A 60,948-nucleotide genomic window follows, 5' to 3' on the forward strand; every position below is an offset into this window, starting at 1 on the left:
AAAATAGCACATATAAAGCAAACAAACATTATAAGGGCATTCAATATAAAAGAAACAAACAACAACAACAACAAAAAAAAAACACTAATTTTAAATACCAAGCCTACACAGCTTTATTTAAAGCAAAAGTGAAACTAGCAGACTGCGTGAAATGTGCCTGGCTATAGAGGGTTTGCACCTACATCACGTTCTGGTCAGTTACCCGGATGCGTGGCCATTGTTCTACTAATTTATCTCTAAACCACAGAAACAATGTTTGGAAGCTGCTAAATCGTATAGAGAAGGACTTAATAAACAGGAAAGGGCGTTACATTTGGACAAACTAAAGTTAATACAGGGGTCAATGCTAAGCAGTGATAGTGTTTCCTTGGTTTCTGCTGCACTACACTTATTAACACTGCATTATAGTGCATGCAGATGCTAGATGAAAAGAAAACGCAATGTAAACTTTCCTGAAAACAGACAGTTCCCCACAGAGATACATTTATATACATTTCTACCCCAAATTAATTATTTCTTCCAATATTTTGTGCATTGTGAACAGTTAGATTGATCTGCCTGCCTGCCAGTAGTTTCTTCTCTTTATGTCCATCTTCAGCGTTTCTGGTCTCTGTTAACAGCCTTTTATAGACTAAATATAATAGTAGTGTAAAATTTCCACACAAACTACATTTTGGAAAATGAATGCACAGGGCAGTCTGTATTCTCGAGCTTTGTAATAGGTGGTAAATATACATACGACCTGTCTCCTTTGTTGCAGACTGATGACCCAACAATTCTTCCTTCTATTTCTTATGCCAACACAGTGAATTACTTTCGTTTCTTCATTTTTTCACCAGGCACATGCACAAGTTCCATTCAGTTCAGTGGCATTGTTTATGTCCAATGCTGTAATGTGAAAACACTCTACAGTAGTCAAAATTTAAAGTGGATCAAAATAGGGATGTTCATTTCGGTTATTTTTCCTAACCGACAGCCGATGCTCGTTAACCGATTATTAACCATTAACCAGCAAGATTATTTTAAATTAGAATTTAGTTATTTTAGAAAGGGTAAGTCTCTGTGACCCGTTAAAAATACCAAAATTTGTTTTACAGGGATTAATTTTGCATGCGCAAAAAGCAGCAGACAACAGAACATGAGGATTCACATGGACACATCAAGCACCTGCAGTGCTTCTGCATGCGAACGGAGAAAAACGTAATAAAGCTAGGCTATACATATATAATGAATGAATAGGCCTATAAGATGACTTTTTTACTTAACAAAATGAAATAAAAAACTGTGCAACAAGTAGCTAGTATGCAGCGTTTTGGTTCATTTTTGTGCTGTGCCAAAGGCAGACGGCTGAAAAGGGGATCCTATTTTCTTTATTTTTACAAAAGCACAAAGATTTCTTTTTATTGTAAATGTACACATATTAAAGGAAACCATTTACAGTTTCGATTAACTGTATGACTAGGAGTCATTTCCACTGTTAGAAAGAAAAAAAACAAGCAATTGCGCCGGCGCCACACGCACTCACGGTTTTAAGCATTACTAACTTGACAAAGCAGCCTTTCCATTATCCTAATAAAATACAGTCAGCCAAACATATGGAAAAATCACACTGCTTAATCGCTATCAACGTACTACCATGATATTATGCCAAACAATTTGTTTTATGTGGATATTGGAATGCGAGTGAAGTACAAAACTAGGTTTACTACATAAATAATATTTTGGCATTCAAATATACATCTCCAATATGGAAAAATTAGGATTTGCGTTGTTTGAGAGACCCGACAATATTTTCAGTTTCGCTTTAGCCTAAATTAATTCGTTTTGGCTTGTCATTTATATAGCCTAGCTTCTTATATTTTTCATTCTTGTTCTTTTCTGAATACTGTTAAATTGAAAATATTTAGATTGATTTTATTTATTCAGAATTGAAAAATTATTCAGAACTGATTTTTTTGTGGAGTGAGGGGAACTAAAATAGCCTAGCCTATGTTTATAGTGTTTGTAAACATTTCGCGTCAGCATCTATTTCTAGTGTAATAATAAAATGCGTCTTAACGTTATAGGCCTACGTGATTTATCTTTTTTTTTCTCTCAAAAATGCAATGTATTTTAACCATCCAGCAAACGTTCTGAAATACTTTGATAAATTACTGAAAAAAAAATTAAATTACCTTTTAAACCATTTAACTGATTGTATTAATCGGTCAAAATTCTTTCTGTCGGTCAACGGTTAACTGGTTAAAATGAGCATCCCTAGATCAAAACCTTTCATTAAAGTTGTCCCAAAACCAAAACAATGTCCATTCTTGTCTTAGGACAACTTTGATGAAATTTTTTGATCCACTTAAAAAGTCTGACTACTGTATATGTGTTTCTCTCATTCTGTATCAATACAAATGTGTGCGTGGGATGCATATGTTTTGCTTGCTTTAAAGGGGTCATCAGATGCCCGTTTTCCACAAGGTGATATGATTCATTACAGTCTTAATGAGAAGTCTATAACATACTTTGGTTAAAATTTCTTAATGGTAATGTAAAACAATACCCTTTTTACCTTGTCAAAATCAGTGTGTTGCTTTAAATGCTAATGAGCTCTGCTCACCTCGCCTCTCTCTTCTGTGGGTTACAAGCAGTGCAGTTTACTTTAGCCGCATTTATTCTTGTCTTACACAGCACCGGAATCGACTCTATGGTGGCTGGAGTCAGACTGTTTACAGCTCATCAGGGCGGGTCTAAGGTAAGATGGCCGTGTCAATCAATTATCGTGGGAGTGGACGTGGTCAGTGTGACGTCACACAGACAAGAGGCTGAGAATGGCCTGATTCAGTAAAGGGGATATTACTTGTAAAGATAAAAAAAATACCACTGGGTGGATTTTTATCATTATAGGGTGGTTGTGTACACACATTTATGTTCAAACAACATGCAATAGTGAGCTTTGCATCCGATGACCCCTTTAACCCTCTGAGCCTCTTCGGTCATTTTTGACCGAAAAAAAAAATATTTTGAAATTTAAAAAATCGTAGCCTTATCGGAATGAGATCACACTTGGTGAAATTTGTTGCATTAGTTATGTGAACACAAAATAAATCATGGACATGATTCGGATATGTTAAACCGTCACAAAAAAAAGTCACACTTGGCTCCTTCGTGGTCAAAAATGAACAACATAGGAAATGAATGGGAACTCTGAAAATCTGGTACTTTGGTGGTACCAGCCACAAATCAGCCGCTGCACAGCAATCAAGGGGTGACACTCTAGAATATCAAGAGTGCAAAACAGACAGCCAAGCATCACACACACACAAACATACACAGACACACATAGAAATGAACTGATAAAAATGCAGCAGAGCAAATTTTGAGAATAATGTGAAATAAAATTAATAAATGGAAAAAATACAACAATCTCTCTCACAAACACACACACACTCAGAAATGAACCGGTAAGACTGCAGCAGAGCAAATTTTTGAGAATATGTGAGATGGGGAGAGCAATTTTCTTGTAAATTAATTACAGTTTATATGTAAATAGTAGATTTAGATTTTTTACCTCTTTTTCTTCAATTTACTGTTTGATTAATTATTGTTTTTGCTCTTATTTTAGCAGATGTTCCTGATATCTGAGTTAAAGATCATGCAACCTGATATTTATCTAACCAAAAATATCTAAACCTTGACAAAAAGTAGTGTTTTATAATGTCTAAATGTATATCTAAAAGCAAAACCTATTAAAATATGCAGAAAAAAACAATGGTAATCTGAAAGCCTCTGTATATTTGTATAATATGTATATAGGGAACTATACAGCTTACATGACATTACACAAGTTTTTATTTTTTAATGACACCAAAATGGCACAATTCTCACTTCAAAAAATGGATTTTAAATGTGTTCACTCTGTTTTAATGTGAAGTGTTGCATTTATTAAAAAATAATACAAAATAATTATATAAATAAATATATATTAATTCTAATGGAAAAAATAACTCAATAAAATAGTATAAATATTGCATACTGTCATAAAATTCCCTCAAAATTCTAAGTAATAATCAAAAAATATAATTGAACAAAAATGTTTTACAATGATTTTCCAGAAAAAAACTAAAAGTTACATTTCAAGGCTTCGGTCACTTCGGCCAAGTGTGACTCCTAAACGAAGAGGCCCAGAGGGTTAAAGGCCAAAATATACTTTGGTTTTTACTCGTACGTGAGGGTCCGTGTACAGTGTGTGTGATTTAAATTAAAGATGAAATACCGTAGAGCAATAAAATGAACAGTGAAACTAACAAAAGCTTATACAATACATTTTAACAGGTATAACTGAGTGTGAAAATAACTTAAGGAAATATCTGTTTTCTAAATGAAGCCAACTAACATCATGCTAATTATTATTATTATTATTTATTTGTATTTTTATTATTATACTTTTAGTTTCATTTGGCATCTGTCACCCACTAGCTGTGCGCGTTTTGGTTCCTCCAGAATTTATTTTTAATTAGGTTTTTTTCTTCGAAAACTCTGCTGACTCTGAACTGAAACTTTCTGTGAACATTTCCCAATCTTGTTTCTTCCTGAATCTATTTTTGCTCTTTTAGAACATCTGATGTCATCTGAACACTTGTTCTGTTATTTTCTTCCAGGAATGTGATGAACTAATTCATGCTTCTCTCTCCCATTTCCAATGATGATCTAGAAGTGTGTGGTGAACAGAAGCGAACAGCTTCATTGTCTTCATCTCTTCTGCAGGGTGTTTTTGCTGTTTTAATGCCGTTGTGAAATGCCATTTACTGGGTGAAATGCAGAGCACAATTTCCAAGAATGGGTCACCATACTTGGCCACAAGTCACCTCATTTCCTTTTTTTCCTTCCTTGTTGGGCGTCCTCCTGTTCAGAGTGATTTAATTTATCTTTTTTTCTTTTTTTTTTTAAAACAGACCGCTATGAGAAAGGAAAGAGGAAGGTTCAAGAGGCTGAGGTTCGATCTGACATTCAGTGAGATGGAAGGAGGAACCAGGCCAAAAAAAAAAAAAAAACAGGTATAAAATGTAGGTGTAATATTTTGATAATTTCTTTCTGTTGTCATAATAAAATGGTTCCACACTGAAAGATTTGCTCAGTGCATTGAAGTGATACAAATGAGAAAAAAGAAAAAAAAAAACAAATGAGAAAAAAAAAACAAAAACAAAAACATTCTTTTGAAGCCCAAGCACTTGACTTTTGAGCTCTTTTGTGATGGACTCTGAAGAAAATGCTCACTTACCACTAATCATACCATCTGGCAACCTGAGGATTTCACATGTGTGAATGAGTGTATAAAGTACATGTTTCTTTATGAAATGAAGGGTATATGTGTGTATATGTAATGGTATATCTTTTCTTTTTTAAACCTCACCAGCTCCACAAGAGCCCACAAAGTCCTGGTACCCAGAAACACTTCTGTGGAAACAGAGCTCTGCAACCAACTAAACTCATTGTCAGTAAGTTGGTGAAAGATAAATACATATTTTCTTTAAGGTCCAAACCCAAAATAACCTCAGTAGACCTCTACAGGATGCCAGAGAGCTCATCAATCTCCTACCACTTAAGTTATTAGGCCTCATTAATATAAAAATTAATATGACAACTGTTATGACTGTTTAAAGCTGCAACATATAAGAGGGATCAGTCAATCAATGCAAATTATTTTAAGTAAACTAATACAACAACAGTCAGTAATTATAATAAACAAAAGTCGTTCTAAAAAAGTCAATGGATTATGGTCAGTGTAAACATTAATATGACCACAGACTAAACTTACATAGACCTCAAAATGCTGAATGACAAAACAAGGCCAAAAGCCTCTTTTCCACTGTAATACACTTAATGATGACCATTGATTATTATTTTTTGTTTTGTTTTGTTTTCTTTGAAAATTAACTGACCGGATGTTCGATTCCCTTAGCATCTTCTTGCAAAAGAACAGCACCAGCACTGTCAGTGCTAGCATCAACTGCAAGTAAAAAGGGTTTGATCCTGGAGGGCCGGTGTCCCTGCAGAGTTTAGCTCCAAGCCTAATCAAATACACCTGAACAAGCCTATCAAGGTCTTCAGGATACAGGTTTGTGTTTTTTAAGGGTTGGAGCTAAACTCTGCAGGGACACTGGCCCTCCAGGATCAAGGTTCCTTACCCTGGTTTATCTTAATCCAAAAAGTTTGGTTGCTAGAACCAGTGAGTCTTTTCAATCACGGCAGATTCAAGTGTCCATTTCACTCAGCATTATCATTCAGAAAGAAAAAATAAGAAAAGAAAAAAAAAACAGAAAAGAAGGAAAAGTTAATTAAGTACAATTTTCTTCAAAGGTTTCAAACTAAGTAAAAAAAAAAACTGAACATGGATGTGGATGTAAATGTATGTGTGTGATATGTGAGTGTGTTGGTGTGATGGAGTGTGTTGGTGTAATGGTCTTGGGGTTAGTCTTTGGGAGCGTGAGGATTCAGAAAAGAAATACCTGTGCTTTTCATTTCAAAGCAGCTGCTTTGATCATCACTTGCATTATCCCCGGCAGATGCAGTGAGCCACGTACCAGAAGAATGTGTCTGATCCTCTCTTTCCTCTTTTGAACACCTCTCTGTCTCCCTCTATTACTTGACTTTTATTTTTTTTCCACCTAATTGTTTCCTTTCCAGATATGGGCACGGAAGGCACAGAATGTTAATGAAACTTTTCCCCCGCACTGCCACAAAATAGTGGGAGTGGGAAAACTATAGACAGCTTCAACTTTAGTGCTGGTTTTACGCACCCCTGCCAGCCACCTTACCTAAATATGTCACTGAGGTAAAACATTACCACATTGCCACATTGCTAAAACTGCCGGTCCTGCAGATTTGCTTTATTTAACATTAGCAAAATCAGGCCCTTTCTTTCGGAAAATGCTTCTGAAGTCCTTTTTCAAGCTCTTGTTCTGTCCGGGCTGGACTTTTTGCAATGGTCTTTTGGCAGGTCTTTCAGCCAGTACTACCAAAACGTTAAAATTTATCCAGAACGCAGCTGTGAGATTAATTTTTAATGAGCCGAAAAGAACACATCACACCTCTCTTCATCAGTTTGCACTGGCTGCCAGTAGCTGCTCACATAAAGTTCAAGGCATTATTGTTTGACTACAAAACCACCACTGGTTCTGCACCCCTTTACCTAAATTCATTACTTCAGATTTCCGCACTCTCTAGAAGCTTGCGTTCTGCAAGTCAACGGCACATTATTGTGCCATCCCAAAGAAGCACAAAATCACTTTCACTGACTTTTACATTAAATGTTCCCCCCATCTGGTGGTTAACCATGTCAAAAGCAGTGGACAAATCCAGCAAGTATAGAAGATTTGGAAGCTCCTTTTGCCAGTCTTAGGGCTTCAACAACTGAGAGAAAGGCAGAGACTTGGTTGAACACAGCTCATTCAATGTTTTTGCAGTGAAAGGAAGAAGGGAAACTGGTCTGTAGTTTTCTAAAAGAGTTGGGTTAAGGGTAGGTTTCTTAAGTAGTGGGATTATACAAGCCTGTTTAAATGCTGAGGCAAAAACCTTAGTGTGAAGGGATGTGTTAATGATGTGAGTGAGTGCAGGTACAACTGCAGGAGAAATGGCCTGAAGGAGATGAGATGGAATGGGATCAGGTGGACAAGTAGTATGATGATTAGAAAGTATGAGTTTGGAGACTTCTGTCTCACAGAGTGAAGAGAAGGATGTGAACAAGTTTACTGGTATGATGTGCTTGGCAGATTGTGGTGTGGAAAATTGTACAATGATGGTTTTAATTTTGTTCATGAAGAACGTTGCGAAGTCGTCAGCTTTTAGTGTTGATGAAGGAGAGGGAGTATGGGGGTAGGATTGTAGCAAAATTCCAAATAAATAGATTATTATCCACAAATAAATGTAAAGAGATTACAAAAATAAACATATTGACAAACAAATAGAATGAGATCCACACATAAACCTTAGAGTTTCACAAACATTAATTAAATTCACACACACACAAAAAAAGTTAAATGAGATTTGCAAATAAAAAATATATTCAGAAATAACTTTTTATGTCACAAACGCAACTTTGCCTGGCATTCATTTGTGAATTGCGTCCTGTGCATTTGTAGATCACTGCACGCATTTGTGGATCGGTCACTGCGCATTTGTGGATTTTCAAACATTTCTAGTTTCAAGATGCTGATGATCCACAAATGCATTGACTCCGCCCACCATCTACTCAAGAAAATCAGATAACAGCCTCACTTCGCTGACCAATCATAGCACATTCTCACTATAACAATCATGTTTTGCTTTACAATCAGTGCAGTCTCATCCTGAAGTAACTTTATCTGCATTGGCTAAAAAAGGAAATATGAGGGCCATAAAATTGGTACAGTAAAAGATGTTTAAAATTAGATTTTATTGGAATATGTAGTAATCCAAGCCACAGTATTATATTTTATGTGCCTTTGAAAGTGCCAGAGAAACAACGCTTTAAAACAACGCTTTAGCCGATGTGGTCTCCGCTGACATTCAGGGCTGTAGAGGTCGTCTCTAGGTGCTGATCCACCATCTGGGCTGGGTACGGACTGGATCCGGAGGACTGCAATGACCATCTGATCTGGATACGGACTGGATCTGGTGGTTAAGGTGACCTCGGAATAAGAAAGAAACAGACTAATATTAGCGTAGATGCCATTCTTCTGACTGGGTGTTATGGGAAGTGTTCCCGGTTCTGGTTGACCTAATTAGTGCAGCCTAACAATCCTTTAACGGAGTTGAATGACAGAAATGTGTTTATGTGTTATGTGTAAGCAAGGTTAAAGAGATGGGTCTTTAATCTAGATTTAAACTGACAGAGTGTGTCTGCGTCCCGAACATTGTAGGGTAGATTGTTCCAAAGTTTGGGTGCTAAATAAGAAAATGATCTGCCGCCCGCGGTTGATTTGGATATTCTAGGTATTATCAAATTGCCAGAGTTTTGAGAACGCAGCGAACGTGAGGGACTATAATGCGATAAGCGCTCGCTCAGGTACTGAGGAGCTAAACCATTCAGGGCTTTATAAGTAATTAGCAAGATTTTTAAATCTATACGATGTTTAATAGGGAGCCAGTGCAGTGTTGACAGAACCGGACTAATATGATCATACTTTTTGGTTCTAGTAAGAACTCTAGCTGCTGCATTTTGGACCAGCTGGAGTTTGTTTATTAAGCGAGCAGAACAACCACCCAATAAAGCATTACAATAATCTAACCTTGAGGTCATAAATGCATGAATTAATGTTTCAGCATTTGACACTGAGAGCATAGGTCGTAATTTATATATATTTTTGAGATGGAAAAATGCAGTTTTGCAAATACTAGAGATGTGGTTTTCAAAGGAAAGATTGCCATCAAATAGCACACCTAGGTTCCTAACTTATGATGAAGAATTGGCAGAGCAGCCATCAAGTATTAGATAGTGTTTTAGGTTATTACACACTGAGGTTTTAGGTCCAATAATTAACACCTCTGTTTTTTCAGAATTTAGCAGTAAGAAATTACTTGTCATCCAATTTTTTAACTCAACTACACAATCAGTTAGTTTATCAAATTGGTATGTTTCGCTGGGCCGTGAAGAAATATAGAGCTGAGTATCATCAGCATAACAGTGAAAGCTAACACCATATTTCCTGATGATATCACCCAAGGGTAACATGTAAAGCATAAAAAGGTCGTGGTTGCACGCCTAGAGTTTGAGCTCTGTCGAGTTAATTTCTTATTGTCTGTTTTTCAATTCAAAATCAATTTTATACACCATAATTCTTGTTTCTTATAACGTGTGAATATACCCCCTATTGTATTCTACAACTAAAACATCCGGATTGCTTTGTTATCACTAGTTTTGTTTTGATTTCCCGAGTTGCTAGCTTATAGCCCGTTAGCAGCACCAGTGTGGTTGCCGCTAATCCTGCTTGCTTTGTTTACACACTGCTTACACACATTTCCATTGTTTACTCACTGTTACTTGCTTTAATGGCGAATTTGTGTCCACCTTTGAGTGCAGGTGAGGACACGTTCGAGCTGCACTCGTTGCAGCTCGAGCTGGAGGCCGTAGAGAAGCAGATCCAGGAGCTGTTGATGAGGCAGACGGAGCTGAGAGAGCGGAGGGCCGCTCTGGAATCCTCCCGGGTGAGTAACGTTATACAGAGCGATACTAACACTCTGACCACCTCTACTCTGTGTGCTTCTCTGCACAGCTCCCGTGCACCCTGGACGCGATCTTCCCAGATGTCCTTCACTCCGGCGCCGGGACACCACGGACCCTGGGTGCAGCAGCAGCGGAAGACGCGAGCCAGGCCCCGGCCGAGGACCTCGCCCCCTCCGGCGCCTCCGGTCTTCGAGATCTCCACCCGGAACCGCTTCGCTCCCCTCCGCGAGACGGAACGCGACGCTGTGATCGTCGGAGACTCCATTGTCCGGTACGTACGTGCTACTTTAGCTAAAGGTAAAGTCCACACCCACTGTTTTCCTGGTGCTCGCGTTCTCGATGTTTCTGCGCAGATACCCGCAATCCTGAAGGACGGCGAGAGCGTCGGCGCGATCGTCCTGCACGCGGGGGTGAACGACACCAGGCTGCGGCAGACGGAGGTTCTGAAGAGGGACTTCAGCAGCCTGATCGAGACGGTTCGCAGCACGTCGCCCACAACGAGGATCATCGTGTCAGGACCGCTTCCCACGTATCGACGTGGGCACGAAAGGTTCAGTAGACTCCTTGCTCTAAATGAATGGTTATTGACATGGTGTAAAGAACACAAACTGCTCTTTGTTAATAATTGGAATCTTTTCTGGGAGCGTCCTAGGCTTTTCCGTGCGGATGGCCTGCACCCCAGCAGAGTCGGAGCGGAACTGCTGTCGGACAACATCTCCAGGACGCTACGCTCCATTTGACTAGTAAGTACATTCTCAAATGATTGCTACGATGGCTTTTGTTCTGAACGCTTAAATGATAGTAGTTGCACTGTCCAATCTATAAAGACTATGTCTGTTCCTCGAATAGTGAGGTCAAAACATAAATTTAATGCAGGATCTAGAAAAAATCTGATCGTAATTAAACCAGAAAAAAGCAAAATACACGAACAGAAACCATTTTTAAAGCTTGGGCTCCTAAACATTAGAGCACTTGCACCCAAAGCAGTTATTGTGAATGAAATGATCACAGATAATAGTTTTGATGTACTCTGCTTAACCGAAACCTGGCTAAAACCTAATGATTATATTGGTCTAAATGGGTCTACTCCACCAAACTACTATTATAAGCATGAGCCCCGTCAGAGTGGTCGTGGTGGTGGTGTTGCAACAATATATAGTGATATTTTCAGTGTTACTTAGAAAACAGGATACAGGTTTACTTCATTTGAAATACTTTTGCTTAATGTTACTCTGCCAGATATGCAAAAGAAATCTCTCCTATCTCTTGTTTTAGCTACTGTGTATAGACCGCCAGGGCTGTATACAGATTTCCTAAAAGAATTTGCAGAATTCCTTTCAGAACTATTGGTTAATTTTGATAAAGTGATAATTGTCGGAGATTTTAACATTCACGTTGATAATACAAATGATGCATTAGGACTTGCGTTTACTGACCTAATAAACTCTTTTGGAGTCAAGCAAAATGTCACCAGGCCCACTCATCGTTTTAATCATACGCTAGATTTAATTATATCGCATGGAATTGATCTTACTGATATAGATATCGTACCTCAAAGTGATGATGTTTCTGACCATTTCCTTGTATCGTGCATGCTGCGTATCACTGATATTAACTGTATGGCTCCGCGTTATCGTCTTGGCAGAACTATTGTTCCAGCCACCAAAGATAGATTTACAAATAACCTGCCTGATTTATCTCAACTGCTCTGTGTACCCCTTAATACACAGGATCTAGACAAAATGACTAGCAATATGGGCACCATCTTCTCCGATACGTTAGAAGCTGTTGCCCCCATCAAATTGAAAAAAGTTAGAGAAAAACGTATTGCGCCATGGTACAACAGTGATACCCATTCTCTCAAAAAAGAAACTCACAATCTTGAGCGCAAATGGAGAAAAACTAACTTGGACGTTTTTAGAATTGCATGGAAAAACTGTATGTCCAGATATAGACAGGCTTTAAAAGCTGCTAGGGCTGAGCATTTCTGCGAACTCATAGAAAATAACCAAAACAATCCAAGGTTTTTATTTAGCACAGTGGCTAGATTAACAAATAACCAGACGCCACCTGATCTAAATATTCCTTTACAGTTTAATAGCAATGACTTTATGAATTTCTTCACTGATAAAATAGATAACATCAGAAATGCAATAACCAATGTAGATTATACTGCATCTAATATGTCAACTTCTTTCGTCGCACCCAAAGAAAAACTGCAGTACTTTACCGCTATAGGACAGGAAGAGTTAAATAAACTCATCACTGTGTCTAAACCAACAACATGCCTATTAGATCCCGTACCCACTAAATTACTAAAAGAATTGTTACCTGTGGCAGAAGAACCGCTTCTCAATATTATCAACTCATCGTTATCTTTAGGTCACGTCCCTAAACCATTCAAGCTGGCGGTTATTAAGCCTCTTATTAAGAAACCACAACTAGACCCTGGTGAACTGGCAAATTATAGACCCATTTCTAATCTTCCATTTATGTCTAAAATTTTAGAGAAAGTTATATCTGTTCAACTGTGCTCATTCTTGCAAAAAAATGATATCTATGAAGAATTTCAGTCAGGCTTCAGGCCCCATCACAGCACAGAAACTGCACTTGTTAAAATCACTAATGACTTGCTTCTTGCGTCAGACCAAGGCTGCATCTCACTGCTAGTTTTACTTGATCTTAGTGCTGCGTTCGACACTATAGATCATGACATACTAATAGATCGACTACAAAATTATGCAGGTATCCAAGGGCAGGCTTTAAAATGGTTTAGATCCTACCTGTCTGATCGCTACCACTTTGTTTATTTAAATGGGGAGTCATCCCAGTTATCACCAGTAAAGTATGGAGTGCCACAAGGATCTGTTCTAGGTCCTCTACTATTTTCAATATACATGCTGCCCCTTGGTAATATTATTAGAAAACACGGGATTAGTTTCCATTGTTATGCTGATGATACTCAACTATATATCTCAACAAGACCAGATGAAACTTCTGAATTATTAAAGTTAACAGAGTGCGTTAAAAATGTAAAAGATTGGATGACCAACAATTTTCTGCTATTAAATTCAGATAAGACAGAGATATTACTTATTGGACCTAAAAACAATACACAGAATCTTTTGACTTACAATTTACAGCTAGACGGATGTACTGTTACTTCCACTACAGTCAAAAGCCTGGGTGTTATATTAGACAGCAACTTGTCTTTTGAAAATCATATTTCTCATGTTACAAAAACAGCATTCTTCCATCTTAGAAACATTGCCAAGCTGCGAAACATGTTACCTGTTTCTGATGCAGAAAAGCTAGTTCACGCATTCATGACCTCTAGACTGGACTATTGTAATGCACTACTAGGTGGTTGTCCTGCATCTTCAATAAACAAGCTACAGATAGTCCAAAATGCAGCTGCTAGAGTCCTTACCAGGTCAAGAAAATATGATCATATTACCCCAATTTTAAAGTCTCTGCACTGGCTACCTATTAGGTTCCGCATCAGCTACAAAATAGCACTTCTTACCTATAAGGCACTTAACGGTTTAGCTCCTGCGTACCTAACTAGTCTTCTACCACGCTACAATCCATCACGCTCCCTAAGGTCACAAAACTCTGGACTGTTGGTAGTACCTAGGATAGCAAAGTCCACTAAAGGAGGTAGAGCTTTTTCACATTTGGCACCCAAACTCTGGAACAGTCTTCCTGATAACGTTCGGGGTTCGGACACACTCTCTCTGTTTAAATCTAGATTAAAGACTCATCTTTTTAGCCAAGCATTCAAATAATGCATCTCATAAACTTTTTCTGCAGCTATATCTGATCAAATGTTCATTATCAATCTTTTAGCTCTGGTTAACAAACCTTCCTTTTCTTAGTTTGAACAGCAGCTACGCTAATTATGTTCCTATTTGTTCTCTGTTTTTGCCATGGGATTGACATCCCATGGTAACTAGGAATTCACAAGCTCCAGTCTGGATCCAGAACACTTAAGAAAAGATGATGCCAACCCCACAGAGGACTTCAGATGATGCCAACCCTGAAAACATATAGCACTACCGTATTCTGCTACTAATTTATAGTGTTCTTTGTCTGTTTGATTACGTCATTAATTGATCTTTACCACACATCTCTACCATATGTACATCAAGCTACTACTACATATATTGTAAAAATGTCAATTTGGTGTAAATCTGCTTTGCAACGATATGTATCGTGAAAAGCGCTATACAAATAAATTTGAATTGAATTGAATTGAAAAAGTAATGGCCCTAGCACTGAGCCTTGCGGTACTCCATACTGCACTTGTGATCGATATGATACCTCTTCATTTACTGCCATGAATTGATAGCGGTCAGATAAGTACGATTTGAACCATGCCAATGCACTACCACTAATGCCAACATAATTTTCAAGTCTGTTCAAGAGAATGTTGTGGTCAACCGTATCAAACGCAGCACTAAGATCCAGTAGCACTAACAGAGAGATACAACCACGATCGGTTGACAAGAGTAGATCATTTGTAACTCTAATAAGACCAGTCTCAGTACTATGGTACAGTCTAAAACCTGACTGGAAATCCTCACAGATATCATTTTTCTGTAGGAAGGAAGATAATTTTGAGGATACAACCTTTTCTAATATCTTCGACAAAAATGGGAGATGCGAGATAGGTCTGTAATTAATTAATTCGTTGGGGTCAAGTTGTGGGGGTTTTTTTTAATGAGAGGCTTAATAGCAGCCAGTTTGAAGGTTTTGGGGACGTATCCTAATGACAGTGATGAATTAATAATATTTAGCAGAGGATCTATGGGATCTGGAAGCAAGTCTTTTAGTAGCCTAGATGGAATAGGGTCTAGCATACAAGTTATTGGTTTAGATGCTTTAACAAGTTTATACAATTCATCCTGACCTATAATAGAGAATGAGTGGAATTGTTCCCCAGGAGATCTATAGGACACTATCTGATGCAATACTGTAATTGACGGCTGCATGGTGACAATTTTGTCTCTAATACTATCGATCTTGGAAGTAAAGTAGTTCATAAAGTCATTACTGCTATGCTGATGGGCATAGTCAGTGCCTGCTGGTTCTTTAGTTTTTGTTAACTTAGCCACTGTATTGAATAAATACCTAGGGTTATGTTTGTTATCTTCTAAAAGAGTTGAAAAGTAATCAGATCTTGCCGATTTTAATGCTTTTCTATACAATAGGGTACATTCACGCCAAGCAGTACGAAAAACCTCTAATTTTGTTTTCCTCCAGCTGCACTCCATTTTCCGGGCTGCTCTCTTTAGGGTGCGAGTGTGCTCGTTATACCACAGGGTCGGACTGTTTTCCTTAATCTTTCTTAGGGGCAGAGGAGCGACCGTATCTAGAGTCCTGAAAAAGAGAGAGTCAATAGTTTCTGTTACATCATCAAGTTTTTCTGAGCTATTGGACATGCTGAGTAATTCAGATAAGTCAGGAAGATTACTCAGATAGCAATCTTTTGTAGTAGAAGTGATGGTTCTACCATACTTGTAATAAGGAGTTGAATTTACAGTTTTATTTATCTGGAGTATACACGAGACTAGATAATGATCAGAGATATCATCACTTTGCTGCAGAATCTCAACGGCATTGACATCAATTCCATGTGACAGTATTAAGTCTAGAGGATGATTTCGACAATGAGTGGGACCTGACACGTGTTGTCTAACTCCAATAGAATTTAAAATTGTTGTGGTTTCCCCTTTTCTCCGCTGGAGAATTACTTTTGAAACTTGGGTTTGGATGCCAAAAGATAGACTTTATTGTCAAGGACAATCAAGCCGAGGACAATCAAGCCGAGTTGTCTATAGAGAACTAATCTTTACATGGTTGAAAACGGCGTTATATAGTGGTCTCCACGTAAGCATGTTAACCTAAATCATGGGGGGGGGGGGTGTCCCCTAAGGTAAACACTTCCATGGGAAACAGATGGTTTCCCTTAAGGCCTCTTAGAGGGCCTCTACAATAACATGAGGTACAACTCTGCTAGGGGGTGTCCTTTTTCTATACTTCTGGTTTCTATAATAACACAGGATGTGCTGGCCCAGCAACATATAGAGTAGAACTATAATGGTAGATTAATTTGGACACAATTCCTCTATATTTAAGTTAATAAAATCTTCCTCACATTCCCCCTTTGAGACGTTTACGTCTCACCTTTCCGGAGTGCTGCGTCAAGATCCAGCCTCTTAGTAATTACTACTCAGTGACGAAAATAAAGTCACTATGTTTCATTATCAATTAACTAAATCATGCCACGGCATTCCGGAAGATGTTAGGGCCAAACATCTCCCCTCTTATCTTTTGGCTAGAAGGGAGTAAAAGACCCTAACACCTTAACCTACTTTCCTAACTGTTGACAATCAGAAAGACAATATTTATCCTTTTGACACAGAATCAGCTCCATCCTGGGATGCTGGAAAAGAAAGTCAGCTGTGGGGTGGACAGAGCAAGCTTCCTTGCTTTGCCTTCCCACGTAATACGCTGCGCGCAAGTGTGGCACTGTTTTTCTTTTCGCCACAACAATAACTTAGATGCTGACCTGGAAACTTAACCAATTCATCCAGGGTCATTTTAAGGGCATAATCTGCCCTGTGGGCCCACATTTCAATTTTTGCATACAGCTGTTTTGGCAAATTAATTGATTTGCCTCAGTGTCTCGTCAGACATATTCTTTCACTCCACGTCACACCATTTCACACCATCATTCACACGTTTTCACACCCTTTCACACTCCACTCTTAGGCTAAAATCAAGTTTAATTTTTTTGTGGAACCTCTTTTTTTCAACAAAATTTAATAAATTATTTTGTTTGGAATAATTAACTCAGGTACTGTGCAATTGAGAAAGCCGATTGTAATTTCTCAAATGTCACGTTTGTCTACTTTGAATTTTAGTCATGCTATCTAAAAAGGATTGGAGATCTCCACATGATCTAGGATCCATGGCCAAAATAATTTATATCTTGTTACCCCCAGTGACAACATTTGTGATTTCATAATTTTAGAACTTTGCAGACATATTATTCTTATTTAATCTAGTCCTAGAAAATGACCATTAAACAAAATGGAGTGACCAATGTTTGTATTTTATCAGCCCTATTTTTGTCTGTTAGAGTCTTCTTCATAAGAACTCAGCATTCTTGTTGACGATTCAGTTGTACCTTTCCCTAGTTTAATTAAATAGCGGTGGTTCCTGCCCGTTCTGCTGAAGAACCACACTCAGAGCCTTTGGTCTTGATTTCAGATGATAGACGTTATTTACAAAGAGAATAAAGCCAAGAAGTCCTCTGCAGAGCAAATCTAACTAAGTTCCTTGCGTTGCCCCTTTTATACAGCTTTTTAAGGCGTGTTCTATACCTTATGTATATAATAAATTTCTCCCTAGAGTGGAAGAGAGAGGCCCCCAGACTTGTTTTGGTATAGAACGTGACCCTTGACAGGTCCATATGTTTCTCATTTCTGAGGGTCCACACTGTTTCACCATGCAGGCCTCCCACCAAGGTTTCTAGGCACTATGCCAAATCCAGCTCCATTTTTGTGTGATCAGTAAGTCATGCACTATCTTCTGTCTGTCAAAATTCCTTTTCTTTAAGACCTAAGGCTGGACTGGTAACTGTTGAAAAGCAGATCAAGAATGTTAGTTAAAACACAGAATTCAAAGAACTGCTGTGAGACCAGTGAATAACCAATACTAATTACTCTAATATAATAAACAAATTTGAAGCAGTCTCTATAGTGATCATTAGATATGCAGCACCTGTGCACTCAATGGGAAGTGATGAAAGTTCTTCTGTGTAGACCATTAGTCTGTTGAAGCTGTTTGACCGTTGCATTAGGTCGTCAGTCTGTGGTGGCCTGATGTGATGTAGGGTCTTTGTTGTTTCTCTGCCTCCTCTCAGTCTGGCTTTCCTGTCACAGTTTTGCATTTCAGGATGTTCTCTTCATCCTCAGGAAAAGTCTCAAGTGAAAGATTCACCTTTTCCTGTTTTGAGTCAGCCTTTCTCCATGCAGAAGTATGCACTCCTCTTTCTGGAGGGGGGTGGAAAGTCCATCTGCTTCTCCCTCTTCTTCCCTCTGCAGCTTTGTCTTTGTCTCTTCACCACACTGGTAGACAGACTCCAGCACATTGCTTCCTTTTTTCCAGGCACTGTTGTCGAAGCCATCTGAAACTCTAACACTCAGAGACCGCATTAATCAAATTGGCCTTAGTCAAACTTGTGTCTGAGCAATTAGCTCTTGATATAAATTTCACTTTCCAGCCAAATCTTTCAATGGTCCTACCATATAAAACATTCATCTGGTTAAAGCAGCAGTTCCCTTATTCTACTTTAGTAAAGCAAGTTCTTCATTGCAGAAAATAGCAAGCAGTTTTTCTTTGCAGAATGCAGAAAGCAGCAGTAATCTACCTTTATTATCTAGGAATATTACAATTAAACAAAATAATAGTTTTCCTACAACAGCATGACATGCCTATGGTAAAATAAATCATCATCATTTTCTTTTAAATTCTCACAGATGTTCAGAATAATCTAGTAATGGTGAATGAATTTTCCCCAACCTACATATATTTAATTACCAAAGTTACATTCTTATTGAGAAATGTTTTTGGCTTACGTATCAAAATCTATTAATTTGGTCACCCAATCTTGCTCTCATTCAACATTGCTCTTCACAAGTTATCTTTTAGTTAATTCAAACCCGAATTTTTGGAACTCGGTAATGGATTAACTTCCATACTGTCTCCCAGGGATAACAAGATACAAATTTTCTCTACCAGCGCTTCTCTTTTAATCTAATTCTACTTAAATATAAAAATCTGAATTCACTGTTCTCCTCATGTCCAACTCAACAGAAAATACAGATCAATGCATGCATTTAGTGCTTTTGGAATCAAAACCCATTTATTTCAACTCTTTTCCTCCAATTATTACAGTTCGATAAATTTAGAAGGATGTAAAGTGTCTCACCACAAGCAAACTCTGGAAAACAACACAACCTAACTATGTAAGCAAAACTGCTTACCTTTGGCCAAGTTGTTGTGTTGCTCATCCAGAGTCTGCCTGCCGTGGTCCACCTCGCTGTCCTTTCGAGAATCCTGTTCGTGACGCCAATTATGTTGTGGTTTCCCCTTTTCTCCGCTGGAGAATTACTTTTGAAACTTGGGTTTGGATGCCAAAAGATAGACTTTATTGTCGAGGACAATCAAGCCGAGGACAATCAAGCCGAGTTGTCTATAGAGAACTAATCTTTACATGGTTGAAAACGGCGTTATATAGTGGTCTCCACGTAAGCATGTTAACCTAAATCATGGGGGGGGGGGTGTCCCCTAAGGTAAACACTTCCATGGGAAACAGATGGTTTCCCTTAAGGCCTCTTAGAGGGCCTCTACAATAACATGAGGTACAACTCTGCTAGGGGGTGTCCTTTTTCTATACTTCTGGTTTCTATAATAACACAGGATGTGCTGGCCCAGCAACATATAGAGTAGAACTATAATGGTAGATTAATTTGGACACAATTCCTCTATATTTAAGTTAATAAAATCTTCCTCAAAATGTCTGTAAATGCTGCTCCCAGTGCATCGATTTCATTATCGACATGGATGTTAAAGTCACCTACTATTAAGAACTTATATAACACCAGCTCAGATATAAAATCAGCAAATTCTTTAAGAAAATCTGTATGGTGCCCTGGTGGCCTGTATACAGTAGCAAGTACAAATGTACAAATGTCACAGGGGATTTATCATTAACACTTGTTTCTCTGGATAATGTTACATGAAGAACCATTACTTTAAACGAGTTATACTTGAAGTCCGCTCTCTGAGAAACACTGAAAATATTGCTATAAATTGTAGAAACACCTCCCCCCTTTACCTTTTAGACGTGGCTCATGTTTATAACAGTAATCATGAGGGGTTGACTCGTTTAAGATAATGTAATCATCTGGTTTTAGCCAGGTTTCTGTCAAACATAGCACATCTAGGTTATGATCAATGATCATATCATTTACACAAAGCGCTTTTGTAGAGAGGGACCTGATATTCAAAAGGCCAAGTTTTATCATTTGTTTCTCTGTAGTATGTACATTTTTTATTTTTATTTGTTGAACGTTGATTAGATTGTTACTCTTAAATTGGTTTGGACGTCTTTTGTATTGTCTAGCTTGGTGAACAGACACAGTCTCTATAGTTAGTCAAGTGCAGACTCTGTGCCATATTACTAGGAAGAGGAGCGGCACCACCCCTGGAGGGATGAAGACCATCTCTTTTCAACAGGTCAGGTCTGCCCCAAAAACTTGTCCAATTGTCTATGAAACCTATGTTATTCTGCAGGCACCACTTAGACATCCAGCCATTTAGTGACGACAGTCTGCTGTGTATCTCATCACCACGATACGCAGGGAGGGGGCCAGAGCAAATTACAGTGTCTGACATCATACTTGCAAGTTCACACACCTCTTTAACATTATTTTTAGTGATCTAAATTATTATTTTTCGTTACCAGAAACGGAGAAGAAGCCATTACTCACCGTAGTTGTAGAATGATTTCAACTCACCACTGTTGTTTGATGAACTTGTGAAGAAAAAGCAGGGGGAGAAAACAACAACAGTTGTAGAGGCGGATAGAAAAAGTAAAAGTGAATGGCAAGCTAACCGGCTAACACACTGCACTCATGGTTGTAGAATAAAAACAAGCGATCAACAAGAGGGAGGGAAAAAAGGAAAGCGGTAGTAGACGTGAATAGAGATGTGAGTGGGAACGCAAATACAGGCTAAGCGGCAAACGGAATGCTAACGCACAGCACGGCGTTGCACTCGCGGTTATGGAATAAAAGCGAACGATCGGATTAGTTTGATGGATAATATCAGAAATCTGGTGGGAAAAAGCAATATTTTATCACTTTAAACAACAGAAAGTAATAGTGAAATAGAGATTTCTTCAGAAAAACGAAACTCCAGGGAGCTACAAACGCACACCACTCTGCAACACGAGACCGGATCTGCAACAGCCAACAGCCTTTCCCAGTTTTTCAGTCAAGCTGTTTAACACTTAAATCGTCAGAGGTCACTATATACCTAAAAACACCAGTGGGTAAAATTTAGCTATGTACACAGCTACTGTTTTGATATGGGTAAAAAAAAACATATTATGTCACTGTATTATGCCATTGTCTGAACAAAGTTATTTCTAGAGTCATAATTGTGAGGGCAGTTGTGGCCTAATGGTTAGAGAGTCAGCCTTGTAACACAAAGGCCGTGGGTTTGCGTCTCAGGTCCAGCAGGGATTGGAGGTGGTGGGAGTGAATGATCAGCACTCTCTCCACCCTCTGAGTATGGGTCACAAGTCACTTCCTTTCCTTTTCGTTTCCTTAAATGATTATTTTTAGTTACCAACTTCTTATCAACTATGTTTGTGTCTTAATGTTAACAGCTATAGTAGGCTACACTAATTACTTCTTAACAGTGAATATAAACCAGCCTACAATGACAATTAAAAGGAAATAAATACGTATTTAGGTGGTGTAATATCATAAGAAAATGTTTTAATATAACTCTTTTATTAAATTGCTAAAATACCCTAAACTATAATTAGCAATAATAATTCACTGCAAGCACTGCATAGGATGTATGATGCAACAACAAATTCAAGCACACAGCTTCACCTAATTAATTATTAATTTGTTAAATTACAGAATTTAGAATTAGTAACAGAACAACACCAATCAACTTGGGGTAATCATAAATATTGTTTTATTCATTAAGTCATAGTTCGGATTTTGTTTTTTTCAAATACACATTGGACACAGCTATTGACACCCCTAGAATATCTCCCATTCCCATTCATATTTACCATTTTGGTAGGTGATTATGAACATGAAATCATCCAGCCATGGAAGTATTCAGCTAAGAGTAGGGCAGGGTTGCATTCTTAATAACTATGTACACAGTAATTGGCTGATGTTCCTATCAGCCAATCACTACGCACATAGTTACTATGTACTGTGTACATAGTTAGTAAGTCCTTGTCAAAGATTTATTCATAGAAATATTGCAGAGCACGATATTATGTTGCCAGAAAATAAAGTTTTAAAGGTTTACAAATAAAAATGTTGCCACATTCAAATAAAGATTTTAAAATGCAGACTAACACTTACTAACCAAGTATATCACTAATTAACCAAGTATATGTTCAGCTAATTTTCAGCCTCTTACATGTGTGCTTCTCATTAACAATTAGCAGATAAACAGCCTTTTAATTAACAGAGTAGAATAATCATGGTTGATAGTAAGACATGCAAACGTTAAAGAAAACCAAACTGTATGCAAGAACAGCTGTTACTTCTTGGCCAACTTGTTAATGAAAACAAGGATATAATAAATGGAAAATTAGGAGTTGGGATAACCTTCAAAACCCAAAAAGATGTCAAGTCCACTTCCAGAACAAAGATTTACAGATAATGTACTCACCCTCTCGTCATCCAAGATGTTCATGTCTTTTTTTCTTCAGTTGTAAAGAAATAATGTTTTTTGAGGAAAACATTTCAGGATTTTTCTCTATACAACGGACTGATATGGTGCCCCGATTTTAAACTTCCAAAATGCAGCTTCAAACAATCCCAAATGCGGTTGTAAGCAATCCCAGCTGAGGAAAAAGGGTCTTATCTAGCGAAACAATCGTTCATTTTCATAAAAATAATATAATTTATATACTTTTTAATCTCAAAGGCTTATCTTGTCTTGCTCTCCCTGAACTCTGTTTTTTTCTGATTCATGACAGTATGTTGAAAAACTCCCATCTCATGTTCAACATTGTCCCATACTGTTGTTTCACCTTTTTTGTTAAGGGTGTTTGATCTTCTTTGCATGTTCACTTTGCATAGACTGGGTTGGCACTTCTGCAGTGATGTAGGATGACTTTGAAATGATTTTTGAAGTTGAGGGAGAAAATATGGTTGGAGTTTTTTGACATACCCCAACTGTCTTGAGCCAGAATACACAGAGTTCAGAGAGAGTAAGACATGACGAGCGTTTGACATTAAAAAGTATGTAAATCGAAGTATTTTTATGAAAATAACCAATTGTTTCGCTAGATAAGACCCTTCTTCCTCGGCTGGGATTATTTGGGATTGTTTGAAGCTGCATTTTAAACTGCATTTTGGAATTTCAAACTCGGGGCACCATTGCAGTCCATTATATGGAGAAAAATCCTGAAATGTTTTCCTCAAAAAATATAATTTCTTTACGACTGAAGAAAGAAAGACATGAACATCTTGGATGACAAGGGGGTGAGTACATTATCTGTACATTTTTGTTTTGGAAGTGGAGCTCTCCTTTAACAATACAGATTGTGATAAAGCAGTTTAACAGTAGGAAAATAGTGTGTCAATAATGCAAAAAGACAATAGCAAACACTCAATTTTCAGTTAAAGGAAGTTCATCATTGACTTCAATGATGTCATCATCCAGCTCAGTTCAGTTCAGATAGTATCTTTGCAATCAAGACAATATCCCTGGAAATTAAGCAAGCAAGAGGTGACAGCGGCAAGGAACCAAAAAACCCTTGGGAGAAACCAGGCTCAGTCGGGGGGCCAGTTCTTCTCTGGCCAGATGAACCAGCAGTTTGTTCCATGTTACAGCTGATGGCTGTCTAGGTGACAAGATCTTCGCTGGGGATCCGTCTCTGGGGCTTATCCAGTTGACGTGGTCTCCGCTGACATTCAGAGCTGTAGAGGTCGTCTCTAGGTGCTGATTCATTATCTGGTCTGGATACAGACTGGATCTGGGTGGCTACGGTGAACTCTGAATATGAACGAAACAGACTAATATTAGCATAGATGCCATTCTTCTTACGATGTAACAAGTACATCAGGTGTTATGAGAAGTGTTCCCAGTTTCGTTTGACCTAAGTAATGGAGCCTAACAATCCTTTAACGGATTTGAATTATAGAAATGTGTTTGTGTTTGTGTGTTATGTGTAAGCAAGGTTAAAGAGATGGGTCTTTAATCTAGATTTAAACTGACAGATTGTGTCTGCCTCCTGAACAATGTTAGGTAGATTTGTCCCAAGTTTGGGCACTAAATAAGAAAAGGATCTGCTGTCCGCAGTTGATTCTGATATTCTAGGTATTATTAAATTGGCAGAGTTTTGAGAACGCAGTGGACGTGAAGGATTTTAAGGTGATAAGACCTCGCTCAAGTAAAATCAAAACCTGACTGTTAGAAACCTAAAAATGGGCCATGTTTGGATCTTCCAACAAGACAATAATCTAAAAACAAACCTCAACACCAACACAAAAAGGGTCACTGAGCAAAAAACAAAGCTTCCGCCATGGCTGTCCCAGTTCTCTGACCGTAAGCCAATAGAACATGAGTGAAAAGAGACTCAAAATAGAGCTAGGAATATAAAGGATCTGGATAGATTCTGGGTAAAGGAATGGTCTCTGATCTTTTGTCAGGTGTTCTCCAAACTCATCAGGCATTATAAGAAAAAACTCAGAGCTGTTAAAACATTTTCAATTGTTTTAGTCAATGAAAGTTTTGATTTTTGTGATTTTTTTTTTTTTTTAAATAAAAGATAACAAGGATTAACAGTGCAGATTTATTTTTACACGTTTCCTTGTTCATATTTACCAAGAGTAACAACAATTCTGACAATGCCTGTATAACCCACAAGGCTACAGAAAGGTTGAGGTTATAGAGCACAGGGTGCCAGATATTTACTGAAATCTAATGAAAATTAATGAAAATAACAGTTAAAGATCATTAAAAAAAGTTTACAAAAAGCAATGTTACTTTATGTATTTCCTGAATTATTATTGTGAAACATTCTCTGTTAAATATAAATCTCTTGCAGTTAACCATTAGCAAACAACAGCACACATGCATGACCTAATGAAACTATCACTGCATCAGCAACTACACAGGTTCACCTTTAAATAAAACATCAATGTTTCTTTGTCTTCTCCTGGACTGAAGCACAGACTTTACTCTTCAGCTCAATAGTGACCCACAAAACTCAGACAACAGAAACACTTTAAATCGCAACAGAATTAAACAGTAAAAATCTCTCTAGATTTCAGCATCTTCACTTATAACTAACTAGTCTTATTCAAAGTTTCTTATTAAAAATTAACTGAGGTTTAGATGTTGATGTTTTATAGAAAATAAAGTTTAAAGTGTTATGGTGGTAAGCATACATTACATTACAAGAGTTATGTTATATGTTATTTAGATGTATTCATTTCAGCCCTAGAATACCACTGTATAAAATCCAGTCCCTCTTTGATACTTTCAAATGTTTTTATTCATTATGCAGAAATTATTTGGACAGGTTCATGAAGATGCACAAAGACACCAAAAATCAGAACAAAAATCTGTTGGGTCTGAACCTCAACAATCATGAAAAAGTATTCAGATAAAAAGATCAACTAAATATCACAAAAGCTACTAAAGGCATAAAAAGCTTTTTGTTGATTGCCATTGACTATATGTGGTCATACTGCTATGGTGAATGTATTTCTTCAGACAATCATTTATCCTGATTTGAGTTCTGTGCTATGCTAAATGCCATGCTTGATTTTATGCTATACTTTATACAATAATTTACTTGTAAAACCACTTTAATAATTTTGTTTTATTTGCTTCTCAAATATATTATCATTGTCACACTATCGTGGTGTGCGATGAACGAGGAACATACAAGAGAGTCCAATGCACACACTTTATTAAATGAATCCACATAGGAGGCAGGAACAGACAGAAACGGCGGAGAAATCCAAACAAAACCAAACTTAAACGTGTGTGAAATTAGACAATGATGTAACTAACTAGGACAGGAACAGGAAGACCAAATATGGGCAAACACTGAAAAAACAATACACAAAACAGTCCAAAAGGTACACACAGGTCTGACAATCATTAACAACTGAATAATTTAAGATGTATCATCTAGCCTACCTGATTATGATACTAAACTTACCTTGAATTGAACCTTGTCAGGAAGTGAAACAAACTGATTAACTTGTAATTAGGTCAAATGGACACCAGCTTGGTCTGGCTGGGAGACCAGCTTAAACCAGCTTGGCCAGGCTGGGAAAGCAGCTTAAACCAGCTAAAACCAGCCTGGCCAGGCTGGGAGACCAGCTAAAACCAGCTACTTCCATCTTAAAGCAGCTAAAACCAGCCTGGGAGACCAGCTAAAACCAGTTACTTCTAGCTTAAACCTGCTAAAACCAGCCAGGTTTAGCTGGGTTTTTTATCAGCAGGGATGTCGAAAAATTCTGACTGTATTTTCTCCCTCAACTTAAAAAATCATTTAAAAATCATCCTACATCGCTGCAGAAGTTCCGACCCAGTCTTTGCGAAGTAAACATGCAAGGATCAAACTTTGCTTGTTTCAAGAAGATTGTGAAGTTGAGGGAGAACATGAGATGGGAGTTTTTCGACATACCCTAACTGCCTGGACTGTTTTTGTTCCGCTTCATGACAGAGTAAGACAAGACAAGCGTTTGGCATTAAAAAGTATATAAATTGTATTATTTTTTAATTAAAATATCTGATTATTACGCTAGATAAGACCCTTCTTTCTCGGCTAAGATCGTTTACAATCGTATTTGGGTTCGTTTGAAGTGGCGTTTAAACTGCATTTTGGAAGTTCAAAATCGGGGCACCATATCAGTCCATTATATGGAGAAAAATCCTGAAATGTTTTCTTCAAAAAACATAATTTGGGTGGGGGGTTCCTGGGGACCCACTGTCCTTCATAATTCAACTCCAACCCTAATCAATCATCATGCTCTTCAGGATTGCTTGAAAATAAACATACAGGTGTGCTGAAGTAGGTTAAATAAACTTTGAAGGACAGTGGGTCCCCAGGAGGAGGGTTCAAGACATCTGTTTTAGATCACACCAGTTAAGTTTGTTTATTCATTCAACCAAACAATCAATTCTACATTTTAAATCCTGCATGGCTCTTATAATTTCCGTAGAATGTTATGCAGTCCTACGGGACAGTATGTGAACAAACCTACAGGACTCCTGCAGGAATGTAGTTATCCGCTCCTGTAGGATTTTCTTTCTGTATTTTCAGGATTTTTTGTAAGGGAAATTCAGACATTTTTGAGGATGGTCCTATAGAGGCAGGGCTTTAGCAACACATTTTGGCAGGAGGACAAGAAATAAAGGAAGGATGTAAAAACTTGATCTTGGTGTGGCCACAACAAACTCTTTCCTTTTAATGTTGAATCTTTTGGAGAAACAGAGAGAAGTGAGTAATAGTACTTCTTTTTACATTATTTATATTCTGTAGCACGATCACTGTAGCGGGATTGTGCTTGTACCCCATCACACTGTGAGTAATCAGATAATTATTAAATGTAAAGACAAATGCTGTATCTATGTACATTCAATGTTGTTTGCATGATTCTGCTGATATGATATTACTGCAATTTCCTATTTATTTATGTCATTCAGGTGTCAGTATTAGGCAGGTGCATGGGCTAGGCTGCAATTTTAAAAAAAAATTCAAATTTCAAATTCAATATTTACTCCAATGTATTGCAAATGTTACTGGATGGAGGTTTTAAAATAGCAAGCAACTGATGAGCACAGCGTGCATGATGGATCTCCTTCTGTATCATGAAAATTTGGCATTTCCAATTAGTGTAATAAATTATTATTATTGTTCTTCTTCTTATTATTAATTCACCACAGATAGGGTGAGTGTTTATTACTCATTAAGCTGAACTCAATATTGCTGAATGTGAATGGTATGCAGTGAAAACTATGAAAACTGAATAACTAGCATAAAATATATGTATTTATTTTTTTAATTTGACTTCATATTTGAAAGTGGGCTTAAAATATACAAGGGCTTAATGTGTACACTTACCCTATTTCATACCTCATGACCTGCGGATAGATTAGAGAGATTAGCTTACTCTTTATTAATAGTCTATAATATATTTGAACACTGCAGTTATCATTCATCAATGAAAAAATCTTTGAACGCAGAGTTTTCAAAAAAAAATTGTTTAACACTTCTCATTTAAATTTGTATGGGACATGAGAAATTGTCATTGTCAAGAAAATACAGTAACTCAGGCTATATACTGCTAGTTTAAGTAGATTAGTCTCTTGAGAGAATATATATATCGTTAATGCAGCATCAGATCAGCATAAAAGCTTAATCGGTGGCACAGGTGCAATAACTGCATTATAATATTTTAATGCCGTCATTTTTCCGTAACTAATTAATTAATGTAACCTGTTAAACTAACAGGTTAAATTATTATTATTATTATTATTATTATTATTAGGGGCAAAGGCACCTATTGTATCCGTTAGCATTCTTCTTCTTCTTTTTCTATGGCAGCCCATAGAACTTTTTGTGAAATAGTTGTGAAATTTGGCACAATGCTAGAGGACAGTCCCAACATTAACCATAGCAAGTTTGGAGTCTCTAACTCAAACTCTCTAACGCCACCACTTTTCAAATTTTCAGTCATTTTATGCTAATAACTTTTGAACCATAAGGCACAGTAGGCAAATTCTTTTTTCTCTGATTCTTTGGCTCATGCCAAGTGAAATGGACACCAAAATGTAAAAATCGTAAGGTTTACTTTTTTCGCTATTTTTAATAGTTTGTAAAACCTACTTTTCGAACTCGTCCTAGGCGGTTTGAAACCAAAATTGGCTCAAATCATCTTCAGACCATGCTGGCAAAAAGTTACGGAATTCAAGTTGATTAGTTAAACCCTTCTCGAATAATGTGCGAATGAATTCTACAAAAAAGCACACAAAAAAGGATGTGAGGCTGTATCTTCATGTTATAACAAGCATGACCTGAGGCTACCTGCAGTGTTTTGGAGCAGTGCCACCTAGTGGTCAGGAGATATGAAATTACTAATTTTCCTTATAACTTTTAAACAGTTTGGCCAAAAATCACAAAACTCTCTTAGATTTAGACTCTCTTTAGATTCAGCGCATCATGCCGAGTCAAACCATAAATGAATTTTGTAAAAAATGCTATATTTATGAACACATTGGCATATTGTTACGAAAAGTGGTATGTCTTCGGCACCATGCCCTGACAGTACTCAAAAAGTTTGGAGGCAGCACAATCTTGTGGTCAAAAGTTATAAAGATATTTAGAAAAATGCTAATAGTTTTTTTTACATTAGCCTATTGTATTGAACATGGTCTTGATATATTCCTTGGTTCATGCTGAGAACACTGAAATCAATTATTCCAAAAATGGCCAAACATCCTGTCCGCCATTTTGATTAATGTTGAAAACCTGCTTTTTCAAACTTCTCCTAGACCACTGATCCGATTTTCACCAGATTTGACTCTGATCATCTTCAGATCACGCTGGCAAAAAGTTATGGATTTCGTGTCAATATACAAAACGGTTTTCGTTTAACGCAGCAACAAATTTGCTGGAACGATGCCAAATTGCTTCTGAGGCTGTATCTCTGCAAAGCTTTGACATATTTACACCAAACATTGTACATGCCATTGTGACTTCACACTGACCATGTCACATTAATTTGGTAACAGCGCCACTTTTTCAAACTTGCCCTAGACCGTTCGTCTGATTTTCACTAGAATCTAGTCAGATCATCTTCAGATTGTGCTGACATAAAATTATGGATATTGTGTCAAAAGACAAAACTGTTTTTATATACAGCAATGCAACAAACTTGAGCCATGATGCCAAAATGACTCTGAGGCTTTATCTCTGCAAAGCTTTGACATAATGACACCAAACTTTCTGTGTGTCATTGTCACCTCACACTGAGCACACGGTTTGTATTAAACCATAAAACAAAGAATCAGGAAAAATAAATCCATGTTTCATAGGGCACATTTATTGTAAAAAAACTAAAATGGTTACATTTGTAAAGAACCAAAATTAAATTGATAAATTGTTAATTAAACATCCTTTTTGATTATTTATTTCCACCGTGCAGCCACAACAACCACTGCTTAAGGATACAGTCCCGACTGAACCCTGCACACAGAGCTCATCACAGACAGACTGCAACGTATTAGAAATCCTCCAAGAGTGAACACCAAAGACAACTTTCTGGAAAACAGCTAAGCAAGCTAGGACAACATATTACAGCCTCCTATAACACCAGAGTTACAGCCCCTCTCTCCAGTATCCCTGATTCTGAGCTCAAACAGTATGGAGGAACTGGTGCATGCTGGAACCAAACTCTCCTACTCTATTGCTGCAAGCCCCAAGATATCAACCAAAAAACAGCGAGCCCCGCAACCGCCACATGTGGGTCCAGCTTGCACTCCACCTCCTTATGTGATAACTCTACAGCCGCTGCCACGACACCAGGGCCCACACCCTTCTCCATCTGCTGTAGGTGAACCCAAAAACACTCCCACCCCCCACTATGAAAATAGTAACTAGGATATTTCTGTTTTATTATGTAACAACAACAATTTGCGCGTTGGAAGACTTGGTTTTCTGGTGTGTTCCGTACCACTGGCTTTATTCATCATATAGAATTTGCATCGGCGAGAGAACTCTGATTGGCTTACATTTTAGAGTCAGAAGTATAACAAAATGGTAAGCAAAGAAGTCAAGACAGTACAGACAGAAGGGTACCTTACCTTATCTTATCTGAGAAAAGGAAGGAAAGGAAAGGACGTGACTTGTGGCGGAGGATGGTGACCCATACTCGGAATTTGTGCTCTGCGTTTAACCCATCCAAGTGCACACACACACCCGGAGCAGTGGACAGCCATACTGCTATTGGTACGGCACCTGGGGAGCAGTTGGGGGACTCACCTCAGTCGTGGTATTGAGGGTGGAGAAAGCACTGGTTATTCACTCCCACCACCTTCAATCCCTGCCGCATCTGGGACTCGAACCCACAACCTTTCGGTTACAAGCCCGGGTTGCAGCCTTCAGTGCCAGATTTCCTTTTTAAATGACAAATGTAGACCAAAATATCTGCAGAAACAAACAGTTATGTCCTTTACGAGCAGGCACATAACATATGTTTTAGCTGACAGACAGCTGTAGTCCTTTCAGTTTGTTCAAGTGATCAATGATCTTTTCCTCTGTAGACAGACATGCTCTCATACTCGCTTTCACAAGCTTGTGGGCTGTGTATGCGTGGTTAAGAGTAGCATGTCCAGCTCTTGAGGGAACTGGATGTGCTCGTCGCGATGCATTCGCAAAAGAATGAAGGTGAGTCTTCAACTGTTTACCCGAGTTGTAATATCCGAATTTGCATAAGTGCATTCGCCTGTCGCGGCATTAACAACGCATTCGTGGCGGCGGCCCCATTCTCGCCTGATTTCCGGGGGAATCTAGCGCGTGGGCGGAGCGTGTTTAGCTCCCGCAGGAACTGAATATATGCAGCGTGTTGCGGTTGCAGTGTTAATTACCTGCCAAAACTCGGTTTTATGGACAAAAAGGACACCTCTTTAGCAGAGCCATCTGAGGGTGGTTATAGTTCAGCCATGTTTATGGTGGGACGGACAGACTTACTTAAGGGCAGCTATCTAAGGCTAGCTTTGTGTTAACTTGTTACCTAGCAATACTGTTGCCTCTCCTTGGAATTTAGATGGACAGCTTACTTTCTGTAGTCCAGGTGGTTTCTTTCAGTTCTACCTGATAGCCCTTCCTACACACATCGGTATCCTAGAATATCTATGTGCTAGCTCAATGACTGCTCTCCTTCCTAGGATCTTTAAGTAGCGGTGTCCTTGAGCCTTCACCTAGATAGCGCTATCTCCCCTGCTAGGGTTGTAAGTAGATGGCCCATTCTGGTGGTATGGGTTGCATCTAGGAGGGTTTATCGGGTTTTTCGAACTGGCTATGCGGGACTAGCTGCGGATAGCTCAGTGATTGCTCCCCCTTCTAGGGTTTTTTAACCCTCTGGGGTCTGAGGGTGTTTTGGCACCCTGGAGAAGTTTTTCATACCCTGACATTTGTTCTTTTTTCATTATCTTAAAAACATATTAACCCTTTAGGCGCCAGGGTTTTTCTTGAAAAATGCTGAATTTTGACATTAAGATTTCAAAAGCTTGTAGCTTGAAAAGGCTTAAAGATAGAGGTCTACTGTAAATTAGAAAAATGTTGGGCATGACCAAAAGTTTATGTGGGGTGTAAATATACTAATCTAATTTGCATAGTATGACGTCATGATGGGCGGCCATCTTGAATTTCACAATATTTAGGAAATAGTAGATATTGAATAGATGTTTGAACTTATTTGCATTTTTTTTGGTCTTTTTATCCTCATTCCAAATTATCAGAAAAGAGGAAACCAACAATAACACAGGAGAAAGTACAAAATTATTACTATATTACTATACTAGTAGTAAAACGTATGTGAACAGTAGCCTACTTTTTGATCAGGTCATCAGTAATATTCAGGAAATAATAGATATTGAATGGATGTTTGAACTTATTTGCATGTGATTTTTTTGGTCTTTTTATCCTCTTTCCAAATGATCAGAAAAGAGGAAACCATTTGAACTTATTTGCATGTGGGGTTTTTTTGTCTTTTTTTTTTTGTCTGTTTTTTGTCTTTTTATCCTCATTCCAAGTGATCAGAAAAGAAGAAACCAACAATAAAACAGGAGAAAGTACTACATTATTACTATATTACTATAATATACAGTAGTAAAACGCATGATCCAGATCACCTCGCTGCCTTTACCATGTCTTCCGGCTCTCGCACGCACAGCGCGGCCACTCCCACCTCTGTGGGGCGCTGGATCCAGTGCTGCTGAATCCAGAGAGCTAGTGCTACTTCCAGCACCACGTTCACCCCTGCCACCCCCTTCCCCGTTGGGCAAAGGGTTGAAATGATTGCTTTTTTTGTGCTTCATGAACACTCTCGCCTTGACAGCAGCACCATTGCGCTGTAAAGATGTGCCGGGAGATGCGCGATCATTAGACGACCGATCGTCATTTCCAAAAGGCAAATATTCCCCTTCAGAGTCAGAATCGGCGAATAACATGTGCAACACATCCTTACAGTACAACTTTTTACTTTTCATTTGGCGATTTTCTCTCACAAATCTCACAATTCACTCGTACGCTATGAACTGAACTGCTTTCCCATCAGAGATACGATAGCTCACTTGCTTTGCTATTTCCTCAAACATGTTGAATAGGAACATGACGTAATTTTGGTCTAGAATCAAAGTACTACATGTCTGCCATCTAGTGGTAGGGAATACAAATGAGATATTACACCATATTAGAAACTACAGTCTGTTTTAATGAGTATGACGTCGCAATTTTGCGACTTTGGCGCTTAGAGGGTTAATGGCTAAAGTCTGATTATATTGTAATCAGCACAAACTGGGCTACAATAATATGCAAGAAACATTAATGTACATGTTTGTGTTTTTGAGAAAACAATGTTTATGCGTGGTTAGTAAAAAACAAAAATTTTTAAGTCACTGAAATAAGGCCATGAAACACATTCAGAACATTCATGCACAAGACTTTTGAGAACTGGATGTGGTAGGCTAGAGTTTTTTCTACAAAATGATGTGAAAATCATCTCGTTCAGTCGTTCACAAAAAACGTCCCAGGTTACGTATGTAACCATGGTTCCCCGAGGGAACGAGACGCTGCGTCCGAAAACGCATTGGGAACGCCTTTGGCGGAACCACGCTCTGAATGCATGTCTAATCTGGCCAATCAAACGACGATACGTCACGGGCGGATGACGTCATCGACCAGGAAGCATAAAAGCACGTGCGAAGCTGCCGGCGTCAGCTTCTGGGGATTAAGCGAGTGCTTGGCAGGGATGCCGGAAGGATGGATCGAGACGCAGCGTCTCGTTCCCTCTGGGAACCATGGTTACATACGTAACCTGGGACGTTCCCCTTCAGGAACTCGACCTGCGTCCGAAAACGCATTGGGAACGAGATGCCCACGCCACCAGACTTCCAAGTCCCTGCCTAGTGGAAGAGCTAGGGCAAGAGAACAGAAGAGCTGGGAGTGGCTCGGACATCTAGGTTGTAGAACCTTACAAAGGAGAGGGGCGTGGACCATTCCGCAGCATTGCAGATGTCCTGTATTGGGACACCTGCCATAAGAGCTTTGGAAGCAGCCATAGCACAGGTAGAGTGAGCCTTGACCCCCATTGGTGAGGGGAGGTCAGAGGACTCGTAAGCAGTAGATATGGCATCTACGATCCATCTACTGAGAGTCTGCTTAGTAGCAGGATACTCCTTCTTAGGAGGGCCATAGCAGACGAACAACTGATCTGTTTTACGCCACAGGGCAGCTCTGTGGACATAGGCATCCAAGGCACGTACGGGACACATACAATTTAGCTTCTGCTGGTCGGGCTCCCGAAAGGGAGGAGGACAGAAAGCCTGGAGCACGACCGGCTGTGGTGTATTAGTGGGGACCTTAGGAACATACTCCGGCCTGGGGTAAAGAAAGGCTTTGATCATGCCAGGAGCAAACTCTAGATGCGAAGGGGCCACCGAAAGGGCCTGCAGGTCCCCAACCCGCTTGAGGGAGGTAAGAGCTAGCAGCAGCGCTGTCTTAATAGTGAGGAATCGAACAGGTATCTCTTCCATAGGCTCGAATGGCGGCCTACAGAGAGCCTCAAGCACCACAGCCAGGTCCCACGTAGGGACATGGGGTCGTGTCGAAGGCCTCAGCCTCAGCACACCGCGGAGGAAACGTACAACCAAGGGGTCTTTACCCACTGGCATGCCACCCAGAGGGGCGTGGTAGGCCGTGATTGCCGCCACGTAGACTTTCAGGGTGGAGTGGGCTAAGCCTGTGGAGAAGCGGGCCTGCAAAAACTCCAGCACTGTACCGACTGGGCAGTTAACGTCCTGGGGTCGGCTAACCCACAGGCGGGAGCACGCGCATATTTTCCAGATGTCAGCAAAAAGACCTTGAATTGCTCCCTCAATTTTAATTGGACACATAAAAGTAATACATCACCTGAATCTGTAGAAAGTTTACTTTTATTTGTGTATGCTCAACATATCAACAAATGTTCGTGGTTTTTGTAAATAAAGAAAATATACAGGGTGTCATTTCAGTCTTCTCAGTCTCTGTGAATAACCAGTTGAAATGCGTCACTAAAATGAACTAAAACTCAGCGAATACATGACACACAAACACCAGAGATATGTCTATAGAAAGCTTGGAATGTCTATTTTTAAATGAAGTGAGATTAATCGAAAACACATATTCTGTAAGTAATCCGTATGAAACCAATACCATGTCCTGTTTTTCCCATCTGAGCTCATTACCGCTAATTAGTTCACGCCCACGCACTGTGTGGCGCTATTGTTATTACAAACATCCATGTGAAAAACGCGCGAAATGACCGGCCACATCAACTCATAAACAAAGCAGCAACGTGTTTGTGTCGGATACTTTCGTTTTTGGAAGGAAGCGCTGAGAGGAAAAAGCCTTGTATTTACTGCAGATGAGGACGCGCTGAGAGGAACAGGTGAAGCTTGTTTATCTCACAAACAGAGCGCGAGCGCGACTACAGCAGCTGACGAGAGGATCTTGCTTACAGTGTAAGTAATGTTTCTTATTGACATCAGATAATGTGTTGCTGAGACAAACTTGAACGCATTTACTAGTTGGACTTTTTCCAAAACTATAATTCCTGACTAAAATGTGTGAAATCGAGTGCAACATTTTGAAATATCATAGGCAACTTTTCAATGCATCTGTAAGGCGTCAGGAATGTTTTATGTTTCATAAACAAACTGACATTAAAGTAGGGCTAATGTTTAGACGATATAAAAGTAATGTATAAGAATGCTTAGACCAGTCTTTACTGTTGAATACTCTGTCTGCAAATATCTGCTCAAACGTGTACATAATGTGCTTAATAATATAGTTTCTCAGATGTTGTTTTTATACTGTATAATAATAAATACAAAGCATGTGTGCATATGATAGCTATAAAAATCACAAAGGCAATATTAGTGATTGTTAATGTAACAATATTGCTCCAGGCCTATCAACATGCGCACTGATTTATTCATTTATGTTAGTGACTTGATACCTATATGAATATTTTTTGGGATAGAAATTATAGAACTAATGCTTTTATTTAGCAAGGATGCTTTAAATTGCTCCTGATGTTAACATGCTCACATATGTTTTTTTTGTTTTGTTTTGTTTTGCTTTAGTTGTTTGTGATCTGATACCTGCACAACAGATGAATCCTGCAAACTTTTCCTCTGAGAGCACTGTACCAACATCAGATCTTCAACTACACGGATATTCTATTGGTAAAACAAGTTCCTTGACTACTGATGATGAGTTTTGCAAGCACTTAAATATCAGGTATGATTTGCTTGTGCTACTTGTTGAACAGAATTCAGAAAACAATTTTCAGGAATTACACACCGTCTGTTCACATGTCTGTGGTTAGATCAGTGTGCTTAATGTGTTGTTGATCTTCATGATGTATGTTTATATTATACTGTGTTGTAAATAAAATACAGATAATCTAAAACCCCAATCTCTGAATCTTCTCAGATTGTTTCTTACCTGACAGTCACAGTCTCACTGATGGGCCATTAGGGGAGGGCCTTTTGTCTCTCAGGTGTGAATCACTAAATATTCAATAGCCATTGTCACTCCCTCGCATATTCCCTTTCGATCACAAAACATGTCTTAGAAAACTTAAATAAGTATATTGTTTTTTGTGAACGACTGAACGAGATGATTTTCACATCATTTTGTAGAAAAAACTCTAGCCTACCACATCCAGTTCTCAAAAGTCTTGTGAACAAATGTTCTGAATGCGTTTCTTGGTCTTATTTCAGTGACTTAAAAAAAATTGATTTTCACTAACCACGCATAAATGTTGTTTTCTCAAAAGCACAAACATGTACATTCATGTTGCTTACATATTATTGTAGCCCAGTTTGTGCTGATTACAGTGTAACCAGACTTTAGCCATTAATATGTTTTTAAGATACTGAAAAAAGCACAAATGTCAGGGCATGTCAAAACTTCTCCAGGGCCCCAAAACACCCTCAGACCCCAGAGGGTTAACTGAGTCTTGCTGGCGATCTTCACACCATGAAGTGAACAGCTTCCACTTCAGGGCATACAATTTCCTCGTAGAGGGAGCTCTGGACTGGAGGATGGTCTCAACAACCTCAGTTGAGAGACCGGAAGCTATGAGCTGTGCCCCCTCAGAGGCCACACCTACAGCTTCCACAACTCCGGGCGGGGGTGAAGGATAGTGCCCCCTGCCTGTGAGAGGAGATCCCTCCTGACGGGAATCTCCCATGGAGAGCATTCGAGGAGAGATACCAGGTCCGAGAACCATACTCGGCCCGGCCAGTACGGGGCTACTAGTAGTAGGCTGGTCCCATCCCGGCGTACTCTCTCCAGAACTCCCGGGAGCAGAGCGATTGGGGGAAAGGCGTACAGACGAAGCCTTGGCCACGTCTGTACCATAGCATCCAGCCCCAGGGGAGCTGGATGAACTAGAGAGAACCAGAGGGGACATTGCGTGTTCTCCCTCGTGGCGAAGAAATCCACTTGAGCCGGACCAAAGACTTTCCAAATCTGCTTCACCACCTCGGGGTGAAGCATCCATTCCCCGGGCCTCGGCCCCTGCCTTGACAGGACGTCTGCTCCCACATTCAGATGCCCAGGAATGTGCACTGCTCGCAGAGAGAGGAGTTTGTCCTGGGACCACACAAGGATCTGATGCGCCAGCTTGTACAAGGGGCGCGACCGCAGACCTCCCTGGTGGTTGATGTTGTAGACCACCGCTGTGCTGTCGGTGCGCACCAGCACATGGCGATCTCTCAGGTCTGGTAGAAAGTACTTCAAGGCTCAAAATACGGCCAGCATCTCGAGGCAGTTGATGTGCCAACTGAGATGGCGACCACTCCACAGACCTCTGGCGGAGCGACCACTCATGACCGCCCCCCAGCCGGTGAGGGATGCACCTGTCGCTAGCGTGACGCGGCGACGAGCTCCCAATACCGGGCCCTGATTTAGGAACCACGGCTTCCTCCACATGTCTAAGGCACGTAGACCCCGGCGCGTGACCTTGATCATGCGGAGCGTGTTTCCCCTCGGGGAAACCCTCTGGTTTTGAGCCACCACTGTAGGGGTCTCATGTACAGCAGGCCAAAAGGTATCACGTTCGACGCAGCTGCCATCAGACCCAGCAGTTGTTGGAACTGCTTGACAGTGAGTGACCGGCCTTCTTTGACTCTCTTGAATGCGGCGAGGGTCGACTCGATCCGAGCAGGGGACAGACGTGCCTGCATCGTGGTCGAATCCCACACCACATCCAGATAAGTGGTCCTCTGTGATGGAGAAAGCACACTTTTCTTGGCGTTTAGTCTTAACCCCAACGTTTTGATGTGTGCGAGAACAAATCTTGATGTCGAGCCGCTAAACTCTCGGACGCTGCTAGGATCAGCCAGTCATCAATGTAATTCAGTATGCGAATGCCCTGGAGTCGAAGAGGGACCAGGGCAGCATCTACGCATTTCGTAAACGTGCGGGGTGAGAGTGCTAGGTCGAAGGGAAGAACTCGATACTGGTAAGCTTCGCCCCTGAAAGCGAACCTCAGGAACTTCCTGTGTTGAGGAAGGATGGAGACATGAAAGTAGGCGTCTTTCAGATCTCTCGTCACAAACCAGTCCTCAGACCTGATTTGTGACACTACTTGCTTGACTGTAAGCATCTTGAACTACGGTTTCATAACTGATCGATTGAGGCGGCAGAGATCTATGATGAGCCGCAGCCCTCCATCCTTCTTTGGAACAATGAAGTACCGGCTGTAGAACCCGGATTCCCTGTCTTGAGCAGGGACCACCTCGATGGCCCCCTTCCTCAGAAAGGTCTCTCCTTCTTGCTCCATAACCAGAGCCTGCTCGGGGCCCACCAGAGTGGGAAAGACCCCGTCGAAAGGCGGCGGCGGGGCGCCAAACTGAATAGCGTAGCCTTTTTCTACAGTGCGCAGGACCCATGCAGACACGTTTGGTAGTAGCTTCCACGCTGCCAAATAGTCTACTAAGGGAACCAGCCGCTCGAGGCTGGCCTCTGGTGTTTGTTGAACTGCTAGCTCGGAGCCCTGTAACGGCGGACCGGCAGGAGACTGCCGAAATAACTGTTCTAGAGACCCCCGTGGGGGTGACAAGCGTCCCCGTTCCGCTACGAGCCCGGGCGGGGAGATCCGGGACCGACACTCGCCGGAGGCCGTTGTACCCTGTAGCGCTGGCAGGGACAGCAGACTGACCTCCCGAGGGCACCGAGGAGAGACGGACACCGTGTAAAGCGGTGCTACCCGCTGTTCCCTGATAGGGGCTGCCCTCAGCAGTCCTGGCCTGGCGTCAGGACCGCTTTGTGGCCGGGGGCCTCCAAGACTGAAGCACCACCCGCAGGTCGGGCCTCGCCTTGGAGGACCCCGGCCTAGAGTGCCGCGGGTCTCGGTCCCGGGACGGGGGAGCACAAGTCGCGACACTCAGTTTCTGTACTTTGCGGTACGAGGAGCTGGTACACGGTGACGGCTGCTCACACCCAGCAGCCGTCGAGGCTAGAGAGCGGCGAGGGAGGAACCTCTGGAACGCCGCCGCCTGCTTATGAACCTTCTGGTACCTGCTGACGACAGAATCTACTGCGTCGCCAAACAGGCCAGAAGGCTGAAGCGAGGCGTCCAGGAGGAAGACCCTGTCCTTCTGCATGGAGATCAGGGAAGAAGGGAAGGCTTCTCGTTGGAGGTGGAGGCTTACTCCGTAGAAACCGTTCATCAAGTTTCCTCTTCTGCGGAGCAGCTTTTACCTCGGCGGGCCAGTCGATTTTTAACACGAGTAACCACCTACAACAGCTCCTCGTACTGCGGCGATTGAGGGAGTGGCTCCTCAACCGCACTCTCCAGGTCTCCCTCTTCGGAGGATGACAGGTGGAGAGAAGAGCCCGTCCCTTGGGCGGAAGTAGCGGGCTTCCGAACCCTCGGAACAGGCATCGGACCTGCCGGGTAAGGAAGGTAAGGGGGTCACCTGTCTCCATTCCCTCTAACAGGTCCATCTGCAAACCCCAAGAGTGTAGCGCCCGCTCCGCCTCGGCAGAAGCAGGACCAGCACCCTGGGGAACGCTAGTGAAGGCTCCCTCCTCAAAGAGAGCCCTCCGGGAGCGGAGCACCCGCAAAGGGAGCGATTAACAATGCGGGCAGTCAGCCCCCTCAAGGGCTGACATAGCGTGCTCCGCTCCCAAGCAGACCACGCACATGCTGTGTGTATCCCCGCTTGTGATATAGCGTTTACAAGGGGGAACACACAGCCTGAAACGTGGCCTGCTCTCGCCACTCTTAACTAAACTCTTTCTACCAGACATTATCCTCAAAAAGAAAGCTGTGCTAACTTGCACAAAAAAGGAGGATAACCAGACACAAACACACAGAGCGCTCCGCTGAAAGACAAAAGCTGACGCTGACAGCTTCGCACGTGCTTTTATACTTCCTGGTCGATGACGTCATCCGCCCGTGATGTATCGTCGCTTGATTGGCCAGATTAGACATGCATTCAGAGCGTGGTTCCGCCAAGGCGTTCCCAATGCGTTTTCGGACGCAGCTTGAGTTCCTGAAGGGGAACAATATACTTATTTAAATTTTCTAAGACATGTTTTGTGATCGAAAGGGAATATGCGAGGGGTTGACAATGGCCATTCAATATTTAGTGATTCACACCTGAGAGACAAAAGGCCCTCCCCTAATGGCCCATCAGTGAGACTGTGACTGTCAGATAAGAAACAATGTGAGAAGATTCAGAGATTGGGGTTTTAGATTATCTGTATTTTATTTATAACACAGTATAATATAAACACACATTATGAAGGTCAAATACACATTATTAAGCACGCTGATCTAACCACAGAGATGTGAACAAACATTGTATAATTTCTGAAAACTGTTTTCTGAATTCTGTTCAACATGCATCACAAGTAAATCATACCTGATATTTACGTTCTTGCAAAACTCATCATCAGTAGTCAAGGAACTTGTTTTACCAATAGAAAATCAGTGTAGTTGAAGATCTGATGTTGGTACAGCGCTTTCAGAGGAAAAGTTTGCAGGATTCATCTGTTGTGCGGGTATCAGATCACAAACAACTAAAGCAAAACAAAAAACATCTGTGAGCATGTTAATATCAGGAGCAATTAAAAAAATCCTTGCTAAAAAATCATTAGTTCTATAATTTCTATCCCAAAAAAATATTCATATAGGTATCTGGTCATTAAAATAAATAAATAAATGAATAAATCAGTGAGCATGTTGATAGGCCTGGAGCAATATTGTTACGCTAGCAATTACTAATATTGCCCATGTGATTTTATAGCTATCATATCATATAGCACACATGCTTTGTATTTATTATTATACAGTACAAAAACAACATCTGAGAAACTAAATTATTAAGCACATTATGTACACGTTTGAGCAGATACTTGCAGACAGAGTATTCCGGTCTAAGCATTCTTAGGCATTACTTTTATATCGTCTAAACATACTACTTAAATGTCAATTTGTTTATGAAACGTAAAACATTCCTGACGCCTTACAGATGCACTGAAAAGTTGCCTATGATATTTCAAAAATGTTGCACTCGATTTCACACATTTTAGTCCCGAATTATAGTTTTGGAAAAAGTCCAACTAGTACTAGTTCAAGTTTATGTCACAACAACACATTATCTAATACCAGTAAGAAACATTACTTACACTGTATAAGAGATCCTCTCGTCAGTTGCCTGTAGCCATGCTCGCGTTCTGTTTGTGAGATAAACAAGCTTGGCCTGTTCCTCTCAGCACGTCCTCATCTGGAGTAAATAAAAGGCTTTTTCCTCTCAGCTCAGAAAGTATCCAACACAAACATGTTGCTGCTTTGTTTACGAGTTGATGTGGGCGTTCATTTCGTGTGTCTCTCACGTGGCTGTTTGTAATAACAATAGCGCCGCACAGTGTGTGGGCGTGATCTAATTAGCGGTAATGAGCTCAGGGGGAAAAACAGGACATGGCATTGGTTTCTTACGGATTACTTAAACACAGAATGTGTGTTTTCGACAGTTCATTTAAAAGTACATTTCAAGCTTTCTATAGATATATCTCTCATGTTTGTGTCTCATGTATTCGCTGAGTTTTAGTTAATTTTAGTGACACATTTCAACTGGATATTCACGGAGACTGAGAAGACTGAAAGGACACCCTGTATATTTTCTTTATTTAAAAAAAAACCACAAACATTTGTTAATATGTTGAGCATACACAAATAAAAGTAAACTTTCTACAGATTCAGGTGATGTATTACTTTTATGTGTCCAATCAAAATTGAGGGAGCAATTCAAGTTCTTTTTGCTGTCATCTGGAAAATATGCGAGTGTTCCCGCCAGTGCCTTTGCCGACCCCAGGACTTTAAGTAGCAGTCTCTTTGAGCTCTTACCCAAAGAGTGCTGTCACCCCTGCTAGGGTTTTACAGGACACTCTTTGTGTTTGTCTCAGCTGGTCCTTCTGGCACATTGACCTTGATGTACAGGGTTATGTTCTATTATGTATAGAATAGCGTAACTGTTGGTCTGTTGGTCTTCAGACTAGCCCTTCTAGTATGTCTGTGGTTGAATGATGTTGGGGAGTGAATATGATCCTTTTCTTTTGTCACGAGATCTGATATGTTATTAGCCGCTGAGGCTTGTGTTGCAGTATGTTCGGTTGGGTTCTGTGTTCTTCCTATGTTTCAGGGTAGGACTCTTCCCTGCTGACGGGACCCGAGGTTGCTGCTGATGTCTTCCTCCTGGATAGGATTTGGAAGGCTTTCCTTATTTCTGCAGCTGAACCACTAGGTACTACAAGGTAGTTTCTTGTAGTTCCTAGGTAGTTCACTGGGTCCCTGCTACATTACTGCAACCCCAGGGCTTGTTGATCTTCCATTCAGGTAACCTTCAGTATGACTTGTTTTCTATTCACCTTTACTTTTTTCTCTAGGACTTTTTTTTTGTCCTTCCTCTAGGTAAGCTCTTGGAAGTTCACTTTACGAGATGTCCCTGGACATCTCTGGCTGCACACAATGCATTCTACTCATGTCTCGCCCTGAGAGGGTTTCCTGTTACCAAGCTATTCACCCAATCCTCATGTATTTAAGGAGTTTCTGCAGAAACCCTTTTCAGTACAGGCTCCGAGAAGCAGCAGCCTGCCAGGCATGATTAGGCCCCTTTTGTTCTTGCACACCTGAGGGTTGGCTAGAACAGGGCCCACGCTTTCTTTTGAGAAAGAAAGCACAGATTACTTGGGTTGATAATAGCTAATGCTTTGCAATTTGGCAGGGCATGGCAATGCCTTTTTGTAGCCATTGTTGGTTGCCCTGGCAAGGCTCCCCTCCATGGAGGGCTGGCCTTGGTGCTTGCCTCAACTGCAGGCTGAAGGTACTAGAGCACTTTATTTCACATGAGTTGTTTTTAACTCAATTCTCTAAGAATGACCCGATTTCCCTTGATGTTGGATCTCAATCTAATACCTCTTTCTGGATGCTCATAACAGGATATGGTAGTGCTTACCTCGCGGAGACAGGGTTTTTGAAGCACACCATCCTTCGGTAGAGAGGGTAGGTCCTCCTCCTCTCCTGGGGGTTAGGTACCTACCCTACAGCTGGTGATGCTCCATGACAACCTCATCGGATAAGTCGGCCACTTGCTGCCACCCGATGTTTTTCTCCTTCCATCACATTAAGTGTGTATGGAAGATGCACTACCCTATTTGGGTACTTGAGGCCTTTGCCTCCTGGAGCTTCGTAGGATCAGCAGCCTAGGTCATTAGACCTCTTCTCTGCCCTTGTGATGTCTCTCCTGATATGAGATGAGCAGGGCTGTGCTCCTCTCGCTAATGCAGGATCATTAAGGCAAGCTGTTTTTAGGCAGAAGGCGTACCCTTTCTTGAGATGTTCAGTCCCGGAACCTTGGGCCACACTCGACCTATGTATCTTATTGATACTACTGAACGGGGTGCCGATGACCTGCCAGACTAGCTCCTCGAGCAAGGTCATGCAGAGCAGTAGGTAAACCCTCTGTTGACAAGCCAAGGTCTAGGCTACTGTCCTAGACTATAGGCTATATCCCTTGAAGGAATCTCTTTTCTGATTCCAAATCTGAGCTCTGCCCTATGGCATCTTACCCTGGTCCTTACAGGTAAGTTCTTGGGTATGCAGCTCAGGCCTTTGGCCGAAGGGATTAAGCCAAACACAGCCGCCTGGATGTCTTTTGGGGCAGCTCCCTCTACTTGGGTGGAGCTGGTAGTAAGTGCTCACCTTTGGTGTCTGGCTTGCACTCCCCTCAGCATGGCAGCGTGGGTATAACCATTCCCCATAGTGACCTCTAGAGGACGCAAGTTCCCTCAAAAGGGAACATCTCAGGTTACGTATGTAACCATGCTTCCCTGAGAAGGGAACGAGACATTGTGTCCTCTAGTCCTGTCGCCATGCTTTGGACACGAGCTTCAGATGAAGAAGCGGATGATGTGTTTGACTGGCGCCCTTTTGTGGTTGTGCCGGTATGACTGTCGCCGGCCAGTACTGTGTAGTTTTTGTATATAGGCTTCAGACACAGGTCACGTAGGAGACGTTCCCCGTAGCGACCTCTATAGGATGCAGTGTCTCATTTCCTTCTCAGGGAACCATGGTTACATACGTAACCTGAGACGCCTTCGTTTTAAAATGCTTTTTCCAAAAGTTTCTCATTCACACTGAAATGTAGGAAAACGTTAAATTCATTACTAACAGGTACAATATGCGTAAAACCTCCAAAAACTCACTGAGATGATACAGACAGAACAGACATAATTCGTTTTCATGCAATTCTGCTGGCAGGATAACTTTATATATGGAAACATCTCATCATTCATTGACACGTCCATGTCGGACTCACTCATTTTTGATCAAAAAAGCAGCTGCCCTCATGTTTACAGCAACTATGAGTACATTTCTATCATCTTTTTAAGACTGTAATATGAAGAGTGTACAAGGTAAATATCTTTACAGCAGCAGTGTGAAAGTTAATAGAACATAACAAGCATAATTGCTGGTATAAACATAGATATCTATTGTTACCATATGCGTCACATGACTAAACATGCATCATCATTTTCAAAAGCCTCCATTTTCACAGTCCACACTACAACACGAAAACGTTTTCAAATGTATCCACTTTGGAGAGTGTTTTCAAAAAAATTTCCTTGACAAAAACACCATCTTATTGTGGATGGAAGGCCAAAACGGAGAAAAAAAAGATCCGTTTTCAAACAAAAATGTATTAGTGTGGACATGGCCTAAAGTACATTAAAGGGGAGAGAGGGCAAGGGAGAGAGCAAAGGGGAGAGACTTCTGTTACATCATCTTTATCACTGTTCACTTCATTAGCACATGCATAATTTAGGTGAGAACTAAATGGTAAATTATAAATTATATATTGTTGCTGTAAACATTTTAAATGTCAAGCATACACAACATTATTTAAACACAATTTTGATGAGACTCGTCATAGCAGTTGCATATTGTAGCAAATTTAGCTCAAAGGGAAATGTATATAAATAATTACAATTAATTATGATTAATTACAATTACTTATATCAGCTGCCAGTAGTAACTGTAGCAGAATCAATTTTCCATCAACTAATCTGTTCGCTCAGCGAACATTCAGTATAATCTTTATATCAACTCTAAGAAATGATATTTTCTTGGCCACAGAAAATAACCTTCTTAAAGTACCATTGCATTAGAGCATGTAGCTCGAATCGGAATCGTAAAGGGACATTAATTTGCAAGGCAGAATCAGAATCAAAACTCATGTAATTTGTGCACAATAATTTATTAACGAAGGACTAACACATAACTAATCTAAACAAACAAACATGAAATCACTCATACATGGGGGAATGGTCAGTGAGAAGCAGTTAGAGAGAGACAAGGAAATGAAGCTATGAAAAGAGTCAGTTAACCACCTGCTGTGAAACCATCAGTGCTGTCTACAGCTTATACTAAACCTCTGTATGTTTAGTTAAGTGTACGATACTTGCATTGCCTTGGTCGTCGAACAAGTGTCCAAATGCAGTCTCTGAAAGTCTTGATGGTTTGAAGCAGTGGTGGTTTTGGAATTGCAATCACGTTCTTCCGGGTCTGAAGAGTGATGAATTCCAAAGATGTCCTGACTCGTTGGTGACTGGGAGTTTCTTCCCATGTGAAAAGTGAAGAAGAACCAAGAGCTGAGAGGGACCCAGCTGAAGTCCTGTGATCTTTAAGAATGGAAAGACAAGGCCGCAAGGCCTGGCGCACGCTTAGGGAAGTCCTGAAGAGTTCTAGCCCATCTTCTTAGGTTCTCCAAGAACCCCCGACTTGCTGAGGCGTGTCATGAAGATGAATTCCAGGGTTGAGTGGAAATGTCTGGCTCTTTGTGGTCGAGAGCCACAGCTCTGTATGTTGGGCCTGTCGGGCCCGCCAGGCACGCCCTGTGCTGGCTCAGGCTCCCCGTGGGTTCCTCCACATGGGCAGCAATCAGAAGATGTTGCAGACGAAGGAGAAAGTGAAGAGAGAGAGAAGAGAGAGGGGTCGATGCCTTTAAACTCTCTGGAGGCTGTGCCTCCAGGAGGTCCATGAACCAATGGTAACTTTCACCTTTGGAGGGAAAGTTTACGACTCTTTGTCTGTGAGCATGGTATTTTGCATATGTAATTCGATTGGGTGTTGATGCAAAAACTACTAAGGTTTCTTAAAACACTAACATGTTGCAAAGGTATCAACATCTAATTTACACCATCTTTTAGATCATTAAAATACGAACTCAAAGAGTCCAAGCATGACATAGGTGGGTTATACTACTAGTCATCTATCATAATACATGCATAAAACAGTAGAAAGACAAATACAAATACAACAGACAAAATTAAAATACAATGCAGTAATACTGTACACAATGACCTGGGCTATGTGTGATAGGAAGGTCAAAGAAAGGTTTGTCTGTGAATGAGTAGGAAAGAGTCCATTTCTATAGGCATTGTGTCTTTCCTATAGAGAAATGTAGTGTGCTCCGTTTGCATTCCTTGAGGCAATAAAACCTGTGATATCAGATCGTTGTCCTGGCAACTGAGCCCTTTTGGGGTGTTAGTTGCTTTGGGGGGGGTTGTCTCCAGAGCTCCAGCATGTAGCTGGCCTGTTGTGTTTAAAGACTATTTGTTAAATGTAACAATTAATGTATGTCTGATTGGTCCAGACGCTACAATATCATTGCTTTTTTGTTGATTTTGATTGCTTCCATTGTCCACATTTGTAAGTCACTTTAGATAAAAGCTTCTGATAAATGACTAAATGTAAACGTAAATTTAAAAATGAAACTATAGCAGCCTGTGTGGAATGCACTAGTCTATGTGTCTCTCTCATTCTGCATCAATACAGGTATTGCGCCTGACATTAATTGCATTATATGATTCACTTTGGAATACAAGTCGCAGTGTTTCAGATTATAACAAAAATTGCAATTTATATTTCAGAAAATATGTTCATCACTGTTAAGAGGCGAGCGGATCAATACGCAGACTTTTATTAATGGGACGAGACAAAGACATGGTCAAGGCAGGTGAGGTCAGACAATGGCAGTCAGGTATATTGACAGTGAGACAAAGAGTATCCGTAACATAGGCGAGGGTCAATCCAGCGGCGAACGTAATCCGTATGGGCGAGGCAGTAGAGTGGTCAGACAGGCGAGAGTTCCGATAGGCAGGCAGCGAGACAGGTTTAATGATACAACAAGGCAAAACAAGAAAACTAGACACAGGATAACACGGAGAAACGCTTTGTATGACTGTAAACACAATTCAATACTCGGCAGTGAGTGACAGGAAAACCGGGGCTTTTATACTGTCTCTGATTGGTGCAAGTGATAAGAGCAGTGGCTGATGGGTAATGTAGTCCGGGGTGTAGTGCAAGAGTCTGGGTGCAAAATAAGGTGAGAGCGACATCTGGTGGTGAGTGGTCCGCAGTTCACCGACCAGATCCGTAACAGTTACAAGATTTATGTATATGTTCCTGCATTATTATCAGTGGTGGAAATGGCCAAGATTCACTGGGGGGGATCCTAGTTTGGGACACATTTTATATTTTTAAACCACAAATGCAGTAAATACCATTATTTTATATATGAAATGTGCATGATGTTAAAAAGATGAAGGTCCTCTAAATTTAAAACTAGAACTCCATCCCCTCTTGAAATTCACTCCCTGGACTCAGTGCCTCCGAGTTCTAAGTTACATGTCAAAATTAGATTGCTGTAATTGCTGTAAAAGTAATACTGTTAAATTAAACTTTTAAACATCCACTTACTTAAAAATGAAAGACTTCTAGTTAGTGACATTATAATCACAAACAACCTGGTCTCCATGTTTTTAAATGTAACCTGTGCTGGCAAGATGAGTCGCAATGAGCAAATTTTCAAAAAATATTTTTATTTTCACATTCTCCATTTAAAAAAAAAATTTGGATGATTTGTTGGAGTTGAAAATGACTAAGCTATACCCATGATGCGTTCCGCCCACTACACTACAAATAGATGCTGAAGCTGCGGCTGAAATTGATCAATTGTTCACAGAATTACCATTTTCTGTACATGGAATGGCACATAGTGCAATATATAAGGGATAGAGAACTATAATGACACAAAAATAAAATAAAATGGTGAAAGTATATAACAAAACTACTAAAACATAAAAATTAAAACAAAATGAAATACAAGCTAAATTAAAAAATAATCAAATATAATATACTGAAATAGCCTTGCTTTTGCTAAACTGGGATTGTAGTTCACATGTAGCCAGTGATATAAATGGACTATATTAACTCTTTCCCTTTCTTCATTATAAAATGGATGGGTCGTTTCAGGACACAGAACGACTGAAAAGTCACATTACGATTAATATAGGTGAGTTTCAGTGCCATTCTTAGAGCTCTTGAACAGAAACCATCTACAAACCAATAGTAGTGTGATGGAGCTTCAGTTAAAGAGGTCTTTGTTTGGGTTCATTTAGAAATTCATCAGGAGGACATTCGAGGGCCACTCTCTGAACTTCAGCAGCAGGTGCTTACAGACATTCAAGGCCACAGGTGTGTCTTCAGCTTTCATTTATTTTTATGTTGTTTTCTAATTGCTGATTCTCTCATTTAATTTGATCTGTCAGAACACTGCAAAAAGAGGCTTGTCTTACTTAGCATTTTTGTCTTGTTTCTACTCAAAATATCTAAAACTTCTTAAATTAAGATGCATTTACTAGATAAGCAAAAAAAAAAAAAAAAAAAAAAAAAAAAACATTAGATATTTTGTCTTGTTTCTAGGGGTAAAAAAATTGAGTTAATTTTGCTTAAAATAAGTAAAATACTCTTGTTTTAAGTTTAATTTTACTTACCCCACTGGCAGATCATTTTCCTTGTTTCCGGGGGGGGGGGGGGGGTAACTATTTAGTCTTGTTTTAAGCAAAATGAACATAATGTTATTTGCTTATCTAGTAAATGCATCTTGATTTAAGAACTTTTAGATATTTCGACTAGAAACACAACACAAAAGATAAGCCTTTTTTGCAGTGAATTTACAATTTATGTAAGGTTTAAATGTCCAGCTAAAACAACTAATCTTTTTTCATAGTGTTATTGAAGACCCTTCGAAGGAAAGACAAGTAGTGGACAAACAGGTGGAGGCATTCGAGGATACCCTGTGAGTCACTCTCTCTGTGAAAATGACCTTACAGACCACATGATCTCAACACTGACACTGACTTTACTTGTGCTAATACATCATTCATTACTGCAGAGGCCTGTTTCAAAAAACAAGTTTACCAAATAAGCCAGGCTTGTCTCAGTCTTTGGTTTCAAAAGCAAATTTAATATAGATCAAGCTTAGTCACTCCAACAGCTTAAGCTGGGAAACTGTCAGGTTAAGTTGAGTTCCTCTAACATTGACTAACATGAATGTAATGATATTACCTTTGACTCTCTCACATACAATGGACTCTTTTGACAAGACTGTGATGGTGTGTTTCAAAAAAACAATGAACAACTTGTTAACACTAATGCGAGGGTGTTTCTAATGCAGCGTCTATGGGGAGGATGGTAAATTTGACATTGTTCTCTATTCTGACCACCGTTATCAGCCTCTCTTAATTTTTTTTCATTTTTTAAAAACACATAAAAATACTATCATGGATTTTTTTCTTTTGTTATTTAAGCAAATGGGATTGCAAAAAATATATTTGTGGTACTCTCCCACTCTCCCTAAGTTAACCCAACTATAATGACTTTTCTGCTGAGAAACCCAAAAATGTGTAAAAGGTCCATTATTTGACTTTATTAACCACTATTGGTCCAAAAATATAAATAGGGTACAACGGGGTGAAAGGCACCCTCTAAGAAAAAAATGTGCTTTTCACTGTGCCCAAAGTGTATGATTGCAGAAAAATACATGTTTGTATTGAACATTTATGAAGCAACAGATCTTGTTTGAAAATAAATCATACAAGTCGTTTATTTTGTTTAAAAGTCTCATAAATGTGTGAGGTGGCAAGGGGGGCCACTAATTTAGAGTATAATCTCTGAGTTAGATTACCTTTATTAATTTCAGCAGCCCTGTGATTCTAATCAGGTTTTGTTTTCTGATCAAAAACACCTCTTTCACTGGACTATTTTACAATCAACATATGAATCTCAAAAGTGGTGATCATCAAAAAGCATTTTGCTATCTATTCTGTGTGCTATCAATCAAAACTTATCCATAGCTCCCATCATGCATTGTGGCATGAACTACTAATGAGCTGAATTGTCTTATGTGTCTCGTGGGGTTCACTCTACACAGTGTAAAAAACTTACACTGAAGCAGTGTTGCAGTTATTTGTAGTGGACAGCACATTCCAGGGCCCAGTTTATGGCAAGGGGACCCCTCCCTGACCACCATAGTGGACAGAGGTTTGCTAGATTTTGATCTAACATAAACTGTCCAACACCATCAGATAAAGATCCCAGGACAACAGCCAGACATCTCTTAGAGAGCAAGGAGAACACCTTTGGTACAAAGCCCGGGAAGGATAGAACTTCCTATTGGTCAAAATGCAGTTGTGCCCTTCACCCACCTTGAGACTGATTCCTAGGGGTTTGGGCTGTGACCGACCATAAAAATTCCTTAGGACCTCCAGATGCAGCAGCAGTGGGTGAAAGGGTGGGCCACCACATGTTCCCCCCACTCTGATGGAACCAGCCAATCACAGCAAAGCAAGTCACTCAGTTCTGAGTCTCCCATTCAGAGAGACAGTAGCAGAAACACCAGTTCTGAATCTCCGACCCACAAGGGTGAGACAACAACAGATACCAAGTCCGAGTCTCCAGCTTTTGAGGCAGCAACAGACATGTTCTCACGTTCTGCGCCTCTAGCCTGCGTGGAAAGAGATAATCTACTTTCAGAGTCTTCATCCAGCAAGATAACAGCAGATGCAATGTCCTGAATCTCCATCCTAGGGAGACAAAGCAGATTGACCAAGTTCTGAGTCTCTAGCCCAGAGAGGCAGAAGATATTTGCAACAAGGTTAAGCTCCGGTGAGCAAACCTTCACTTCAGGTACTTTTGCTTGAGTGTTCCAAGCTAAGGACCTTCAGCACCTACTCCAGGGCCACATCTGCGTGTTCCAGATCTTAGGACCCTTTGGTGCTCCAGGAGATCAGCATCCTACTGCTTAAGGCTGTCGAAACGGATTCCTGCTCCTTTTCCTACTGTACTGCCACCAGCGCAACCAGTGGAAGTCATCGCCGCCACCGGACTGCTCACTTAAAGGAGAGGTCCGGTGTGATATTGACCTAAAGTGTATTGAATCATGATACCGAGTGTGAACTAACCTTGCATATCTCATCTCGGCTTGTCCACTCCAGTCCGAAATCTGGGGTCAGTTAGCCGATGCTAACAACAGGTTGTCGATGAGAGTAAATGGGGCATCGGGCTAGCCATGTAAATAAATCACTGTTTTACACCATTTACGAGGCACAAAGTAGCTCCACACTTCATTGGTAGACTTCCAAGGGCCCTGGCATTTAAAACGAGACATTGAGAACTCAGAATAACCACCGGTAGTTTATTTACAAGAAGACTTATACAAACAGTACCTGCAAGAAAATGACGGGCCGCCGCCATCTTCAATGTAGTCACGATAAGTTGAGTGTCGAGCAGGAACGAAACTAGAGTGTAGAGGTAGCCTGTGAAAACTTTCCGGAACATAGCTTCTCATCTTTTTGCCGCAACCTGGAAAAGCACAAACGCGAACCATTCTGTCTTCTCTAACTTTTCTCTTATCCTTCGTAATGCCAGCTGAAGTTGCAGTCATAGGCTATGCTGTGCCCGGCCACTCCTTCTTCACATGTACAGCACTTCTTCACGTGACTTATCAGGTTGTAGTTTCGTTCCTGCTCGACACTCAACTTATCGTGACTACATTGAAGATGGCGGCGGCCCGTCATTTTCTTGCAGGTACTGTTTGTATAAGTCTTCTTGTAAATAAACTACCGGTGGTTATTCTGAGTTCTCAATGTCTCGTTTTAAATGCCAGGGCCCTTGGAAGTCTACCAATGAAGTGTGGAGCTACTTTGTGCCTCGTAAATGGTGTAAAACAGTGATTTATTTACATGGCTAGCCCGATGCCCCATTTACTCTCATCGACAACCTGTTGTTAGCATCGGCTAACTGACCCCAGATTTCGGACTGGAGTGGACAAGCCGAGATGAGATATGCAAGGTTAGTTCACACTCGGTATCATGATTCAATACACTTTAGGTCAATATCACACCGGACCTCTCCTTTAACCACAGCGAACGTAAACATCACTTCCAAACCTCTTCCAGAGACCTTGGCATTGTTGTATGTTATCAGTATATAATGTTTCATTAGATATTATATAGCTGACTACAGTTGATAACAAATCTTACACGTATTTATGTTGGGTGTTGCTATGTCAGAGCTACATTATCTAGAAAAATAAATTGTTGCTACTTATTATGCATCAAACAATCACTTGCATTTTATGCATCTTATGTACTTCATTCCTTTCTCATTCATGATATTCATGTAGTAGTTGTTGATTACTCTTATTTTTTGTTAATAAAATTTATTTTTATTAGAACTTGTGTCTTCCTTTTGTTGATAATACAGTAAGAGGTTCTACAAGTTAGAGATCCCACCAATCTTTCTTATGTGATGTACTCATAACCACACATTAATTGACACGTGATCCAAGAATCATAACGTCAGCTGTGACATATAATATCAAAAGTGAAAGTAGCTTGTGGGTGTGATCAAATTAAAAATAATGAAGTCCCCTAGGAAAGACTGGACATTGTGTTGGTTTAATACGGATTACTTTATCACAGAATATTTGTTTTTGGTAAAACTTACTTTGTTTAAAAGTAGACATATCAAGCTTTCTATAGCTATATCTCTCATGTCTCTGTGTGGTGTATTCAGAGTTTCAGATCATTTTAATGACGCGTTTCTAAATAAAGATCACAGAGACCAAAGCGGCAGACTGCACACCCTGTTTGTTTTCTTTATTTTATAAAAGCACAAGGTTTTGTTGTTATTATGGGAGTGTATACAAATAAAAGTAGACCCTTTACAGATTCGATTGATGTATTGTTCTTATCTGTACAATAAAAAATTACAGAGTAATTCAAGTTCCTTTAGGAGTTATTAGACCCCAGGGTTTAATTTAACACAGTGGATTTTGCTATGTCTTAACCTTAACTTTGCATTCTCATAGATAAGTTTTGCAGATTTTTAATTGCTTCATACACTGAATCAGCTTTTTCTGCATCTTTCCATTCAGTGACTCCAACTCCAGTGGTTCCCAAAAGAGCAACAGCTCCAAGAACACCTCGCAGAATCGCAGGACCTGCTGTTGCTCCTGCTGCCCCAACTGCTGCAGCTGCTCCTCCTGCTGTGTTAACTGCTGCAGCTGCTCCTCCTGCTGTATTAACTGCTGCAGCTGCTCCTCCTGCTGTCTCAACTGCTGCAGCTGCTCCTCCTGCTGTCTCAACTGCTGCAGCTGCTCCCCCTGCTGCTCCAACTGCTGCAAATGCTCCTCCTGCTGCCCCAACTGCTGCAGCTTCTCCTCCTGCATCCGCAGCTTCTCCTCCTGCATCCGCAGCTTCTCCTCCTGCATCCGTAGCGTCTCCTCCTGCATCCGCAGCTGCTGCTCCCCCTGCTGCAAGTGCTCCTCCTGCTGCAAGTGCTCCTCCTGCTGCAGCTGCTCCCCCTGCTGCAGCTGCTCCCCCTGCTGCAAGTGCTCCTCCTGCTGCAAGTGCTCCCCCTGCTGCAGCTGCTCCCCCTGCTGCAAGTGCTCCTCCTGCTGCGAGTGCTCCCCCTGCTGCGAGTGCTCCCCCTGCTGCAAGTGCTCCTCCTGCTGCAAGTGCCCCTCCTGCTGCAGCTGCCTCAAATGCTGCTGTTGCTCCTGTTGCCGCTGCCTGAAATGTTGCTGCTCCTCTTGCTGCCGCTGCCTCAAATGCTGCTGCTGCTCCTCCTGCTGTCAGTGAAACTAACTAACTTGGATTTTAACAAATTTGTGTACCTTTTCAACCATAACCTTTGTGTTCTAATAGTTAACTTTTATAGCTTTTTCATTGTGTTATACACTCATTGTATTGTATCATTTCATTGTATCATTCATTGTATCAATCAGCTTTTTCTGCATCTTTCTAACCAGTGATTCCTCCTCCAATGGCTCCTGTAAGAGCTGTAGCTCTGAAAACACCTTGCAGAATTGCAGGAACCATCACTGTTCTGGCACCTCCACCTTCTGCAGCTTCTTTATCAGCCACATCTTCAAATTCTGTGGCTTCTCCTCCTGCATTCACAACCTCAACTGTGGCAGCTGTTTCTCCTGCTGGCTCAAGTAATGCAGCTTCTCCTCAATCAGGAAAGGCACTTTCACTTTCTAAATTAAAGTTCCCCTCCCCTCTCCTTTATTAAATGCCAATTAACACTCCGTGTTTAAATAATCCTCATTCAGAGTGTACACTGAAGTAACAAAGTAACACTGAAGTAGTGTTTAAGTTAATGAGATAATTAATTGATTAATTGAGTGACAATTGATGATTAATAAAGAACACCTCCTGGAAGGAAAGAGAAACAAGAAAAAATAAGAAACACAAGAACTACTGTACACTTTAGCCACAGCCTTAGATGAAATAAACTGAAATAAAAGAAAACGTTAAATCTCTCAAGATCTAAATAAACAACTCCACAAACAGCATTACTTTTTCAATCCTCTGTGAGGACTATATAAACACTGAGGCCCGGTTTCACGGACAGGGCTTAGACTACGAAGGTATAGTCCAATTAGGATGTTTAAGTAATTTTCATAAACGTGTTTAGAACAAAACATTACATTTTAGTGTAGGACTAGGCTTGAGCCTTGTCTGTGAAACCAGGTTTGAGAGGGGGTTTTACTGTACAGAAAAGCACCAGTCACCATCCCTGGTGTTAAATTCAATAAAAATCCTTTTGCTCTTTCTTGCTTTAATTCTGGAGACAAATTATCCTAACTTTATCATCTCTTGAATTTCTTTTTCCACATTTTGAAGCTCACTGTTGCAGTAGCTGATCTCTTTGACCTTTTTGTCAAGTGTCCAGCAGTTTTTTCACCTCAATGCTGTTTCTCTTGAAACCCCACCAATGGTTTTGCCAGTTTCTGTTGTCCATGACATGACAGTGACAAGCTCTGTTAATTTGGATTTAGCCATAACAAATTCTTCAGTTGTCTGGCCTTCTAGTTGCTCACAATGAATGAATAAGATTATTGTATGTCTCAGGACATGTTCCTCTGTCATTGTGTTCCAAAATTGTTGTTCCACCTCATTTTCATGTCTTGTGTATCTTCCAACATTCAGAACAATGGCAAAGTAATGAACATACAATGAACACATTCGATGAGAAATTTTATGATCTCATTTTATCTACTTATGATCACAATCTGTGTCAAAGACTTGTGGTGTGTCAATAATTGTGATGTTTCTTCCATCCCATCACTTTTAACATACTTTGTAACAGAATTAGTTGAAGTGATGGGGATGAGTACTTATCTTCTAAGAACTGTATTTCCAGAACTGCTTTTGCCATATTCTGTTTTTCCAATAAGGATGATCTTCCTCCCTGGAAAAAAGAAAATAATAATAATAATAATAATAATCATCATCATTATCGTTGTTGTTGTTAGTACTGTCATTTAAAAAATAACTATAACTAACTTAATAACTACAATAACTAATTATAACTAATATTTTCTGTAATTAATTGTGATTATTCACACCTAACATTAAAGTTTTTAATGTATTTTATGAACTTTTCACATTTAATCTCTAAAATAAACAACATAAAGACAGTATACACTCTTAAAACAAATGTTTTGAAATACTCAGGGACCACACATATTGTTAAACTCAATACAGAAAAAAAACTGCCCAAGTGTGCACATCCAGTAGGCAAAAAGCTTAATATGGGTGCTCCACCACACCTCCACCACTAAGCTCAAAACGTCACCTGTGGTAACAACATAAATATTTTTCTACTTTGGAGCTGTGGTGTGCCTACTTTGAATTGCTTTATTTGAAATTCGATACAGACAAACAGACAAAAGTGTTACTTTAGTAAGTGCATTATTGTGACCTTTTTGTATACATCTAACACAACTGTGTATTACGGAGTAATTATTTACAATTTTAATATAAAATATTATTTAAAATGCTAGATTAGAATACACTTTCATCATAAAATCGCATTGAAGCATTGACATGCAATTAATATTATAATAAAAATCTGTTAATATCTCTCAGGTACTGTCAAATACAGTGTCAAATAGAACAATGTCTGAAAACATTTCCAACATAAGACCAAACTTTCTCAAGTTGTTCTCAAATTTACCAAGAAACAGAAAACACGACTACTTGAAAAATGTAGTCAAAGAAATAATCACCACACACATAGTTCATTCATTTACTTACCGTATTGACCTGCTCACAAATCAATTCATCATTAACCAAAAACTTCTCTTAACAAATTAACAGAAAATCTGTATCTATGAGTGACATATTGCTGATTAAAAAATTATATCCAGTGATCAATAGTCCAATCAGGCAGCTTTGCCACATCAGATTCTTTAGTTATGATGACATTAAAAGAAAATCTTTTACTTTGGAAACTGAATATGTGGACATTTTTTTTTTGTGTGTATGTGTATAACTTCACCAAATAAAGGTTCTCATCTCATCTATCTGCTTTTAAAATGCATCATGTCCTATATGTTGTCCCCAGCAAGGTGAAATCGTGTTGGTCACATGAATTGAATTGGTATAAGTGAGAGTCTCAATATGACTCTGTTGTCAGTTTGTCAAGCAATTTGTTGCCCTTGTACAAAGTCATTTTAATACTGAATGATGAGCTCAATTTCCAGTGGTACATCTGTATAACCTATTGTTATACGATAAATAAATAACGAAATAATATGATCTTTAAGTCATAAACATAAGCATGATTTGTATGTATTATACAATACAAAAATGTTTTCCATTTTGGAAACTATATTATTATTGTTAAGCGTAAGTGTAAACACTATTATCTTTATACCGCACCGTTTTCTATTGTATAGAACATCATGGCGTCGTGAGACATTTTGATGCAATGAAATGAATCGTACTTCATGATGTTTCACTTGCTGTAGTCATGAATCCACATTCTTCCTAAAGAATAAAATCTGGATTGATGGCCCTGATTTCCTTGCCCAACCGCAGACCCAGTGGCCGGGCATTGTACCAGTAAGTGCCATCCAGGATGATGACCCAGAAGTAAGAAAAGAGATTACTGCAAATACCATCATGGTAGAATCAGACGAATGTCCTACCAGCAAACTCCTCAGTTATTTTTCTAAATGGACAACCCTCAAAAGGGCAGTTGCATGGATACTGAAGTTCTTGGAAATTCTTCAACAATGGGTAAAAGAAAAAAGGCAAGCCAAAATTCTCCCCATTAATGACATATTGAATTGAAGTGCATTCAAACAAAGCCCGCTGCCATGCTTTTGCGGCCAAACACAAAAGGCCAAAACAATCCATCTATCTCAGCCTCTCACACGCAAGAAATAAAGCCGCCGCCTCCGCCGTTGGTGTGGAGAAGAATCCGGACTGGGTTCATTGTTCTGCATGAGCCAAGGGTGACTCGCTCACGGAAGTCACTGTGTTTTATTGCACTGTTGTGTTTATTAAAACTCTATGCACATCTCTGCTGTATGTTTTAGCACTTTTTTTAACATTAGCCACTTTCTTGTTGCCTTTTGCAGCTGCTCTTGCTATGCTTAAAGATGAATAAAGATGTTAAAACATTGGAAGTTCTCTTTATTTCTAGCTGTAGCGGAGGGGAATATGCCGCCGCCTTGTGGGGGAGATATTAAACTATTAACTAAGGAAGACTGAGTGAGTAACAGGATCTTAGTCCACCCACCCAATGCTTTAGGTCTCTATATAACAGTTATATGTTGGTGCCTATCGTGTTGCTTTCTAGTGCTACTGATGAGGTGAGGTGGGCTCCAGGATTTACTTTATACATGGTGGCACCTGGAGTGTGTGTGCGCGAGTGTGCACTTAACTTTGTAGATACGAGCTTTTGACTGCACAACCCACCCTCCCCTACATCTAACAGAATAGGTGAGACGCCCCACTCCTTAGTATAAGAGACTTAACCTAATATACACAGTTATTATTACAGAAATACAGAACTATTTGGATAGAAAGTACACTCAAACGACAAATTAAATGGTAAATAACTTCTTTTTCTTCTTTTGTTTGTTTACTGGAAAAGTGAAAGTGTTTCAAATCCAGTCAATTCGGAATTAAATCAAAGATGGACAAGGATAAAGAAAATAACAATGTGTGACTGTTTCTGTTGTACCTTAAACAACAATCAGTGTTCCTCTGTTACAGCACTGAAAAGGGTAACATTCACAATCAGGGTTAAATCAGTTCAGTTCAAATGTTGAAAAGTTCACTTCAAAAGTCCGGGAAAATAATACTCAGTCCATTAAAAAACTCAGAATGTTCACAGACTTGCAAAAGAGTATGTGAATCACTTGGTGGGGAAATTCACGTCACAGTTCCACGTATGAGAGATTTCTTTTAAAGCGCAGTCCAGATAGGCAGGGTAGTGTTCCTTTAACTCTATGACCTCCAACGATTATCCCCGTGATCCTAAAAGCTACAGCTTGATCCGACGAGGCCGCAATCCTGTCCAACGGCGATCAGTCCAAGAGCACGAACAATACAGGATCCTATCCAACGAATCAGCCAACTCTCCTCACCAAAAAAAATAAGCAATGGCATCCATCACGTTTTGAGTTCGTACGAACTAACAAAACCAGGATGCAAAATACACACGAAAAACACGGGAGTATTCAACTCCACCGCTGAATGTCTTTCTAAACTCTAAGGGTGTTTTCACACCTGCCTCATTTAGTTCAGTTGAATCGCACTAGAGTTCGTTTTCCCTCTTGGTGCGGTTCGTTTGGGCAGGTGTGAATGTAGCAATCGCACTCGAGTGCGCACCAAAAGCGGACCAAAGAAGCGTACCGAGGCCTCCTTGAAGAGGTGGTCTCGGTACGCTTTCAAACGAACACTGGAGTGGTTCGGTTGTATTGAGAAAGCAATCCGATCCAATGGACCAACGAACCAGGCTTTATCACACTGTATAATAGGTAATTTCAGTTCCATGAACAGCAGTAGCTTTGTTGGCCAAGATGGAAACAGCTGATCATAGCTGTACATTTTTAAATAAATTTAGTAGCAGAGCTACAGAAAGTGATTTTTAGAGCTGGAAATCCATTTGTCCTTCAATGAAACGTCTGCGTCTTCATTGAGAGTGCGGGTCATGGTTGCTTAGCAACGGCAGACGCCACGGGAGCGCAAGCTACAGAGGGCTTTGGAGAGGAGGAAAAATCGTTTTAGGCGCGATATGTGAACGACCCCTAATACCGCTTAAAATGAACCTGTGTCTGTCTGTGCCATTCAAAATCAAAGCGCGCCTTTTCATTTTTAATAATGGCGTCTTATTGCTCTGTTTGTAGTAGGTGTGTTTTAAAAATGTTTCCTGACAAATCCTGGACTCCTGCTCAAAATTATATATTAATATAACGATACCTAAAAAACAAACAAAACATGCAACAATAAGCCCGCAAAGCTGTTGTTGTTCCATCTTGACAGATGACAGCTGAGCGAAATCCCGGAAAAAAACATGGAACTTTGACCAATGAGAGGACAGTTTACTCTATCGTGACTTGTAGTAACACATTTGGTCCGTTTAGAAAAATTTGCTGTGTGAAAGCGAACCGCACCATGAATAAAACATTGTAATAATTTTAACCCCTGTTTCGGGAACAAAGCAATAGATCTACAGGTGTGAAAGCACCCTAACAGGCCTGTCCTCAGCTTCACGCACCAGCACGACGGAAAACTTGCCACGTCACTATTAATAACAGGCTCGTTAAAACAAACAGAGACTTAGAAAAAACATCATGCAGCTCGAATGCATGTCACCAGTCTAAACTTAGCTTTTAACTTAAAAAAGTTACAAAAATTGGCGCATTCTTCTTCAGCGCACCGCTACTCCTCTCCACTCTCT

The 60,948-nt window shown here is 40.1% G+C and overlaps 2 protein-coding genes across 3 annotated transcripts in view; both read left to right on the forward strand.

Annotated features, from left to right (window-relative positions):
* LOC127160189 (uncharacterized) overlaps positions 1 to 14,375 on the forward strand; it is a 311,509-nt gene extending 297,134 nt beyond the window's left edge. The window contains exons 3-5 of the mRNA XM_051102844.1: positions 10,046 to 10,739; positions 10,842 to 10,932; positions 14,146 to 14,375. Of these exons, the coding sequence (XP_050958801.1) occupies positions 10,046 to 10,739; positions 10,842 to 10,929 (782 nt within the window). The 3' untranslated portion in view covers positions 10,930 to 10,932; positions 14,146 to 14,375. The remainder of the gene's footprint in view (positions 1 to 10,045; positions 10,740 to 10,841; positions 10,933 to 14,145) is intronic.
* A 13,056-nt stretch (positions 14,376 to 27,431) lies between these two features.
* LOC127160188 (keratin-associated protein 5-1) lies at positions 27,432 to 57,729 on the forward strand. 2 transcript variants are annotated; one of them, XM_051102843.1, is made up of 6 exons: positions 27,432 to 27,491; positions 30,199 to 30,602; positions 49,150 to 49,189; positions 49,296 to 49,371; positions 49,907 to 49,975; positions 54,116 to 57,729. In XM_051102843.1, exons 2-6 carry the CDS (start codon positions 30,417 to 30,419, stop codon positions 54,819 to 54,821), a joined length of 1,077 nt encoding a protein of 358 aa, XP_050958800.1. In that variant the 5' UTR covers positions 27,432 to 27,491; positions 30,199 to 30,416; the 3' UTR covers positions 54,822 to 57,729. The 2 variants fall into 2 exon arrangements, with proteins under 2 accessions (XP_050958800.1, XP_050958799.1); XM_051102842.1 differs by lacking the exon at positions 27,432 to 27,491 and adding an exon at positions 27,518 to 27,575.
* The last annotated feature ends 3,219 nt before the right edge of the window (positions 57,730 to 60,948 follow it).

This window comes from Labeo rohita, unplaced genomic scaffold (assembly GCF_022985175.1).
Source record: "Labeo rohita strain BAU-BD-2019 unplaced genomic scaffold, IGBB_LRoh.1.0 scaffold_30, whole genome shotgun sequence".
Classification (NCBI taxonomy): domain Eukaryota; kingdom Metazoa; phylum Chordata; class Actinopteri; order Cypriniformes; family Cyprinidae; genus Labeo; species Labeo rohita.

Bases quoted from the DNA above. Each gene is read 5' to 3' on its own strand.
- LOC127160188 (XM_051102843.1), top strand. From the start codon at position 30,417: ATGGAGGAACTGGTGCATGCTGGAACCAAACTCTCCTACTCTATTGCT. The intron at 30,603-49,149 runs GTAGGTGAACCC...GGGTCGTTTCAG, and splicing joins CACACCCTTCTCCATCTGCT to GACACAGAACGACTGAAAAG. The intron at 49,372-49,906 runs GTGTGTCTTCAG...CTTTTTTCATAG, and splicing joins ACAGACATTCAAGGCCACAG to TGTTATTGAAGACCCTTCGA.